The sequence below is a fragment of the Ambystoma mexicanum genome, chromosome 12, assembly GCF_040938575.1.
Source record: "Ambystoma mexicanum isolate Mex_15411 chromosome 12, UKY_AmexF1_1, whole genome shotgun sequence".
Classification (NCBI taxonomy): Eukaryota; Metazoa; Chordata; class Amphibia; order Caudata; family Ambystomatidae; genus Ambystoma; species Ambystoma mexicanum.
In genome coordinates this window covers 1,021,560,278-1,021,632,366 of record NC_090936.1, presented here as the reverse complement: position 1 = coordinate 1,021,632,366, position 72,089 = coordinate 1,021,560,278, and positions in this window count along the sequence as shown.

The following is a 72,089-nucleotide window of genomic DNA, read 5'->3' as shown; positions in this document are numbered from 1 at the left end:
GCCAAAGCACGTTTCGTGTCAACAATCGCTGCGCCTCAGCCAATGAAGTGTCGCCATGGAAATGGCAGGACGCCTCTTTCCTCAATAAGTATAAACACACCGTTTCACAACACACAACAGCAGATTTTCGATTCCATTCCTCTCTCTGTGTTACTTTGAGTATTCTGTGACTCGTTTCTGTGCTCTGGTCAGCTACCTTCGCCGCTTCTAGGCCTTGTGAACACCTGTACCATCTCTGTAAATTATTTTACTTTCTTTACCACACAATGGCTACAATAATGCCTTATATGTACGAGCCCGAGTACACCGAGGAGGAACTACTGGAAAGGCAAGCACGCGGAAACGATGGGGATTCGGACGGCAGTTGGGAGGACCAGTCAACGGATGAAGAGCCTGGACCATGTCGCATGGACGGCGTCTCCACCTGGTGCACGTGCAATCGGTGCGAGCTAATGCCAACTGAGGAGGAGAACTGCTGCTACCGTGAAAATTCCGGGTGCTTGGCCTACATTTCGGAAGGCGAGCCAAGTCTGCAATGCATCACCGAGCTGCCAGAGTTCAGGGAAGCCTGCCTCTCATGGACCGTGTTGAGGATGATGATGGTGCTTATGCACGAACTTCGCGGCACTGTTCGTCCGCGTAATCCGAGTAACGAGTAAGTATACTCTGGTTGTGATGTCAGTGATGCCACTACTATGTCATGGTCGTCTCCCACATATAAAATTACATCTACATATCATTCGAATGCATGTAAATTGGTTCCATATTGTGCATTTTCTAGATAGAATTTTTTTCAGAGCAGAATGACATTTTTTACCTGAATCGACAGTGATAAGAAAGTTCTGTCATTTTAATACAGTTTGCATCTTTCATTTTCACAGGTGGTACAGGCTGGTGGCCTATCGTTGCTTCACTTGGTGGCTTCACGGGAGGCTCGGACACCGCGTTCGGAGAGTAAAACCTGCCTGTGCGGTACTTGCCATTAGACAACATTTCCCCAGCGACAGTGGACAATACCGCGGATTTTCCCTGGATGTGCTGCAACCGGAACTTTACAATGTGTAATGTTTATTATTTATGTTCAATTGAAATTAAGATCTAAAATAAAACCCAACATATATTTTAACAATGGTTGTTTTGATTTTTTAAATGAATCTAGTGTGTCTCCATTGAATAGTCTTCCTGTGCCTTGTCTTGTCACACCACATGTCTCCGGCCAGCATCCTCCCTCACGCTGGCCGCCCACCTTCAATCCACATAACCGTTGAACCCATATGCAGCAGACATACATATGTTATTTTGCGGGTTGGCATCAAGCCTCCCGGCCTTGCCTCTTCCCCCAAAAATACTTACCACACCACTTTGTTCAACCGTTGGCAATAAAAGGAAGGCCGTTGGATTTTATTGATACAAAACATGGTTATAGGTAAATAATCAATATGGTTGATCATAATAAATCATCCTTTTGGGCACCGGGTACAGAGATGACCCCCTCTGGCCCGTGCCGCCTTGCCACCACAGGCCAGCCTGCTGCTGACTAACTGCCTAGGCATCCAGGGTCTCCAGGGTGAACTGCACCCATATATTCTCCTGGGAGGCTGAGGTATTTATAAACTCACCCCCCTGCCTTACATGTACTAGATCCTTCAGCCTGCCTCTTACATGCAGTGAGATGGCCTCTCCTTGGTGAGGCCCTGCGGCAAACGAGTCTTGTCTGCACGACCAGCGCCCTAATCCACAACCCCCCCGCCGTATCAAATGCAGTTCGCACTGGGGTACTTGCGCTGCCAAGTGAAGCTGTCAGGGAGCGATAAAGGCCAAGAGGTGCCAAAGACCATGTACACTTCAAAGTGGTCTATAGAGCATGGGTTGTTGTTCCCATGTCTACCTCCAGACCCCGTGTCTCCTGCCAAGCATCCCCCCTCACGCTGGACGGCCCCCTGCAATCCACATAAGTGTGTCTCCATTCACGAGTCTTCCTGTGTCTTGTCTGCACGACCACCGCCCCAATCCACCCCCCGCCCTATCAAAGGCAGTTCGCACCGGGGTACTTGTGCTGGCAAGTGGAGCTGTCAGGGAGCGATAAAGGCCAAGAGGTGCCAAAGACCATGTACACTTCAAAGCGGTCTATAGAGCATGGGTTGTTGTTCCCATGTCTACCTCCAGACCCCGTGTCTCCTGCCAAGCATCCCCCCTCACAATGGACGGCCCCCTGCAAACCGCATAATGCCACGACATATACACGTCATTCATTCACAAACACACCCCTGTTTCGAATTCTTTATAACCCACTTCATATTTCTAATGAGCACTTCTTTGCGCTTTGCTAGTCAACCCGTGAAGGTGCTGGTTATCTGCTCTTCGTCTCTGTGAACTTCCGTGAACACTTCGAGGAAACTCCTCAGTTTGCAACCTGTGAACTGCTCCCTGTTCTACGACAAGAAACTACTCTGATCCCTGCATCTAACTGTTTGTTCGTCAAGGTAAGGCCATGTACCATAATCATTTTGCGTCCAATTTCTTTTCGTTCAAGACAGTACATGCAAGGAACTAGTCACATGTTCTGAGTTTACATTGGTATTCATAGAGAATTGTTGATCTTTACTTTTCAGAACTTTCCACAATGCCTGCCTGTTCCATTGGCGGTTGCCCTTCGAAGACCCATAATAAATCTGAAGGTACTATAATGCATGTTTTCCCTAAGACAATAGATCAGATAAGAGAATGGGTCCGATATTGCGGATATCCACCGTCTGAGCTTGAAAGTAGAGTCCTAGAAGTCTTTGCGGACAAGAGGGGTGATCGATACCGCATCTGCAGCAGGCACTTTAGCTCAGGCATGTACTCCACATCATTGCTAATAAAGAAGAACACACCGCGAGCGAGGCGAAAATTGCTCTCAACCGCTATTCCCACTCTAATCGTCCACATCCCTCCACTGGTGAGTCAAGTTTACGTATTTATCTCTCGGCCTTGCGGTAGTGTGTAGCATTAGCTAACAATAATTTCCCCATTTATGTATCCACTCAATATGAAGGCGGAAGATTCTCCATCCGTGTCGTTATTGCAGTCATCAGCCACTTTGAGCGCCTATCGGGTAATCTTACTTGGCTATTCTGCCACTGACTTGTTTTAGGCATGTAAATCAATAGTTTTAATTTATCGTGTAATTATTTTACCTAATGGTACACCCTTGTACTCATCCTCTAGTCTTTGTTTTCAGTTATAATTATTGTTATCCAAAATAATGCAAGTACTGTCTTTCAGGGAGATGCTGAGGAGTCCAACGTATTGACGATTACCGTTGATGTCACTCAGATGCTCGAGGTACGTTTCCGGACAGTTCCATCGATGGAGATCATCAGATCTTGCATTCTTGTAGCGTGATTGTTACACACAATGTTTCTTTCGTTTTTAGCCATTGATATGTCCTTCTGTCGTCGCCCGCCTATGTGTCTTCTTTTTTCAATATTGTGTTCATTACTAATGAAAGTCCTATGTTTCAGGGAGTCGATGGAGCATTAGTCCAAGAAGAAGGGGGAGCATGCAGTTACGGGTCGGCGCAACAGCTTGCAGAAGTGTGCACCGCAGTTACATCGTCCCTTGATGTTCTTATGCATTTCGAGGTATGGATACTGACAGTTCGATCAAGCGAAATCATATGACGTGATTACATCCGCTATACTTCCTTCTTTATCAACGCAAGTACTATGTTTCAGGGAGATGACGGAGCTTCTTCTACAAGAACATCACCCCTAGTAGTTGATGCAGATCTCTGGGTGGTGACACTTCCAACGATCGAGCAAATCGAATCATATTTACATATCCATTATTTATTTTAGACAACTGATCATTTGTGCAGGTCTATTTAGATGAGCTGTTGACGCCTGCACAAAGTTTCTGTTCTTTTTATCAAAATAGAAAACCATACTAATGCAATTACTGTGTTTCAGGGAGTTACTGAAGCATCATCTTCAATAATATCATCAATGGAATTCTATGAGGAGCCCGAGATATGGATCTTGACAGTTCCATCTAACTAGATCAACAATGCGTGAATAATTGTCGTTTGAATGTTCTACACAAAGCGTTCATTCGTGTTTTGCTATTGAGATGTACGTGGGTATTGGTCCCCAAGTACATTTTGTGTTTTCGATATTATTATACATACTAATGAAAGTTCTATGTTTCAGGGAGTCGATGGAGCGTCAGTGCGTGATGGATGTGCTTATCATGAAAATATAGTCGTTGCAGCGCAAGAGGAAGTGGAGACATGCACACACGAGTCGGAGCAACAGCATCCTGATGTTGAAGTTCGAGGCAAGAAAGTTTCAAAGAAAAGAAAGCAAAAGAAGGTTAGTGTCCTGGTCACTATATTATGTTGTTTTTCACTGTTAATAGTTCAATACTGTAAGTTGTGTTTAAACTGAACATCCCTTTTCCAATCTGTCCTCTAGTTGCGAGTGGGTGTACGAACTAGATCTACACAGACAGTGAAGCGAACGAGAGATGTTGCTTGTCAAACCTTTTGGCAGGGACTTGAGACTGGAGATGCATCGTGCCAATGGGAAGAATATGAAGTGATTGACAACGGAGCTATACCACCACCAGCCATTGATAGTGAATGTCCTCCTGGTAGTTCGGATGCAGTCGGAGATCAATTCACAGAATCCACACCCGCAAAAACTAAGACCGTGAGAAAGTTGAAGAAATTTTCTTATTCACCCATCGCCGGAGAAGGAACAGATGTTGCAATGGAAGAGAATGAAGTGGACTACAATGAAACACCATCAATATCACTGAACATAGCGGAAGACGATATCAGAGATTCTACCTTTCATGTGAGTGACATGTCCTCAACGTTACAGGCCGAACCAGCTGGGATGCAGAGTGACAGTATTAGGAAAGAGGCCAAATTCATTGTATTCGATAGTTGTTTGATTGATATTATTATTCGGTTGAAATGTGGGCATTCGGTAGGTGGGGAAGTATGTGGGGAGCCATTGATTAATGTGACTCGTGCAATTCGAGGCACTAACCTTAAAATACATGCCACCTGTACAAAATATCATCCTTTCTCATGGTCTGCACAACCCATGCTGGGACAACTGCCAGCAGGCAATCTACTTTGTGCAGAGGCTGCACTTTTTACTGGTTCAAGTTTTAAAAAATTAGAGTCTTTCTTTCAGTTTGTGGGAATCCATTTCATTGCGAAAACTCAGTTCTACAAATACCAAACCGATGATCTATTTCCAGCCATTAGCGAAGCTTGGAGAATGGAAAAAATGTCTATTGATAGTACATTCGCGGGCAAACGGTTCAGGCTAGCCGGTGATGGACAGTGCGACAGCCCAGGATTTTCAGCCAAGTACTGCACCTACCACTTTCAGGACATGGAAAGTAAGAAAATTGTGAGTTCGGTGGTCGTGCAGGTGTCACAAAGTACATCCTCAGTGGCCATGGAGAAAGTTGGCTTTGTAGCATCATTGCAAGAACTACAATCGCGGGGAATGGTGATCGACCTGATAGCCACGGACAGACACGTTTCAATTGCCAAGACAATGAGAGAAGAGTACAAAAATATAAATCACCAATTTGACGTTTGGCATCTTGCAAAAACAATCAATAAAAAAATGTCTGCTGCAGGTAAAAAAAAAGAAATGCAAGGTATTTCACAGTGGTCCAAGTCAATCAGAAACCATCTTTGGTGGAGCTCAAAAACATGTGGAGGGTCATTGGAAATTCTACTGGAAAAATGGCGGTCAGTAATGTTACACTGTACCAACGTTCACCGTTGGAACACAAACCAACATTTCCACAATTGTGAACATGGCCATTTGTCCACAGAGGAGGCACGGAAGAAGAAGTGGTTGATTCCTTCATCACCCACTCACAAAGCCATTGAAAAGATTGTATTTGATAAAACTATAACAAGAGATTTGAGGGGACTCACGGAATTCTGCCACACAGGAGATTTGGAGGTGTTCCACAATATGTGCCTAAAGTACAGGCCAAAACGATTGCATTTTGGCATGGAGGGCATGATAAATCGGACTCTTCTAGCGGTCTTGGCACATAACCATAATGTTGGCCGTCAACAAAGTAGGACGACCGGAACTTTAGGGACGCTTCACTACAATAAGGCCTTCACTAAAAGAAGTAAACAATGGGTGATCAAACCAGTGTTTGAGGATATGCAATATGAGTTTATTGAGAGACTTATTGTTGACGTCCTAGATAGGCACATAAATGGAGTTGTGAACGAACCTGTGCAGGGGACAACTGCATTGCCACCCAACATTGCCTCTGTTCCATGTCCACCTAAAGAAGAGCTCATTGAGAAATACACATCACGGTTTAAATGATTGTAATTTGATTGTCTGTTCTCTCGAGTCTCCTCATGTCGCAGGCCCATTGAATATGTGTATCTATGTAATGTGTAAATAAAAGTGATTGCTCAGTGTACATGCAATGTGTCTATCCAACCAAACAGTAATATAAATCATTTTTCAAAAAATATAGAATGTCTCCGTATTTATGGTTCTCTGGGGCTGCAAAGCACGCAGACAAAATGCAAAGATGGAGTGTAAATTTCAAGTCCTGTGAGATGGCCTTACACTGAATGTAGCTAACTAGGAATGTGTGCTCGTTCAAAGTGAAGGTCAGCTGCTTTGATTTTTTGCTCGGGTGCTGGAATGGCCCATGACTCAGTATAAGGTTCTATTGTTATTTGACCTTGACAGGCCGGGACCATCCCGAAAGACTTCTTTTTGGGGGTGTGGGGCAATAACGTAAGAAACGATAATGAATATAATTTGAGAAACTAAAGCCATTTCATGTTCGTTCATTAGAAGAAATAACGTCGGCATAGAAGGAGTGGTATTTCGGGGCTGCCCCACGCACAGACACAATGGAAAATGCAAATATAATGTAAGTAACTCTTTAGATGAGTTTATACCGCAATTTAATTACTATACAGTAGCTTTAAAGACGGGTTAAGTTGTACTTGTTCGTTCTATGTGGCATATTGTTTTGTACCGCGCACTATCTTGAGGAGAACCATCTCCTTTTACGAAAGCACCTCAAAACCTTCCTCTATGCTTCTGCTTTCTCTCTCCCTCTCCCCTGCTACAACTGGTCCACTGTCTGCGACCTCGGTCCTGGGCCCTTCCACTCTCCACCTGCACTGCCTCCCTGTCAACCCCTGCACTGGGGGACTGTCTCAGTATCCTACAGCCCCCCCTTGACGTATAATACCCAGTTGCACTGTCCTAGCTATGAAATAATTTCCCGACCTAATATATAAAATGAATAATTTTAATAAAGATCTGATGGTGAGACTAATTTCATTTTTTATGTTTGTCAAACAGGTACATCATCCATTATTGTCTGTGTCACGAGTACCAGACACCGGCGGATGGGTTTTTCAACCGCCAGTTGCTTCTCCGCGTGAACAACGTTACCACCCTGACCATTTTATGGGACGATCGCCAAGTACAAGTATGCCCTTAAGCGGTACTAACGGCTAGATGCAACATACATACCATTGTGGTGGCCTAGTGCCTCGTTGTTGGAACAGCCATGCGATTATCAGTGTGACCGCTGAATATTCAAATCGCTGAATATTCTCAAAACATTTGATGTCAAATAAATGTACTTTGCCAAATGTACAATCTTGCCGTTTGCTTTTAAACCACAGTTTCATATTCCGAATTGTGGCGCTGTATTGTGAGATGATCTAAGACCCTGTGTACAGCAAAGGAACATTGTGTGCCTCAAAAACGAACTTTTTGGAACGTGTGCAAATAAAAATGCAAATCGCTGAATATTCTCAAAACATTTGATGTCAAATAAATGTACTTTGCCAAATGTACAATCTTGCCGTTTGCTTTTAAACCACAGTTTCATATTCCGAATTGTGGCGCTGTATTGTGAGATGATCTAAGACCCTGTGTACAGCAAAGGAACATCGTGTGCCTCAAAAACGAACTTTTTGGAACGTGAGCAAATAAAAATGCAAATCGCTGAATATTCTCAAAACATTTGATGTCAAATAAATGTACTTTACCAAATTTACAATCTTGCGGTTTAATTTAAAAGTACAGTTTCATATTCCCAATTGTGGCGCGCTGTGTTGTGTGAGCTCATCTGTGTTGATTTCCTGGTTCTGTGTGGAGTCGCGTAGAAGACGCCTGGGCGCGTTTGCCTACGCAGCTCAGTCACGTCACGGATAGAGGCGGGGAATATGAATGTTTTGATCAAGTCTGTTTCAGGGGCGGGGGATTTGATTTAGTGCCGCAAAAGCAGGTGAGCCAGGGCGATGGGGGGAAATGATAGGATTATCAGAAAATGGCGGCTGATTTCGAGTGCGTTAATGGACGAAAAGTCGGGTAAGGTCCATAGGAAAGTTTTCTACGATCTACCGATTTATGCTTAAAAACACATGGCCGAACCATAGGAACAATAAAAAAAAAGTCCCGGAACTATCCTTTAATGAAACGAAGCACAATACATAGTTCAATACAATCAGCGTTGAGAGCACTTACATTAGATACACAGTCTCAGCACGGAACATAATGCACCACGGTAACGATCCAGCCATTCTGATAAACTGTGGTTGGCGTGATAGTTAAATCCCTTAATTACAGACTGACGTGCAAAGCGTCTTCAGTCACGTGGTCGATCATCATACCTTATGACCTAGAATGGTGGTGTTAAAATAATTTGCGAGATGGAAGCCGCTTTGTAATGTGTAAGTACTACTTGAGAATGAAACACATTTTTGATTAGGAATAAAAATGGTGTGTATGTTCTCATAATTCATGGCAGATCTGGTGCCTGTGTAGGCTATTTTATATTATTTTTCGTACTGATTTATATCATTTATATGTACTGCTCATTATTGTAAATTTTTAATTCAGTGAAAATATTTTATTGAATGTTTGTTAATCTTTGTGTATGTTATTGTTGATGTATTGTAATGTTTCATTGATGTGGACAACATCAAAAATACCTTATGAAACAGAAACAGAAAAAGAAGAAGCTGCTGTTCACTATCCAGTAGGAAGAGGCCATAGAAGAGTGGAGAGCTCCTTGTTTGGCTGTAGTTTGTGCCTTAATTATAAATAAAAAAAGAGAGAAAACTCAGTGTGAATTGAGTTGCAGTTCTTGCCATGAAATAACTCTCAATGGGACACGATTGTGTAAACATTACATTCTCTGTCTATGACAGCCATACACACTGAGAACTTACAGAAGAGCCTGCATTTATTTATTTATTATTCATGTATTTAATTATATAGCACCGAAAAACCCACAGGCATCTGGGTGCACAATTACACAATAAGACGAACAGAAAAAACAGGACAGGTGTGGTATAGATTAAGTGATCTTAAACCATTGAGTTTAGCAGAAAATAACAGGCCGATTCATGGAATAAATGTGCGCCGAAAATCCCGGCGCAGAGGGGCCAATACGTGCGCTGCGCCGAAAATTAGCGAAAAGCGCAGGGAAACCAGCGCACGTCGATTCATGGAAGTCCGTGCGCAAGAAAAGCAGAGGACGTGCGCTGAAAAAGCGCGCGGCGCAGGCCGGCGCACAGGTCAACCAACGTCGTGCGCCACGGCCACTGCGCTATCACTCCGAGCGCAGCGCACAGCTCTAAAGTAGGCGGAACACAGGGCGGGACACTCGGAATGGGGAATAAAATGGGGCACAACACTCGGAATGGGGAAGAATGTGGGCGGCACGGGGAAAGTATAGGAGGCAAGTGCGCGGAACGCCCACACGCTCGCATACAACACGTATTCATGGAATAGAATAGGGCAAAAAAGCGCACGCTCAAAGCAGCGCACAGGCACAAACAGGCACAAACACGACCGCCACAAGAAAGCAGGCGGTAGCGTCTCTGCGCCTGCAAGAAATGTGCGCTAAAAGGTGCGCCAACAAATAGCACCTATATACAGACATGATCAATGTCCAATACTGTGGCCCTCCAGGACAAATGACGTACAAAGGGGTACCCACAAACACAGACACGCGCTGAGAGAAAAAATAAACGTGTGCGTGCATACCGGGGTGCGCGGGAAGTTGCACACGCGATATGGCCGGGTACGTGGATTACAGGGGTGCGTGGGAAGTTCCACACGCGATTAGTCAGGGTACGTGGATTGCAGGGGTGCGCGGGAAGTTGCACACGCGATATGGCCGGGTACGTGGATTTCAGGGGTGCGCGGGAAGTTCCACACGCGATTAGTCAGGGTACGTGGATTGCAGGGGTGCGCGGGAAGTTGCACACGCGATATGGCCGGGTACGTGGATTGCAGGGGTGCGCGGGAAGTTCCACACGCGATTAGTCAGGGTACGTGGATTGCAGGGGTGCGCGGGAAGTTCCACACGCGATATGGCCGGGTACGTGGATTTCAGGGGTGCGCGGGAAGTTCCACACGCGATATGGCCGGGTACGTGGATTTCAGGGGTGCGCGGGAAGTTCCACACGCGATATGGCAGGGTACGTGGATTGCAGGGGTGCGCGGGAAGTCCCACACGCGATATGGCCGGGTACGTGGATTTCAGGGGTGCGCGGGAAGTCCCACACGCGATATGGCCGGGTACGTGGATTTCAGGGGTGCGCGGGAAGTTCCACACGCGATATGGCCGGGTACGTGGATTTCAGGGGTGCGCGGGAAGTTCCACACGCGATATGGCAGGGTACGTGGATTGCAGGGGTGCGCGGGAAGTCCCACACGCGATATGGCCGGGTACGTGGATTTCAGGGGTGCGCGGGAAGTTCCACACGCGATATGGCCGGGTACGTGGATTTCAGGGGTGCGCGGGAAGTTCCACACGCGATATGGCCGGGTACGTGGATTGCAGGGGTGCGCGGGAAGTTCCACACGCGATATGGCAGGGTACGTGGATTTCAGGGGTGCGCGGGAAGTTCCACACGCGATATGGCCGGGTACGTGGATTTCAGGGGTGCGCGGGAAGTTCCACACGCGATATGGCCGGGTACGTGGATTTCAGGGGTGCGCGGGAAGTTCCACACGCGATATGGCCGGGTACGTGGATTGCAGGGGTGCGCGGGAAGTTCCACACGCGATATGGCCGGGTACGTGGATTTCAGGGGTGCGCGGGAAGTTCCACACGCGAATTGGCTGTGTGCTCCCAGGCATTACCTGTACACCCTCCACGGCCCCTGCAGGCAGCACACACCACAGGGAACTACCCTGCACACCTGCTCATGTCTCCCACCACCCCACCCCCCATCCACCAGGGACACCCTCCACCAGGCCCCCACCCATGTCTCCCACCACCCCCACCCCCCACCCCCCAGGGGCACCCTCCACCAGGCCCCCACCCATGTCTCCCACCACCCCCACCCCCCATCCACCAGGGACACCCTCCACCAGGCCCCCACCCATGTCTCCCACCACCCCCAGCACTGTGGGGAACCTGCCAGCAGGCCCCCACCCATGTCCAACCCATGTCTCCCACCACCCCCACCCCCCATCCACCAGGGACACCCTCCACCAGGCCCCCACCCATGTCTCCCACCACCCCCACCCCCCATCCACCAGGGACACCCTCCACCAGGCCCCCACCAATGTCTCCCACCACCCCCACCCCCCACCCCCCAGGGGCACCCTCCACCAGGCCCCCACCCATGTCTCCCACCACCCCCACCCCCCATCCACCAGGGACACCCTCCACCAGGCCCCCACCCATGTCTCCCACCACCCCCAGCACTGTGGGGAACCTGCCAGCAGGCCCCCACCCATGTCCAACCCATGTCTCCCACCACCCCCACCCCCCATCCACCAGGGACACCCTCCACCAGGCCCCCACCCATGTCTCCCACCACCCCCACCCCCCACCCTCCAGGGGCACCCTCCACCAGGCCCCCACCCATGTCTCCCACCACCCCCACCCCCAGCACTGTGGGGAACCTGCCAGCAGGCCCCCACCCATGTCCAACCCATGTCTCCCACCACCCCCACCCCCAGCACTGTGGGGAACCTGCCAGCAGGCCCCCACCCATGTCCCCCTGGCCCCAGGTCCTGACGATACACAATCATGGCAGTAATGGCTAGCATACCCAGCACAAACACCCAGGCAAGGATTGCATGCACCCACATAGTGAATGCAATCACATGACACAACCCCAAAGGCAAGTATGCAAAAGAACACATGTCCGTCACACACACATACACAATGGGTGCAAGTGAATGTCAAAACCCATATCATGACATGTAAGAAACCAAAGAGAAAATAACACAAGTGTAAGATAATATAAAAATGTATTAAAAACACAAATCAAGTAAACCAATAAAACATACAACTATGTGGCAAAGTAAATAAAAGGTCCATGTCCGAGAACAAAAATGATAAAAAAAACAAAGGATTAAAAAATCAATATAATTTGTCCAAAGCAAAACCATGTAGTAGGAAATCAAAGAAAAACCATTACGTCATGGTGTAAACAATAAAAAAATTAAAAAATGTATCTCCCAAAATATAACAATATATACAGGAATGTTCCAGGGTCCATGAGCCCAACAGCACAAATGAAACCTAATACTAACTAATAAAATAAATATGTACAAAAAAGTGGCCATTGTCCGAGCGGTCCAAAATAATAAAAATAAATAAAGGAAACCTAGCACTAACTAACTAAAAAACTATATACAAAGGCAGCGGGCTAGTCCTGCGGCTCACTTGGTGATGCTGGCCAGGGCATCCTCGAACTCCATGTCAATGTCCTGGAGGCGGGACTCTGTCCTGGCCCCGAGGTCTCGCAGGGACAACCCCATGTGCTCACCAAAATCCCTGCCAGCCTCCTCGAGGCACTCAGCCCGCCTCAATGCCCGACGCATGGAGATCTCCGCCCTGGCCATGGCGAGCCGCTCCTCTTCCGCCCGCTGCCGCTCCGCACCTATCCGCTGGCCAAACTCCTCCCACACGGAACACACCGCCATGCCAGGGTTGCCCTGCCCTCCGGCCGATGCCTGCCCCTCTGATCTTGATGGCCCTGAGCCATGATGCCTCCCACGTCGAGCCCGCTGCTGCCTCCGACGCCACTGCCTCTGCCAGCACGACGGCATCCAGGCTGATGGTATCCACCGACGCCGTCGTGCACGTGCCCTGCCCGATGATGCCGGCACATCTTCCATCTGCTGGGGTCCACTTGCTGTGTCGTCCACCCCTTCTGGACCTCCGACTCCCAACTGTGGCAGGGATGGGATCCCCACCGAGCTGGCTGCATTGGTCGGGGCAGGTCCACAGGGGGCCATGGTGGCATCTGGGCCGGAAGACGGCAAGGAGAACGACCGGTGGATAGCCTGCACAGAGGAGGAGAGGGCCGTCAGATTGGCCAACACATGCAGGAACCCCCCGAACATGGCCGATCCCAATTGGGCCACGTCGGCACGGTGCACTTCGTGATGACGTGCGTGCTCCTCCCGGGAAGCACGCACGTCATCACGAATCACAGCCGTGCGCATCGCGACCCCAATCAGGACCTGCTCCACGCGGCCAGGGGTTCCCACGGCCGCAGGTGGAGGGGAGTCAGTTGACATGGACATCCCCACTACCTGCGGACGGGCCTGGGACGGGGCATCCCTGCTGGTGCATGGTGGTGCACTCACAGGGTCAGGGACAGCGACATGCACAGGCACCTCCACGGTGACCTGTGCTGCCTCCTGCCCCTGGCCCTGGACTGCACCACTTGCACCAGCAGGGATGCTCCCACCAGGCCCCATGTGTGCACCAGTGTCGGCCTCCTCCTCCTCTGTGCAAACCACCAACCTGGATGGCTCCTCACCGTCTCCCGCCGTAGCAGGCCCCTGTGGGGGCTCACCCACCCCTTCCGCTGCAGCCGTGGGGGCATCCCCGCCACCTTGCTCCACAGCGCCGTCTCCGCCCTCTTCTTCACTAGCCGCTGCGTAGAGGGAGACAAAGGACACAAGCATCAGGCTACTGTAAAATGGTCCCCTAGACAGGAAGCAATAGCAGATGAGCACCCCTGTCAAAGTACACTTCCATCATGTCCCTCCACAACACATGGGTCAGTCCAGGCAAAACACACACAGTAACAGGCATGGTGCATGCCATGCACATTTCCATGCATGTCCAATTGACTCTTGAAACATTCAATGATATGTAACTCACATGCATCATGGCTCATGCATATCACATGCACACACTTCACCTCAGTCACATCCATCTGGCCCCAAACACAACGAACACAGGCGAAACAAGGGTTAGTTGGGTGCGTCACAGAATCTGTGCATTGTCACACACATGTGTCATGCATCCATGGCATGCACAAGTCACAGACACGCAGGTCAGGCACACAGACATGGCTACCATATATGTACCTGGCATCAGCACCCATCCTTCACCCCCATCCATGTCCAGGTACAGAGACTGGCATGCTCTCATGTCCTAAATCTGCATAGGGCTCCCCATGCCACATTTCAACACATGCAACAACCATGTGGGTCACACATCACTGGTCGCACATGCATTACCATGATGTCCCTGCACACATACATGCATACATGGCCCATGGCACACATACAGGCAAGTATCATAGAACCAGCACACCGCAACATGCCCTGTCTCACACAGTAATGCTTGCACACTTACCGCTCAACTCCAGACGGGCCTCCCTCTCAAGGACCTGGGCGTGGAGCGCTGGGCGTACGCGTTCCAGGACCCTCTTCTGGATGGAACTCATGCGGCCCCGGCCCCCCTCCACGAGGCGCCGGGCCTTCACAAGGGTCCTGGACCTCAAGTCCTCCCAGCGCTTCTTGATCTTCTGGACGTTGCGGGTTGCCACCCCCTCCGCGTTGATGGCAACCACACAGTCGGCCCAGATCCTCTCCCGTCCTTCCTTGCTGGCGCGGGACGATCCAAAGAGGGCATCATACTGCCCCAGGACATGCTCCACCAGGACACCAACTTCGGTGGCAGTGAAGCTGGTGCCCCTCTGCCCCTCTGGCCTGGGGTTGCCACTGGTGCCAGATGTCGAAGTGCCCGACATGGCAACCCCAGAGGCAGGTGTGGGTGGGCAACTGGGTCCTGGGGCTGGGCTGTGGAGCGATGTAATCCCAGTTGGGAGTCTTCAGTTCCAGCAGGGGTGGACACAGCAACTGGACCCCTGCAGATGGCTGATGTGCAGGCACCAAATGGCAGGGCACGGTGGCAGCAGGCAGGCAGGCAGGCAGGCAGCAGCAGATAGCACGTGGGAGGCTGCTCAGGGCACTGGGGGGGGCAGTAACTCGGCCTTCTGGGCAGGAGCGTGGTGTTCCGTGTGTTTTCGGGTGGCCAGCTTGATACGGAGTGATTTGGCACGTGAAATTCCTGCACGTCAGCGTGAAATCCGAGGAAAGGGCCTTAGCGCGTAAGTGCGTCAGCACGCATACGCGATTCTATTGGACCAGAGTCCCTCACCGCCTAAGCGCGTCTGACGTGATCCGCACGGGCGTTCCCCACTCAGCACGTGATGACGGAGCACACGTGGAAATACTGCACGTCAGAGTGTCATCGCGTGTAATTGGCCAAAAGTGCGCGTACACGCGATTGGCCAATGTACGTGTATTACATCGCGTGTAATTGGCCAAAAGTGCGAGTACACGCCATTGGCCAATGTACGTGTATTATATCGCGTGTAATTGGCCAAAAGTGCGCGTACACGCCATTGGCCAATGTACGTGTATTACATCGCGTGTAATTGGCCAAAAGTGCGCGTACACGCCATTGGCCTATGTACGTGTATTTCAGGGGTGCGCGGGCACTTACACACGCAAGTACGTCAGCGCACCTGTATGCCTGCTGCGTGGGAATTTCCACACGCTATTGGAGTGGGAACTAGATTCCAGGGGTGCGAGGGTCACACGCTCGCCTAGAACACGCGCAAGGCATTAATTTGCGCACTTATCAATAAACAAGCCAGATGCCAGGATGAACATACCGTTCCTAGCAGCAGTGGCAGTGGGCTACCAAAGGAGGAGGAGGAGGAGAGTCAGGGCCAGAATATTCACACCCAGAACCAGCCTATTCGGGATACCTGATGACCAGGTGTATGGGAGGTACAGGTTTCCAGCACACATCATACTGGACCTGGTCAGTGAGTGGGAGGATGACCTCACATCACCCACCCTGTGCTCCCAAGCACTCAGCCCCCTGCAGAAGGTCCTGAATGTACTGCACTTCTTGGCCACTGGATCCTTTCAGCGGACAAGTGCCATAGTGGGTGGTGTGTCACAGGCCACGCAGTCACGCTGCCTACACCAGGTCTTGAACATCATCACTGCACGGCCATCAGTCCGCAGGCACATATATCTCCCCAGGACTCATGCAGAAAGGCGGACGTGCATCCAGGAATTCTATGGTGTGGCTCAATTCCCCAAAGTGCTTGGTGCAATTGACTGCACACATGTGGCTCTAAGTCCACCCAGGGCAACAGAGCACATCTATAGAAACCGCAAGCACTGGCATTCCATCAACGTGCAAGTTGTATGCAATGCCAAGGGAATCATCACATCAGTATATGCCAACTATCCCGGGTCCACCCACGACAGCTTCATCTACAGAATGTCTACACTATGCCGGGACCTAGAGGCTGGCCAGCATGGAGATACATGGCTGCTTGGTGAGCATGAATGCCACTGCACATGCATGCATGTCAGATACTGGGTCATGACACAACACCACTAATGATACCCATCACCACCTCCGCAGGGGACAGTGCCTACCCTATCAGCCCCCACATGATGACCCCAATCCGGAACCCCACCACGCCACCCGAGGTAAGGTACAACACAGCCCACATTGCAACACGGGGCATAGTGGAGCGCACATTCGGAGTGCTGAAGTCACGCTTTCGCTCCCTTGACCGTTCTGGCGGGCAGCTGTTATATGCTCCCCGAATAGTGTGCAGGATCATAGTGGCAGCATGTGTCCTGCACAACGTTGCAACACGCCGGGGCCTGCCCGTGGACATGGTGGTGCCCCCACATCCACAACCACATGCACGCCCGCTGCGCATGGGAGGGGAAAGGGCACGGGGGGTGGCAGCCCGTACGCAACTGGTGGCCAACTTCTTCACCTAGGAATCACAGTGCTGGCTAGTGCACACTGCTCTGGCACATACCATCTGACAATCAATGATGACACTACCTGACAATGGCCCTCATTACGACACTGGCGGAAAGGGGAAAACGATGGCGGAAATGCAATACCGCCATCGAATAGCGCTCGGTGCGACTATGACCCGTCACCGCAAAGTACGAAGCCATTAGCGACACCGTAGTGAACGCCAACGCTAACTGCACTAAGCACGCGCGCGCGCGCCATGCCAAACCGCAAACACCACCATGGTGCAACGGTACGCCAATTCCGACCCTAGCGGACATGTACCTAACGCCATCAGGCATGGCGGAATGGACCATTCCGCCATGGCGAGAAGTACGGCATCGCGAATCAACCGTAAACGGCCCCACTGAGTGCCTGTACACCGCTCCCTGCCCACAAAGTACAACTCCCTGTAGGTGCAATGAAGTCACAATGCAACCATTGAAATGTACAAAGCACCCATGCATGCCAACGAACAAAAGAAACACAAGAGGGGCCAATGGGAGCTGCAGGGCACAGATGGCACGAATACAGAAGCCATCCCAATGGACATGACCACAGTCCCCCCCCCCCGAAACGCACGCAAACACAGGCACCTGTGACCAGCAACATTCCGAAAATCACATCATTCCACCAGTCCACCTGGCTGACCGCCATCTGTCACACAAAACCCAATCCCCCGCCCCTGAGCATGACAACATCCAAACTGTCATATAGGCAGCCCCCATCCCTGACCTCACGGGCTCAGTAGGCAAACGCGCCCAGCACAGTACCACGCAACTAAACCCCGAAGCAGGAACCCAATGCAGATCTCCTCACAATACATCGCCCCACATATAGGCACATGCCACATCACTTGCAAAGAAAAACGCCACACGGCCCAAATCAGAATAGAAATTTAATGCACAACAAAATCACCAAGCCCATACAGCCATCAGGCCATGAACTCCAAAACACATTTCACCATTGTGGGCTGCATCCGCAAGAAATGACCAGCCACTACTTGTGTGACGCCCTGTCCCATCATGGTACACAGAGCCACAATCACGTACGAAAAGGCAAAAAGGAAGCGCACACAACCGCAGGGCCGTCCCAATGGGGAGGCACTAGTCCAGCTGAAAGGCCGAAATGTTGCTCCGAGCCACCAGTACTGCGTAAGGGCATGTGGGCCACTGGCGATCGTCCCATAAGATCGTAATGCTGCTCCACCGATTAACACGAAGCAGCAGGTGTCGGGAGTAAAATCCATCTGCAGGAGTGGCATACAGATGGCAGTGGCAAAAGGGGAGGAGATACCTGTCAACCAAAAGAAAAGAACAAGAACAGAATGGCCATCAGAACTACATTCGAACAACTCACTTCAATGAGCACACGAAATCCACAGCCATATGCATGCCAGCCCACTCCAAAGGATCATCAACACCCCAAAGCCACTTGCGACTCATAACCATCCATACCTAGGTGTAAACACCATCACGAACGAGTGTACCTGTGCATGCGTCTGCCAAAACAGAATCCATCAGATGGGAATGTTAACGTGCATGGACACAAGTGTCTGAGGGCGCGTCGAGACAGGGAGGGCTCAACAAGGCCAGATAGACGATGGTCCCACTATGGCAGCCCTGCATCACATAGCGTAGGGGAGGCGGATAGATCCCAAGAAGCCCTGTACATGGCAAACTCTGCACCAAATCACCTGCCCATGCATCCATTCATCATTCCCTCATCCCGGGATCAAAACGCCTGAATAATTACTCACATGACATTAGAAACGTCCATTGAGTCTGTGCGTAATGCAGCCTGCTACATCCACAGTGCCCCAGCCCGTAAATCCAGTGTTGTGAAGTAACATGTATTTGGGAATGGCCGGCCTCATCGCCCACGTAGCTATTGCGCATCCCAAACTATTCATATCAATCATTGCTCCCTCGCCATGGGCCCTGTCTCAAGGACATAGAACAATAGAACGTTATATTTGCAGTCAGACCTGTGGGCATCTCCTCGCCGCTAGCTGGAAACCGAAAGCGCCGCCCTTCGAATTCCTCATTTGCAACATCACGTCGAAAAGGCATCTCTGGCCGTTTGAAATCACTAATTATTCCATCGAGTGCGGCTGTGTGTGAAAATGGCAACTGCCTTCACCCACAAATGGGACGCCCCGCCCGTCGTTGCAACTCGGTACAGTGATATATGAGGGCCCACCGTTACTCGAGTACTACGTTCCACTGACCCTTCACAAGTCCGTTCGCGACTGCACAGATAGTATGGGAAACAATGGGACCACAGCAGAATGAACATATCAACCAATCTTACACGCCCATCGGGTACAAATACATGATTGCAATAGCAAGATACCATTACCCGAATTGCAGCGTAGTGCGCGGGACGTGCTCGGCCAAAGGGGAGAGCCGTTTGCACAGGTGGAATCAATCACCACAGGTGGAGGCCATACAGCCTGAAAACACATAAATTGCACAGCCAGTCTCCTCCCACAACCACAGCGAAATGCTACCGGCAGGACTCGCGATGTTGGCCCTGGGGGACCTGATAGCACTGCAAGTGCTCCGACTCCAAGAAGTAGACGAACACCAACTACAACCAGCCGCACGGAGGAGACGCAGGAGGAGGAGGAGGCCAAGGCAGGGCCAGCAAGGCCCAGCAGCACAGCCACTACCACCACGCAGGCAGCCCGCAATCCCACGCCTCCGAGCACATCCGTTCAACCTCACTGATGAGCAGATCCACACCCTCTACCGTCTGGACCGGGACACCATAGCCGCCATTGTGGACATGACACAGGCTGACCTAGTCAGCATGATAGATAGCCCAACCGCAATCCCACCCCTACTGAAGGTGGTGTCTGTACTCCACTTCCTGGCCACAGGCACCTACCAGCACACAGTCGGACAGTTGCATGGCATATCACAGCCACTGTTTTCACGGACACTATTCCAAGTGCTCGATGCCCTCCTGCAGCACGCAGACGACTACATCTCCCTACCACGCTCGGAGCAGGAAATTACGAACACAAAAGTGGGATTCCATGCACTTGCCGGCATACCGGGTTGCATTGGTGCCATCGACTGCACCCATGTTGAATTGGTCGTCCCACATGCCATGGAGGCCCAGTACCGCAACCGAAAACAATTTCATTCCCTGAATGTACAAATGGTGTGTGACTCCAACAGGATCATTACGCATTGTTGTGCCCGATTCCCTGGATCAACCCATGATTCCATGGTCTTGAGGAACTCTACCATACCACGCTACATGGAGCGACACGCAGGGAACAGATCCTGGCTACTCGGTGAGTCTCATTGCATGCATGATGATGTGGGGTATGTGATTTGGCAATGTACTGGCAGGAAGGGGGGGGGGTGTGCGTACGTATCAATGGCATTCCACATCCTACGTTTATCGTCCACATACAGGTGATGCTGGATATCCACTGAAGAGATGGCTCCTCACACCAGTCCGGAACCCACGGGACCAGCATGAGGAGGACTACAACCATGCCCACTCACGTACCCGTGTAGTCATAGAACAGGCATTCGGCCTACTGAAGACTCGTTTCCGCTGCCTCAGCAGGTCTGGCGGGGCACTCCTGTACCGCCATGAGAAGGTTGCAAAGATGGTCATGGCATGTGTCATGCTCCACAACATGTGCGTACGTAGAAATGTGCCCATGCCCCCTGACGCTGAACTGCAAGCACCGGATGATGGTCATGATGAGGGTGGGGATGTGGCAGCACCTCAAGGAGTCTGCGAGGCACCGGAGGGCCGTGACATCCGTCAGCATCTCATTGATGTATGCTTCTAGCACTCACGCCTGGGGGCTGATACATGGACACGGGACTCGTGGCACTGCGTGTGTCTGGGACATGCACAATATGGACTGTACGCCTATGATGGCCTAGTACACAAAGATCAATGTCCACACATCTCATTGGGTGATCGTGCACTTTTTATGGCATATGTGATATCATGTTGAACACCCTATCGACCCGCCACCCAAGTGAGCCCAACACACCCCCTCCACCCTCCTACCTCCCACCCGAACACCAGTGTCCAAAGATGCTCATTGTCAGTGGCCTGTCGCTATTGCAAGCCCCCTCTGCGGGTATCAGGGGCACCCCTGCCTGTGGAGCGCAGGTTCCTCCCTGATCTACGTTGGGGGCTGCCCTGGACGGAACTTGCAACGGATGATGTGTCTGCCTGCTCACGTCCATGCATGTCCCTAAGGGTTTGCGAGAGCTCAGTGAGCACACGGCGCACTGCGGCAAGTTCGGCACATACGTCTTTGGACGTCGCATGCAGTTCCCCCCTCAGGCTCTCGGTGCTTCTCTCCATTTGGACTCTCAGGCTCTCGGTGCTACTCTCCATTTGGACTCTCAGGCTCTCGGTGCTACTCTCAATTTGTGCCCTTAGCGTCTCTGTACATCTCTCCATTTCTGCCCTAAGTGTCTCTGTTGATGTTTCTATGTCTGCCTTGGTGCCCCCACATTCATCGGCATGGTCCTTGAGGAGTGTGGCCATTTGCTGCTGTTGGACGATTAACTTGTCGAGGGACTGTTGCCTCTGCTGGGCCATGCCCATTTGCGGGGGTGTCACAGAGGGGCTGTTGTCCTCATGTTGCCTTGCCACAGGGCTTGGGGGGGATGGCCAGTCGTCGTCTTGTGGCTGCACCTGCGTGGTATCCTCATGTTGTACGGGATGGGACAGACAGGGGGATTGGGACAGGTCATGGATGGATCTGACCTCGACATCCCCGTCTTCTGTGTCCGAGCATGCTGCCATCAATGGGGTGTCACCTATGGTGCTGCTGCCACCAGAGGCAGTGCCTTCTGTGGCATCCATTGGGGGGACCTGTGGTGGTGGTGGTGTTGTGGCCATGCTGGCTGCTGGGGTGCCTGTTGATGTTCCCTCCTCTGTGCTACCACCTGATTTGTGCTGCTGCCGTGTCTTGATGCGTGCAGCTGAGGTGGAGGGTCTCTGGCCGTTGGTCTTGGCCCTCTTTGCAGGTGTGCTGGTAGGGGTGTCCTGTGGCTCGTCGTTTGGATCGGACCCTGTGGTGGAGTAAAGGAGGGCGAGGGTTATTGATGGGTCTGTGGGAATTGGTATGGCATTGTATCACATGCTTTGGGGTGGTACCTGAGGGTGATTTGGGTCGGGGCCTTGGAGGTGCTTTGATTTGTGTGTGGAGTGAGGGTGCAGTTGTTTGGCAGCCTGCAGTTTGGGTGTGCCTGCTGCACGTGTAGTGCGTGTATTAGGGGTTTTTAATTATTTATGTATTTATTGTGGGTTTTAACGTGCGCTATCAGGCCGATGTGTGTGGACGTTATCCTGGACATGTGTTTCTGTTGCACTATGTGGACGCATGGTGCTTCACATGGATGGACTGTGTGGCTTGTTATATCTGGCCCACCTACCTGAATCTTCGGATGTCTGCACTCCTTTCTCCATCCCTCCGACTCCCTCAATGCTCTCCATTCCGATGGTGGAGGCACAGATTTCTTCCCAGGGGGTCAACTTGATGGGTGATTCAGGACCTCCCCCGGTGGCTGTGGCAATGTTGCGGTTGGCAGAGAGTATGCTGCGGACGCGTATCCGCAGGTCGTCCCATCGCTTGCGGCATTGCTGTGGGGTGCGGGGTGCGGTCCCCACCGCACTTACCCGCTGTGCCACCAGAGCCCATATGGCCTTCTTGTTTGCAAGTGCCGTCCTGGTCATTTGCGTGGAGAAGACCACGGCAGCATTCTCCTGGAGGGTCTCTGTTAGCACGGTGAGTTCCTCACGGGAGAAGTGGACCTGCCGCTTGCGGTCGCACGCTTTCTTCGCTGCTTTTCCCATTTTTCTTTGTTTCGCTAGGGTGGTTGACGGGGTGGGGTGTGTCTCAGGGTAGTGTTTTTAGTGGTTGTGTGGTTTTAGTGTATTTATAGGTGTACGCCGGGATGTTTCCCGTTCCGGGCCCGTGTTTTAACTTCCGTTTCCGTATATTTCCGGCCACCGTACTTTCCGGTAGGCGCACACTGCGGTGACCGCTAAGAGGGGTGGCGGTATTGCACCTGGGGCCCCGTACGGCGGCGGTGTGGGCCGTTTTGGGGTCTTTTCCGCCATCGCGGACTTTGCACTTCCGCCATGCCGTGGTGCTCGTGCCCGATGGGTCGGAATGGGCCGCACTTTGCTCCTTCGTGCAATGGCGGTAACGCTATTTACGCTGTGGCGCTCCGGTCAGTCGATTTCCGCAAGGGTCGTAATGAGGGCCAATGTCACAAAATTACTTGACAATAAACTGTCAGATACACATCAGCCTGAGATTGTTAACATGGAAGTGTCACTATGTGTGCACCCCTACCTACACATACACCAGCAATGCATCACAACGAAAAGACACAACTCCATCAATCAAATATGCATTGCCACAGGCGATTCACTACATGACAACATTGCCATGTCACCCATTCCCTTCACAGTTCCGCCACTGAGGACACCATGTCATGGTATGTGAGAGCAAACAAACTGGCCATCACAACATGACACCGGTGTCACAAATAGCAGTGCCCCAAATGGAACATAGCCGCACTTGAACAGCTAACCGCGCTGGAGCCACTACTACACACCTGTGTAAGAGTAATTTCAATCAAATTACACACCAACCCACCCTGAAGCCCACCCAAACAAGACACAATGCATGTAATCAATGGTAGTCTCATTACCTGATTCTGCTGGTATGTCCTCACCGTCCAGATGTACAGTGATGGCGCCACGCAAAAGTGTCAGTGCACATCTACCGACATGTAGTCTGACTCCAGAGAGTATGCCCGTGTGAAGAACTGTGTGAAATACCTGCAAAACATGAGCAACATATGTAAGTAGAGGCACATATCAAACCATCATGCATAGTTAGGTGCAACAACAATGTACACTATGAATGTCTACACAGTATTGACTATGGACTGGCCAACAGCTCATGGGAGTCCAATGTCACCGTGTAATTTGCTGTCACTTGGGCAGACCCTTTGCAAGCCCATGGAAACGGAAGCAGGAGGGGTGTGGATGTCTGCTACCCAAGCATCGAAACCAAACTCAGGACAAGCCTGCATGTGCCCAGCCACAATACAGTGTATGCCCAGGTACCCACACAAGGCAACACTCTTGGAAAAGAAAAAAGAAAATTGAGAAAAAATGGCCATGAAAGGGCCGGCGGGGGAGGAGGGGCCACCTATGAGGTCCGAGGACAGGATGCACGCCACAATCCACCTGTGTGGATCATGGGAAACTAAAACACCCCATAGGCTCGTGGCCCACACGGCTACTCTGTTGTGGGAGATGAGTCGCTATCGCTCTGGCCAGACCCTGCAGCTGACTCAGGAGGTGGGGGAGCTGCCTCAGAAGATGGTGTGACAATGGGAGGCAGCCCACGCAAAGCACGAGTTTGCTCCTCCATGGCTGCAAGCAGGCGGGTCTGGTAGTTCTGGTTCTGGGTTATAATCATGCGGAGGTCCCCATGCAGTAACTTCCGGGATGACCTGACCTCCGCACGAGTTGCCTGCATCTCGGCCGAGAGCGTCCGTGTCAGACGCTCCAGCTGCTCCTCTGTCCTTCTATGGGATGAAGCCTCAAGCTCTAACAGGGTCGACCTGAGGTGATGGAATTCTTCCCTCAGGCCTTCCCTGTGGCGCTGGGACTCCATGGAAAGTGATTCCCGCAGAGTCGCCAGTGCCGCCCGCCTGTCCTTGTTGGACGCCAACATATCCTCCCTGTGTGCCTGGCAGATGGACTCTGTAGCCTGCTCCAGTCGCTCCATCAGCCTTTCTGGGGGGACAATGGAAGTGGCCACCCTATCCATGGCCTGTGCAATCATCTCGGATGATGCTGCCTGTTGGTTGGCCATACCGTAGATGGATTGCTCCCAAGCGGTATTGCCAGGTGGCATACGGCCACCACGTTGACGGGCACCACACCTGCCTGGGGCAAGGCGGACTGCGCCTTGCTGTGCCGGCAAGGCCTCAGGCTGCAGGACTGCATTCCCTCTCTGATCTGCAGCCCCAGGAACAGGATCAGAGATTGTGTGGTGTGGCCCTGCATCCGTAACCACCGGAGGCTGAGCTGCCGACACTGACATCCCCATTGAGGGCAATGGCCCGGCTGCAGGTGGGTCGGACAGAGGAGATTCTCTCCCAAGAACACTCACCTGCGACTGCACATAGGTGTCATCCTCCGAGTCTACACCTGAATACTGCTCGGGGGAGGAACCCCCAGAGACACCCCTCGACAGCACGACCTGCAGCACTTGTGGGTTTTCACCCACAAACACACCACGTCCCTCACTTGTGGAAGGTCGGCCCGGGTTGCCCTCCTGGGACGGCTCAACCACCACATCCCCAGCATCAACAAGTGCTTCGTCCCCTGCAAAGACATGAAAGAGAAAAATGGAAACAGGCATTAGCACCATGGCATGCAACAAGGGCTGATGAACAACAGAGGCAGTAGTTCTACGACACATGTCCCACATGACTGGGAGACCTCCTATGCATTCACCATCACTGGGTCTGTAGGGGAGGCTCAGGGCATACAATGTACAGATTGGAGAGCAACGCCTGCTCACCATGCTGCCTAGCACTGCCATCACACATTGGCCGGTGATTGCCATGTCAAAGGCACATGCCATCACACACATGGCATGTGACATAGCCACCAAGTGAAGAGGGAGAGGAGGGCAACTTTTTTGGATTTCTACCACTCTGGTCCTGACATTGCATCATCACATCAATAAGTTAACATGTTGTACATGGATCTGCTAGTCCAAATTGGCCACGATGCACAGTGCCTTGTCTACATCAACAAAATGCAGTAAACAATGAGATTCCACCTCCCCATCACCTGTAAAGGAATCATATAGCATTCGTGAAGCACCGGTCCAGAAATGTATGAAGGTACAGCGGAGCACTGAGGGGTGGTGGGGCAGTAGGGGATGCCAGTCAACAATCCTACTGGTGCTGGTGTCATTCATGTCACGCAAGTGCAGGGGTGGGTGGCACAATGAAGTGCAAGGGGAAGTGGCGGCTGGAAGTGCTGTACAAGGTAAGTAGGACTTAACGTCAAGGGCAGATGGTGTTAGGCGCAGACAAGTGCTGGGGGGGTGGCCTATAGGGGTACAGAGACAATCATGCAGTGCTGTGGGCTCGGAGGGGACAGGGGAGGTACACACTGCATCTGGCTCGGCAAGGTCCTTGCAGATTTCTATGTGTCCTGCAGAGTTGTCACATGCCGCAGATATGTGCCCTTGGATTGGGGATCTCATCTTGGTGAAAAGGGTGAGGCGCTATTGCCTTTGGAGCATGTGGCAGGCCAGTTTGCCAGAGGATGAGCATGATGCAGGACATTCCCTCTCTGCCACCCGGCACCTGTGGTCTGGGTTCACAAGATCCGAGTCATGCCAGGACTCTGCATTGGCATGGGGCTTCAGACAGGTGGTCATGACCGTGGCAAAGACATCCAGTGTACCTGACATAGAGTGGAGCATGGAGTGGGCCCTGTCAGGATGGGAGTGAGCCTAAGGGGGAGCTGGATGGGGGGGAGATTTTGGCAGCATGAGCCTCGACTGACACACACTTCATGGGTTGGAATACCAAGAAGGTGTGTGACAGTGGTGAGGGTGGCTTTGCCTGTGGGGTGGTGAGGGTGAGCTGGGAGGAGAGGAGAATGTGATCACTCCAGGAGAGAGGAGTGCAGAGATGGACGGAGAGGGGAAAGTCAGATGAGATCAGAGCATCAAGAGTGTGCCCTGCAGAATGAGTAGGGACAGACGGGAGTCTAGAGGGTGAGAGGGAGTTGCTGAGGTCACAGAAAGGTCACGTGGGGGGGTCAACAAGCATGCAGGTGGATGCGTACAGCAACAAGGAAGAGGATTTCTGTGTCTGGGGACATGAGTGAGGAGGAGAGGTGAGGACACTCAGAAAGGAAGTAGTACATTTGACCAGTTTTCCCAGACACAGTACGCACAGTTTGTGAATGTCAAGGTGTGGTAGAGAGAGACGTCACACAAGCCATTCCAGAGTGGAGTAGGTCTAAGTAGGAGTGACAGTGGCAGGAATACCCTCAGGGAAGCCAAGGGCACACCCCCCCTGCACAGTAGTGGCGGGCCAAGGAGAGGGTCTCCTGAACATCAGGTAGGAGTGTGTGAAGGATGCAGACAGAGCTGGCCGTCAGACATGTTTCCATGAGACCAAGGATGTCAAGGTGCATAACCTCATGTAAGTGACAGATATCGGAGGAATGCCTGATGCAGCCGCAGTGAAAGGAGTGTAATTGTGGAGGAGGTTGACAGCCTTGGAGGACTTACGGGGAGTGCTAGAGATCAGAGGTGCAGCATGTGTAGGAGTTGGAGTGGGAGGCGGAGAAGGATCATGGGAGGGTGCAGGGAGGCAGTGCAGGATTGATGAGGAGAGAGGAGGGGGGACAGCAGGAGAGGAAAGGAAGTTGATGAGATGTGGCTAGCATTTCTCAAGGAGAATGAGGTTGGCCTAAGGGCCTTGGACTGAGATGCTCCCATTACCATGCACATCAATTGTGGCCTCTGAGGATTGGAAGGAGGCCAGGAGTACACCCCAACGGGTCCCACCATTGATGGTGGAAGAGGAGCAAGGAGAGAGGACAGGGACCATGTGAAGGGTCTATGGGACAGGCAAAGGCATGTATGAGCAGATGTCAGTGAGAGTTGGCTTTGAGTAGGCTCAGATGCACTTGTCAGCAATAGGGTGGGTCGCATTGGAGGGCAGGGTGCCCTCATTTGACTGTTAGCAAGCAGGTGTCGTGAGTAGGGCACGATGGTCTGAACTGTAGAAGTCAGGGAAGATAGACCATGAAGAGCAGCATGGAGTGTGAGGGAATGGGGCTCGAAACCAGACGGTACCAAAGCACACAGGTAGGAAGTGGATGTCAAGGCAACATCCACAGTATGACAGCATGTTGGTTGGCATTTATATACAGAGGACGCATTAGCATGTGGTATCATTGCATGTCAGGCATGTGAAGATGAAACTTGATTGGCTGGGGGAAAGTATAGGAATGGTATGTAAGACATCAGATGAATAGACAGGGGAGTATGAGCAACAATGTAGTGACAAAATGACAATTCAAGGGCAACTTCCATGGTGTAGGGCCATATGTGCACTGTTGCCAGTTGGGATAGTGCTGTGGGCAGATGGTGTTGCACTGAACATACTGGATGAGGCACATGGGTGCCACTATCAACTCTGCCACACACCCCCTTGACAGGCACCCAACATGAATGCTTCACACACACACCATGCACATGGATAATACACACATGCATGTGCACTCACCGGATGATGCCTCGTAATCAGGGAGATCTCCCACACCTTGGAGTTGTCCCTCGGTGACGTAGGATCCAGCTACGGACTCGTGTGGTGTGAGTTCTATTTCCTGTGCTGGGGACCCACCTCCAGTCACCAAGGTTGCGGCATGACTTGAGGCCAGCTTATCCTTTGCCCTGCGCTTAAGGTCATTCCAGCGCTTCTGGCAATCACTAGCTGTGCGCCTCACTACTCCAAGGGCACTTATTCTGTCAGCAATGGTCTGCCAGTGTGCCTGGCGTCTGGCATGTGTGGTCTTGGACCGTGCAACGATGACCATTTCCCTATCATGATCTGACACATACTGAACAAGTGCATTCAGTTCGGCGTCTGTGAAGCTTGGCTTCCTTGATGGGCCGGACTGTGCAGCCGTGCCTGGGGAATCAGCCTGTGCCGGACGTGCACTCTTCCTCTTGCGCTTGGAAGGGGGTGGGGATCCAGAGTGTCCTACGCCGCTGTGGACACTAGGGGCAGGAGCCGTGGTGGACTCAGTACTGGGTGTGTGGGATTGCACACTCAGCATGGGAGTAGGTGCAGGCATTGGGGGTAGTGGGATGGGGTCAGGCCTGATCTGAGGTGCATGAACTAGGACCGACACAGTCTTGGCAGGGTGTATGAGAGGTGGGGTGGATGGAGCCACACCCTGGCTACGGGGGCCAGCAGATGACCTATCTGGCATAGATGCGCGTGCCCTGATGACACCAATGTGCACCGGTGCACGTGCAGTGGACCTGCTGACCTGGATGTCAGCGATGGGATCACCCTCGGACAGGTCTGCTGCCACAATGGGCTGGTCCGACAAGGGCTGATCAGGGTTGGTATCAGCCACATGACCCTCAACTGGGGGGGGGGGGCATGGGTGTCCCTGACTGGTCCTCCAGACTGGGGGGGACAGGGTCACCCTGCAAGTCACAACCACGTCCCCTAGTGGATCCTCCACGGCCACCACGTGTGGCTCGGCCACCTTTGCCACCCTTACGGCTTGCACGCCTCCCAACCATGGCACTGATGTTATTGTGCGTATGGGAGTCGGTGTGCACAATTGTCCTGGGCAATTGGGTGTCAAAGGGGTTGGGTACCAGATGGTATTCGTACCCTAGTGCAGTGGCAAGGCTATATGACACCCCTGGGGAAAGATGACGGGTCACGCAACGCACAGGCACCCCAGAAAAGTTAAGGAACGTGCACAATACCCCTCCTAGACCACGTGTGCTGATGGAAAACCCTGCACTACGCTGTGGCATCCAGTAACACAATGAACGTATGCGTGTCACACGCAGCCTAGAATGACCTCTGAAGGGGTAGGCTACACACGGGGCAAGCACAGAAGTTAGATACGTGCGTGACTCACCGTCTGCCAGGTAAAAGAGCGTGAAAAATGAGCGCGTTTGGTTGGCAACACCCCCGCCAAAAGAAGATGTGTACGCTGTCTGAGGAGACAGGACAACAGTAGAAGGGGACACTGTTTGAGGGAACAGGCCCAGGTAAACCAGTACAAGAGGAAAAAGAGAAAAAGCTGTCAGAGGTAACAGGGAGTACGAACTGGAAACGCCGTGAAGTAAATCGCGTGTGAAACGACAAGAAGTACAGAATTCACCCACTCGCTCTCCACGAAAAGCACGTACAAGGAAATGGTGTTCTACACTACCTTATATACAGGCCCACACGTACAGCGTCACTTACGGCGTGTACGTGCTTGGCCCATGTTCACCAATCACACGCTTTGTCACTTCTGCGTGTGGATCCTTTTTCACCAATCACACGCTTTGACACTCCTGCGTGTAGCTCACTTTTCACCAATCACACGCTTTGTCACTCCTGCGTGTAGATCCATTTTCACCAATCACACGCTTTGACACTGCACGTGCAGGTAACTATAGACGCACATATGCTGGTGACGGGTTTTCCCGCGATTCGCTGAGTGTGGGGTTTTCACGTGCAAAATCACTCCCTATCAGGCTGTCCACGCGTTCAAACACGAAAGACCACGCTCCTGGCCAGGAGGCCAAATTACAGTCCCCCAGAGCCCTGAGCACGCTCCCACCTGCCATCTGCTGCTGCCTGACTGCCTGCTGGCCACGTGCCCCACAGTGCTGGTGGGTGGGGGTGGTGGGAGACATGGGTGGGGGCCTGGTGGAGGGTGCCCCTGGTGGATGGGGGGTGGGGGTGGTGGGAGACATGGGTGGGGGCCTGATGGCAGGTGCCCCTGCACTGCTGGGGGGTGGGGGTGGTGGGAGACATGGGTGGGGGCCTGGTGGAGGGTGCCCCTGGTGGATGGGGGTGCAGGGGGACATGATCAGGTGTGCAGGGTAGTCCCCTGTTTTGTGGGCTGCCTGCAGGGGCCGTGGAGGGTGTACAGGGTACACCTGTGAGGGCCCAGCCAGCCTATTCGCGTGTGATAATTCCCACGCACCCCTGTAATACACGTACCCTGGCCAATCGCGTGTTGAACTTCCCGCTACCCCTGTAATACACGCACCCTGGCTGTTCGCGTGTGATAATTCCCGCGTACCCCTGTAATACACGTTCCCTGGCCTATCGCGTGTTCTACTTCACGCGTACCCCTGTAATACACGTACCCTGGCCAATCGCGTGTTGAACTTCCCGCTACCCCTGTAATACACGCACCCTGGCTGTTCGCGTGTGATAATTCCCGCGTACCCCTGTAATACACGTTCCCTGCCCTATCGCGTGTTCTACTTCACGCGTACCCCTGTAATACACGTTCCCTGGCCTATCGCGTGTTCTACTTCACGCGTACCCCTGTAATACGCGTTCCCTGGCTGTTCGCGTGTGATAATTCCCGCGTACCCCTGTAATTCACGTTCCCTGCCTAGTCGCGTGTAGAACTTCCCGCGTACTCCTGATTTGAAGATTGCCCGCTTTGCTTTCCTTGTTTGCCTGCCCTGTGAAGTGGTCCAGGGTTAGCGCAGCCCTTAGCGATGATTTGGCGATTTTGATGGCTTTTCCTTGCGCGAGGGCGTTCTTGGGGGCGTTACTGGCGCTGCTGCAGGCTCGCTGCGATTCTCTGCGCCACGGCTGGTTTGGGAGCATGAAATCCATGAATACGCTGTGCGCGGAAATCAGTTTTAGCGCACGTGCCTGGCGCAGACTATCGCAGGCGCACGCTGTGCGCCAGCTGCGTGCGCTACTTGTGCGCTGGATTCTATGAATTACCCTCTCAGTGTTTTAGGGATTTACGAAAGAGCTTAATGTTGGATTCCTGTCGATTGCTCGGTCGGAGAGTTCTACAGCTGAGTCACCTGGTTAGAGAAAGATTTGGCTAGACCATTTGATCGTTTGGTCCCCGGGTGGCCAACCAATGCCAATTTAGCTGATTGTAGATTTCTTCTGGGCTCATAGCTAGACAGGTTTGATTTTAGGCATGGAGGTACTTTTCCATAAAGACATTTGTGTACAAGGGAAGCAGATTTAAACTGAACCCGTGAGGAAATCGGGAGCCAATGTAGGGCCTGCCTGCTAGTTAAAATGTTTTCCAGCCAGGAAATTCCCTTGATAATGCCGACAGAGTCGTTTTGGACAATTTGAAGCTTTTGCAGACTGTTTTTATTGGTGCCTATTAGAAGGGTATTGCAATAGTCTGTCTGGGAAAATATGATATAACATATCATGATAGCACTTGCTATCATGATGCAGTTGGCTTCTGAAATAAGGGGTCTGATTTATTTATTTATTTGTTGGATTTGTTACACTCCCAAACCCGGAGGTATCACAGCGTAAGTTACACGAGGCAGGCTTAACTGCTTAAAGGAGAATTACAGTATTACATTTAATGATAATGGTAGGAGAGCTGAGATACAATAAAGGCAGCGCAGCACAGTCAAAGCAGGAAGATGGGTGAGGCAGGGGATTGAGGAACTCGGTGGTGATGTTTTTCAACAGTCAGAGATAGTGTTAGCAGTTTCTGGACTTCTGATTTATCTGTGTTTCTGCACTAAGTTAGGAATCGAGGAAAATACCTAGAATCTTTACTTTCCCTGAAACTGGGATGTCACAGTCCTTGATTTTAAAGCAGGAGAAGTTGGTATTTAATTTGGCCATAGTTTAGGGAGATCCGAAGATCATCAGCTTAGTCTTGCTTACTTTCAGGAACATCCAGTTCTCGGGTCATCCAGTTTTCAATCGAGTTGTAAACAAGTTGTTGGTTGCAACTGTCTGAATCATAGAACCCGCTGATTTCTAGAATCCGTTAATCAGATGGGTGTTGTTGGCATAGTGGGTATAAAAGACTCCCAACTTCTCAAACCCCCTGCATAAAAAGGTTGGAGAAACAAAAGAGCACAGCAGAGGGACAGGCGTGGGGACCCTTCGTGAGCTACTGATGATAAAGGAAGAAAAGCGGGCACTGGCCATCGTGGTCTCTAGAAGTCTGGATGTCATAAATATATTGATACCAATTACTGGCCAATTCAGTGATCAGAATGCAACTTTTTCTTTTGTTTTCATGTTTTTCAGTATGTTTTACTTTAACTTACTTTTTATACATTTTTCATCTGTGCATGTAAACTAGAAGGAAGAATGAATGGTGATATCCAAGATATCTTGGAAGCCAGAAGACGACATCACTAGTGTAGGCAAAGAGAATGTGTGTATAGTTTTGGAGGGGTTTGAGGTGTCATGTGGTGTAGCTAATATTGTGCACAAGGAGACTTTGCCAACATTATACTTGGTTAGCGAACACTGCACCCAAGGCTCTTGTGATGCTTTGCCACAAGAAGTAAGGAAGATTTGTTAAATGAAAATAGGGTAGTTTAAATACAAATAGAAATCCTTGAACAGACACCCAAATAATTGACATTCATCTGCAAAATGTGCAACAACATCAAGAAACATATCACCAAACCTCATAAGAATATGTTGCCTCCTGGTACAGCAGTACCCAGGGACGTCATTTCACCAAAATGTCAGGGGTAACGGAAGTGACATTACACAGCCCTTGACCTCTGATGACATCGCAGGAAGTGATGTCATTTGGCCCAACCCCAAAGTGACATCATGGAAAGCAATGGAATATGACCATTCACCCCTTGACAAAACAGGAAGTGGCATCACGTAGCATTGTTCCTAAGTATGCTACAGAAAATATGGTTATGATATCACTGTAATGCAAAATACAGTTCCTACAAGTAATGGATAACCATATGTATCATTATTATCAGTGTGTATAGGCCCATATTATCAAATCACTGTGAATGCAAGCAGACATCCAATGCCAAATGATATTATGTTATTATATAGCACTTACACTCTTTATATAGAACAAATATACATTCAACTCATGTATTGCCCTCCCAAGGATGAAAGGCTGAATTGGCCTTGCCAGGATTTAAACCTGCAACCTGCAGATCACACACACATCGCAGTAGCAGGTGCTCAACCCACTGAGCTACCTTTCCAGCTAAAGCTGTATTAACGGCTATAGTAAAACGAGCAATTACATGTCTGAATGTTGTCAAAGTCAGAAAGCAAATGACACTCTATAGTGGATACCAATAAACTGGTAACTGAGATTTAACTTCAGGCCAGTTCATTTGCAGGTCTGGTTCAAAGTTGGCCATGTGTCAAACCTGCGTGAATCTTTTTCAGGATTCAGAGGTTTGTAAAATACATACCATTGGGATGGTTCATAAATGTGTATAAAATAATTTAGAGTAGGGCAGGGAAGGCAGCGCACTCACACGGCATCCCGTACTCTGGCCACTCATTACATCATACATGCAAACAAACATCCAGAACAGCATGTCAGGGAGATAGGAACAATAGACACATTACAAAACAGCATTAGTTGTGGCACAATGGAATCAAGGGGCACTTTATGTGCTATGGTCAAACATTTCTACACTGTACACAAACTTTTAGGCACAACGATTTTGTGGAGTGACCGAGGACACCGAGCTGGAATGTATTATGATGATCATAACAGAGACAAGGGAAGAAAAAAACATGCTATAACTGCAACTTGTGAAAAGCAAAATACCTACTCCGAAATGGATGCTTCTTCTATTCTAAATGCTTTTGGGAAGTTTTTGCATGCATTGTTAGTTTTTGACTCACACGCTGAAGCCTGAAGTGTGCCTGAAATAAAACTTGAATGAATCTAGTAATTATTGTACAGGATCCAGAAAGACAAATTATTTGCTATTCCTATTTTTTCTTATTTAGGGTCACTGCTCAATGAGCTACACTTGTGAATCCCCCTGCTTTTTTAAAGAGGCCTGAAAAAGAAAGCTATCCTCTCCAGAAGGAAAGAGCCACATGGTGCTGGGCACAGCCCAGGAACTTCCATTTAAAACAAAAAAAAAAAAAAGAGTAATTTTTTTGCATTAACTTTTTTAAGGGTAGCAAGGGAAACCACAGGGGTAGCAAGGGAGGCCTCAGGGGTCACAACTGCAACCCCTAGCGACCCCCAAATAATGTCGCGTGCTGTTCCCTTCCTCTGTGCCCCTCTGTATTCTACCACCTGCTGTATATCTGTTCTGTTGTTACCTCTGAAAAGCACTCTGTTACGCATCTGTACTGTTGTATACCTCTGTAAATCGCTCTGTTATGTATCTGTATTGTTGTATACCTCTGTGAAACGCTCTGTTGCTTCTCAAAGCTAGGTCCACGCTCAATAAAAACCATGATAATAATTATAATGTTGCTTATAACAGCCATTGACCATCTTAGTAATCTAGTTTAAAAAACAAGATGGACATCCGACCAGCTGCAACTGATGGAAGGCTTGGCAAATGTATGCAGGACACCTTAGAGCAGCTGGGTACATTGAACACCACCCCTAATCCGCAAGAAAAAGTGTTCCATGGCTTAAACAGAGCTGGAACAAGTAAACTGGAACTTCCTTTTAGAGTGTGTTTTTGCATTCTTGTTCCATGCTTGTGCAGTACTATTACGAAATTCACAGTATATATACATGCCAACAAGAACCAGATTGTAATATGAAGTGCGCCAACAGGCCAGCATGGCTACCCATTCGAGTCTCTAATTTTTAAACACCTTGAGACTGCTGTAAACTGTCTTGTCGCATACTGTTGGAAGCCAGATTGATGCAAGGAACTGGTACGTATAATTTTCTCTGGTGAAGTTGCAGCCTTGCAAGTGTACCTTGAAGCATTCCTGGCTGAAAAGGGCAGAAGACAGGCTCACCTTTCCTCAGACACTGAAAGAAGGGTCTCACAGAACTCAAAGAAGACAATAATGTGTCTAATTGTGGTTCTGTAAAGGGTTCTTATAGAAACACAAAGCCCAGAGGAACCCCTGAATAGGTCACCTACTCACCCCCACACACACGTGTTGCATGTGATACTACAGATATAGAGCTATGCAGCGTTAAATCAACATATGTTTGAAACAGGAACATAAATGGTGTCTTGTTCTATTAGCGTTCCTGTGCAGGGGCGCTTTGGTCTTGAATGAAGCCGTTTTGGGGTACTCTTCCATATGCACCTTACCAACTCCTTCTGTGCCATTTTAGCCACACACCGCAATGATGTGTTTTGTGTGTACGGGGGTTGAAGTGGCAGCACATAGCCACGGTGACACCAGGAAATATTGGGGTAAGCATGCAGGGTAAAGATCCAAGAATTGCACTGCCAGAAAGCAGGTGTCTCGGTGGATTCACTCGTAGAATCAGCCATAAACCAGCCCGATGCAGTTGCCAACCATGTCTGCAAGGTTGTCATCTAACCTTCTGGCATCGTACAATCCAAACCATACACAGCAGATGTGGTCGAAAGACATTTTTGTGATATATTCTCTTAAACAGGAGAATCAAGCGCATTAACCTAAAGTGATGCACAGTGACGTTGCCACAATGAGAACTAGGGCCTTACTCTCGAAAAGATAACCCAGTACTGTGTTCCCTCTGATGCACCATCTCATATCAAATATGGCAGCAAAGGATGCAGAAGTAGAGTCAATCAGGCACAGGCATATTGCCCCCCTTATCTGCTGGGATTAAAGCAACAAGAAGAGGGTTGGGGGCTGGGGGGATAACAGCGGCAGAGGTAGTGTGTTCCAATCTGATTCGTTCATCACTTCCTATTTCAAAATATGCTGGATAAACGCCTACATACTCACACAGATAGTTATAATATTTATTATGAGATAAAATATTAATAAAGCAACCAGAACATAAATAATACAAAACAAGTGAGGATGGAATTATACTTTCCAAAAATGTTCAATCAGCATCTGGGAAACCCTGATTTCTGGAAAAAAAACAGCACAGAAGTAAAAAGCTGCACAGGTATCACTGACTGCACATACCAACATTCTCCTGTTGAAAGTTTCCCGGGTGCAAGGGTAATATTGCTATTAGTATCTGGCACAATGTTCCTGATAGTAATAGATGAAAAAGATGGACACCATGGATCCGAAGAAGGGACTTTTTAGTCCCTTCTCCCTTTCCATGACGGTCATTGACAAGGCTGCAGGTACACACCAGGAACACTGCGGTTTCCGGCATCAGTGAGGGACCAGCCTGTGGAAGGTAGGTGGTGTGGGGATAAGAGGGGGAAAATATGTTATAAAGAGGGTGGGGGACAACGACGTGGGGATGTGGGCCACGGGGCAGCACTTACCTGAGATCCCGGCGGGGGCCAGATGGTGGCCTCCCACTACGAGGAGAATCGGACGATGTGATTACCATGTAGTAATGTCCCATTTTCAGCCTCCTCATTGGCTGGGAGGCTGACGCCCTCACCTTGCCGGATACTAATACACTCTACTATATAGTACTATAAAACTCACCAAAAGCATCACCTTTACTGTTCTATTGAATATGCCGAAGTTGTCACCGTGGCCCGCGGACCTCTTCACAGATGTTCACTAAAATACTTTCTGCTGGTGCAATCCAGCCTGTCCTTCAAGGCTGGCCTGTCTCTTCTCATACAGGTTTGAAAAAACAAAACATCTGCACAAACTAAAACATGTCCTCGCTACTCATTCAAAATGCACTTATCTACAAATGTAAAAACTGCTTTTTAGAACCTGTGAGCACGCAACATTTCAACGCAGTGTTCACTCTCAAGGTTTGGAGAGGAGTGCTTGCCATGTGTTGTCCCCCTTTTTAAACCTTTAGCCCACAGAGCTGCAACAAGCAATGCAAGCATTATCAGACACCCAAGCGTGAGGGCAGGGTCAAAAAATTGCTGTCCTAATACTAGGCTTAATCCACCCAGCTGACCCTGGTAAACCTATCATTGCCCAAATTCCAACCTACACTTGTGTATACAAGGGGACTGGGACAAGCTCAGTGTGACAGGGTGGCGAGAGAGCTCGACAACTTCTCATTCTTCTTCTCCCAGAACACAAAAATAATTGACAGCTGTAAGACACTGGATGGCACTTTGTTCTCTAATAAAGACTCAAGTTACCTATCTCTAGACCTCTTATGGTCCTTCCCCTTCTCCTGTCCCCCATCCTTTCCCCCCTGACATCCTCACTCCATCAACAGGCTCGGAACCTGGGAGTCCTATTTGACAGTTGTCTTAAACTTAAGCAGGTCATCCCCTCCACTGCCACATCTGTCAGATATCACCTCCTTAACATTGACAACATTCAGCCTCATTTGACCTTCCTTTTTGACAAGAGACTGATTTCCACCTTTGTATGTAACAACCTAGACTACATCTCCAGCATTCTAGTGCGCCCCCCCCTCTACTCCTTCACCCCGTTCGACAAGGTCATACACCTTACTGTCCACATTCTGTTGCTTCTTCCCCGATCTGCTCACAACTCCATCCATCAACTCCATCTGTATGGCTATGCATATCCACTCATTTTTTAAATGTCTCCTTCTTGTCTTTTAATCCACTGATGGTCTGGAACCACCCCACATCTCTGCCTCAATCACTCATCATTCTCTCCGACACACTCAGCAATCTCCACCCGCCCTCAACTGCTTTGTCCATTGACCCCTTTGAGTTCCTTCGCACTCCCGCTCTTTTTCCCTACTTGCTCTGCACCTTCTGTGACTCCAAATCACTGTACAGCAAATCCATCCACACAGTGCATGCTTTTAAAATGGCCTCCTCTCCCAGGTGGATGCACCCCCCTCCTCTAATACCCTTCTCCCTTCTTGTCACCTCCCCACCCACCACCCACGCTAACTCCACTGTAATATCCGTAAATAATACTGCACACCACCTGTATACTGCGTTGTCTTCATTGGAATGTGTTGTCCTACCTTTCATGTCACCTCTCCCTCTACCACCACACGGTACTATTACTAGTTGTCTATTCAGCCATACACTACCCTTCATCATAGTAAGACATTCCCGCTGTCCTCAGATGTACTCTGTACAGAATTTGAGTTCAAAACTGATTTTGTTCTTCAAATGCATGCACATTAAATAAGAATTCTGAGCGAAACAGAGAGCAGGTGGAAGGTCCGGGGTGGTGGGAGGGGAGAGGTGGAGGAGTGCCAAATCAGAGATGGCCAGGAAGGAAGACGAATCAGTAAGAAGATGGAGTCAGAGAAGGAAAAGCATAGGAAGGAAAAGCAGAGGTGAATCAGAGGGAGGGCGGAGAAGAGAAGTGGTGAGAGGAAGGAGCAGTTAATTGGATCCAGGGAAATGTTGAAGACAGGGGAAGGTGAAAGAGAAGAAGGAACTGGACATGACGGTCCAAGGCAGAAAACCAGGAATGGCCAAGGCAAGGGAGCTGTGGTGCATTTCTATCTGCTTTCTAACATTTTAGGACATCTAGTAAATGAATACTGCCATGAGAGTCCGGTCTGCTAAACATTCTCACGTTGCTTCGTGTTTTCAAAGAAAGTGTTGGTGGATTTGTACCCAGATGGGCCGGCCGACCATTGGGTGTAAACACTACTTACCAACATGCTTATTCCTATGTATACCCTATAACTGTAACTTTAAGTCCACCCTATAGCATGGTGTGTACTTACAGTTTGCTGAAACTGAATTCACGTTAACAGCAATCAGCTACATTTTTAGAACGTTTGCCAGATGATTTGTTTACTTGCAAAGTGTACAACCGTTTTTGGTTGGGAAACCTGCAACAAATGTGCTAGCAGTTTTTAAAGTGGAATTTACATTCCTAACTATATCAGGAAGGGAACCTCCAATCCAAAGGATTACAAACGAGAATCCTTTTGAAGGTTAACAAACATGGGTCAATTATATATAACTCTCCATTCCCATGACCTAGGGTCAAAATGAGTTATAAATACATATAAAATTACATCTGGTGGATGTAGAGGCCTATGTGGATATACAGCCATAACTGTCTGATATATTCTTTGTTATCAATGTGTTTCCTCTGACTCATACTGCTGGCAGAGCCTTTGTGTATTGTGGTCTGGCACTGGGGTTTTACCAATAACAAATGTTGAACACAGCCCTGCCTACTCACTGGGCCTCATTACGACCCTGGCGGTAATCGCCCGTCATTACCGCCATGGCGTAATGAGCGTTTATGCCGTGGGACGATGGCGTAAAGAGCGCCACATCACGACCCATCGCGCACGAGCATTACGCCATGGCGGTAATGCAATTAACGCCATGGCGGAAAAGGCCCCTACCGTCATCGCTAAGCGAGCAAGGTGCCCTTCCGCCAGCGTAAGTAGCGGCCACCGTAATTTACGACCACCGTAATTTACGGCCACCGTAATTAGCGGCGGCCGTAAAAGGCCAAACCGGAAATAGCGTCATCGCGCCGGAACGGGGAGCAGCCCGTCGGCCATCTTTAAAAACACAATCCATCGCCATCCTACCAAACAACACCAGACCCAACCCTGACACCTGTCCCAACCAAACACCCACCCATCCAAGTACCCGAAAATGCCAAAATCTGTGAAAAAGGCATGTGACCGCCAGCGCCAGGAGCGATTCAGCCGGGAGGAACTCTGCATGCTAGCGGAGACCCTGCAGGACAACGCAGGTGTTGTATTCTCCCCTGAAATGACCAGGACAGCAATCGGGAAGAAGAAGGCCATCTGGGCCCTGGTGGCTGAGCGCGTCAGCGCGGTGGGGACCGTACCCCGCACCCCACAGCAGTGCCGGAAGCGCTGGGATGACCTGCGCATACGGGTCAGAGCCGTCATCTCGGCAAACCGCAACCTTGCCCAGGGAACCGGTGGAGGGTCGGAATCCCCCCTGAAACTCCAACCGTGGGAGGAGATCTGTGCTACCACCATCGGCATGGAATCCATCGAAGGCGTTGGAGGGATGGAAAGGGGAGCCCCGACATCAGGCGATGAAGGTAGGTGCCTCATACAAGACATGCCATAGTCACAGCAGTCCAATCATGTGTAGCACAAGGTTGCCCTAGAGTGTAAATGCAACACAAATCAATACTGCCCATAGCCACATGCGAGCACCACCCTGCATACACTGCTGGCACCCGCATACCTGCATCCACATACCACACCAAAAGGAGACAACCTGCATGGCACTGCCTGAAATCTGCCTCATCCACTGGCCAAAATAATGTCAACCATTGTCATTCAGAAGTCCGTAGACCCATCAATAACGCCCTCCCACCTTTGCTCCACCACAGGCACAGAATCACACCCAGAGGACCAGGACACCCCTGCGCCGAAGAGAGCGAAGTCCAACGACAACCTCCCTGCACCCTCAACCTCAGCTGCAGTGAGGCAGACCCCACGACAAGCAGGTCCCACTGCAGGCATACCGGAGGTCCCACCGGCAAGCACCCCTGTTGGCAGCAGGCCAGCAGCAGCTGCTCGACCTCCACCGACATTGCCTGCCACAGAAGGCAGGGGGTCAGCGGCCAGCAGCAACATCGGGGAGACAGCTGCAACAGCTGCATGTTCTGACTCGGACATGGAGCAGGAGGTCAGAAGCCCCACTGACCAACTACATTCCCCCTGTTTCTCAGACGCCAGCCCCCATGAGGGCGACACACAGGGGCACACTGAGGCAGAGGAGTGGCCTTCCACCCCATGCCCTGTCCACACTCCACAGGAGGGGACCAGCCCCTCCATCACTCCACCTGCACTGGCCATGGGCCAGCACGGCCAGCCGTCCCTCGAGGACATCACTCAGCGGCAGCATCAACTGTCCGCAATGCTGGATGAGCATGCCGCGGAATGTGTGGGGGCTAGGTTCAGCATTGAACAGGCCACCGAGACACTAAGGGCGGAAGTGGCGCGGAGCACTGCCACCCTGAGGGATGCCATGCAGGCCATGTCCAGGGACATCTGTGCCGAACTTGCGGGCTTGCGTCGTGCGGTCACTGACCTCACCCACACACGACAGGAGCTGCATGCACATGGGCAGCCAGGGACATCCTCCACTGCCAGTTCTGCGCAGAGCAGCCCCGTGCGCCGTTCTGGACGCAACCTGCGCTCCACAGCCAGGGGTGCCCCGGGTGCCGGGAGAGGGGGCTTGTGACGGCCTGTGGACACGGCCACAGGCATCTGTTGACAGCTACATGGGGTGTGTTGGGGTGTGCAGGGGGGAGGTGGGAGGTGGGAGGGGGTGTGTTGGGGTGTGCAGGGGGGAGGTGGGAGGTGGGAGGGGGTGTGTTGGGGTGTGCAGGGGGGAGGTGGGAGGGGGTGTGTTGGGGTGTGCAGGGGGGAGGTGGGAGGGGGTGTGACACGACAGTTCATAGTTCCAATACACTTTTTTCTTTCAAAAAAAGAAATGTGTGGACATTTTCATTGCGTATGTGTGCTTTATTGGTGTACAGTCCACAGTGTGCATGTCCCAGAGACACACAGTGCCCCAAGTGCAGTCTCCATGCGATAAACACCAGCCGTGTGTGCTAGAAGCAGTGGTCGATGATACTTTGGCGCATGGCACGCCCCTCCTGTGCATCGCCTCCTCCATGTGGTGGCGCCCCATCTGCACCCTCCTCATCCTCATCGTCAGGTGGTTGCAGTTCTGCGTCAGGGGGCAGGGGCACATTCCGTCTGACGCACATATTGTGCAGCATGACACATGCCATGACGATCTTTGCCACCTTCTCATGGCCATACAGGAGTGCCCCACCAGACCTGCTGAGGCTTCGGAACCGTGCCTTCAGGAGGCCGAATGTCTGCTCTATGACCACACGAGTACGTGTATGTGCACGGTTGAAGTCCTCCTCGTGCTGGTTCTGCGGGTTCCGGACTGGCGTGAGGAGCCACCTCTTCAGGGGATAGGCTGCATCACCTGTATGTAGGCGAGAATGTATGTGTCAGTCATGTTGTCTGATCAGGAACATGATGTTCCACCATGGCTGGCATGGAACTGTTACCTTGGCTCACTTCTACATGCACTAATTGATTCACACTATGCAACCAGTATATGCTCATTGCTGCCATGGCCTGTTTTGCATGCCATCACCCTATGTATGCAGAGGGGTTTTGTGCATTGTGAGTGCCCTTCCTCTGTATCCGTTCTCTGTGTTACTCACAGCCAGGTGGAGTATGCATCTTCCCCCCCCCCTTTCTGCCAGGTGGAGTATGCATCCCCCCCCCCCCTTTCTGCCAGGTGGAGTATGCATCTCCCCCCCCCCTTTCTGCCAGGTGGAGTATGCATCTTCCCCCCCCCTTTCTGCCAGGTGGAGTATGCATCTTCCCCCCCCCCTTTCTGCCAGGTGGAGTATGCATCTCCCCCCCCCCCTTTCTGCCAGGTGGAGTATGCACTGGTACGTCATTCCCATGCCCACTTCCATGACATTGCACTCACCGAGTAGCCAGGATCTTGGGCCTGCATGTCGCTCCATGTAGCGTGGTATTGTGGAGTTCCTCAGGACCATTGAATCATGGGTTGATCCGGGGAATCGGGCACAACAATGTGTGATGATCTTGTTGGAGTCACATACCATTTGCACGTTGATAGAGTGGAACTGTTTCCGGTTGCGGTACGGTACCTCCATGGCACGTGGAACCACCAATTCCACATGGGTGCAGTCGATGGCACCAATGCAACCGGGTATGCTGGCTAGTGCATGGAAACCCACTTTGGTGTTTGCAATCTCCTGGGCAGTCCGTGGTAATGAGATGTGGTCGTCTGTGTGCTTGAGGAGGGCATCGAGCACTTGGATGAGTGTTCGTGAGAATAATGGTTGTGAAATGCCATGCAGGTGCCCCACTGTGTGCTGGTAGGTGCCTGTGGCAAGGAAGTGGAGTACAGCCACTACCTTCAGTAGGGGGGGGATGGCGGTTGGACTTTCTATCATGCTGACGATGTCGTCGTGTGTCATGTCTACGATGGCGGTGATGGTGTCCCGGTCCAAACGGTACAGGGTGTGGATCTGCTCAGCAGTGAGGTTGTTTGGATTGGCTCTGATGCGTGGGATTGGGGGCTGCCTGCGTGGTGGCACTGGCTGTGCTGGTGGGGCTTGCTGGGCCTGCCTTGCCCTCCTTCTCCTCCTGCGTCTCCTCTGTGCTGCCTGTTGTTGTTGTTGTTGCTGTTGTAGTAGCACATGCATTGCTATCAGGTCCTCCAGCCCCAACATTGCTAGTCGTATTGCCATCATTGTGGAGTGTGACTGGGTGTGGGTAGGGGTGGGGTGTGCTCTTTTTGTACTCCCCTGAGTCTGTATTGCCTTCACCTGTGCTGTTTCTGTGCACCTGTGGCAGCTGCATTCACTTGAATTGGCCCTTTACGGTTGGTTCGCGATGGCGTTATTTGCACCATGGCGGTAAGGTACTTAGCGGCCTCGGTGATGGCGTTAGGTGCATGTCCGCTTGGGTCGGCATTTGCGTACCTTTCCGCCATGGCGCTAAGTACGGTGTGGCCGGTCGCGTGCGCGCACCCTTAGCGCAGTTAGCGGCAGCGTTAACTACGATGCCGCTATTGGCATCGTAGTTTACGGTCAGGAGTCATGATCGGACCTGGCGGAAAACGATGGCGGTAACCATTTACCGCCATCGTTTTTCACTTACCGCCAGGGTCGTAATGAGGCCCACTGTGTTCAATGTTGGGAAGTTTTGAGACCTTCCCAGAAGAACAGGCCATACCCTCAGGGGATAGGGTCGGAGCTAGAGTGACAAAATAACCTTTGCCATCAGAAGTGAGAAGTCACACTAAGGAGATACTAACTGGAGTCTCTTTGATTCTAGACAGCGGTGGGAAGGAGAGTGTAGCATAGGAGAGAATATGTCCCTAAATAAGTGTCTTGCCAAACTTACTCCAAGATTCCTGCATACAAGACTATCTGGGGGCTGACACCAGAAGGCAAAACTCTGGATACAGTTCAATGGATTCCCCCTTTGCAGAAGGCTTGAAATTGACAAATCTACTGTTGCAAAATGACTGTATAGTGGGTGAGCTCTCCCCTTTATTGGAATCATCTTTGAAACATTTTGGAAGAGCAATCCTAGAAAAGGATTTCACTGGAAACTTGTTGTGGTAAAGATTGCCCAAAGTCCACAGCCATTGGCGTGAAAGTAAGGATTTTCCAAGGTGGGAGAAGGGCCATGCTGGTTTTAAGAGAATATTTCAAGTGAAATGATGTTGGAAATGGTCTGCCTGCTGCTTAGAACCTTGAGTGGTAAGCCTTGGAAGTGCCTCTGGCAACCTTCCTTGCTGGGAAAGGCAGGATTCACATCTCCTAATGGGCCCAGTACAAGGTCTTATAGCACATCACAGCATACTGTTGGAAGCCAGATTGATGCAAGGAACTGATACGTATAATTTTCTCTGGTGAAGTTGAAGCCTTGCGAGTGTACCTTGAAGCATTCCTGGCCGAAAAGGGCAGAAGACAGACTCTCCTTTCCTCAGACACTGAAAGAAGGGCCTCACAGAACCCAAAGAAGACAATAATGTGTCTAATTGTGGTTCTGTCCCCCTGGCCTTGTCCTATGAGTCCTAGTGACAATTAAGCCCCATTTTATACCTTAAATGCACATTCTTGAACTTGCACTTGCTCCAATATTTATGTGCTGGGAGACCACTGTTCTTCACAGGCAAAGTGCCCATTTGCGTCAAATGTCTGCATTATAATTCCCTACACAAGTGGATTTCTAGCGTTTTTAATAGTTTGTTCTTTCAGTTTAATTTAAGTCTTATTTTGTATGTGACCTTCATTAGGCATTTCTTTTATTTTGGTACGATAGCTCTACTGTTGTATTGGATGTTTCCTTGCTGGATCACACCCCTCTTGAAGAGTATAAAATGCCCCCAGCCCATGATACTTTAAAGAGGCAAAGAAGTTATACTTTTCATGTTGTGCATCTTTCAACTTTATGATGGGGATCACTTCTGGTTTCGTAGTAGTGTGGGATAGAGAAGAAGGTTAGAAACCTCTAATCATTCCTGTACTCCCGAGAACAGGACTCATCAAGAACCTCAGTCAGAAGGTTTCGTCAAGGACTGGAGCCATGAGTGCTTACTAAGAACCCGTGACAGGATGGTTCACAGAAAACCTGAGTCAGAAGACCTAACTAAGAAAGCAAGCCTTTGGCAGGCTTTTGAGAAGCCTGAGTTTGTGGTGGATCTCAAACAAAGCCTGTGATTGGCATAAGACCTGGCAAACTAACCAGGGCTCGGGGTGAAAATAAGCACTGACATCTGAGACCAATTGACTAAAGAAAAGGGGTCCAATGATCGGCAGCAACCTCTATGTAAGGTTTGCGGACACTGAAAATAAAAAGAACTGTAGGTCAGTGTATAGAAAAGAAAAGGGCTCTTAGTGGCTTTATACAATTCATTCAGGTCACCTAATACTGAGGTAGAATAGGGCCCTTGGAATTAGAACGGCAGCTCTACTTTATATTATTATTATTTTTTTCAAATACACATTTCACATTTTGTGTTCTACCTGAACCTTACAAAATTTTACAGAGAATTATTGCTACCTTTCAATTTACCTTCTTGCTCTAAGCCTTGTATTTTGAACTGAATAAAACTTTATCTTGGAGCCTACTTCTGTCTCAAGTCATGTGTTGATCCCTCAGCCTGCACCAGTGCACAGAGTGTGATAGACCTTTCCTAGGTGCACTTCCAGAAGAGAGGTCAAAGGCGAGACAGGCAATTATCATGGTGTGGAATATCGATGGAGTAAATCGTCCCATAAAAGGAACATAATTCTAAGGGTGTGTGGAGAAGATCAGAAACCATACCGAGCAAACTAGCAGGGCTTATCAATTCTCGTCCACAGAGCTCTAAAATACAAAATACTGCAAGTCAAAAGCGATGCAGACAGCAGGTACCAAATTGCATACCTGTGATAAGCAATATGAAACCACTGTTACTAATGCTCATTTGTAGAACAGCAACTCTGTGGATATGATTTGTAAGATTGTAGACAGGCTCATGCCATCAGATGCAACACTGATATTCCAGAGTGGAGACTTCAGCCCTGTAACTGTACCATAAATGGACAAAAGTACAAAAACATAGGCATGCAATAAAAAAGACATAAGTTGTTACTACAACGTAGTCTGATGGCCATGTGCTGAATACAACATACACCAGTACAAAATGGCGCCTTTTTTTGCTGCACCACTCTGTCTACTTCAGGATTGACTACTTTCTAATATCCAGAGTACTGTTACAATTATAAAAACAGTGTTCAAACTGGTGTATTGCATGCTTCAGACAATTCATTGGTGCAAACTGAATTAATACTAAGCATTCCGGACATCTGTAGGGCAACACAGAGGCCCTAAAAAAGTATAATCCTTGTGAAAAACTGAACTTGCATGTGATTGATTTCATGAAGATGAAACAAAACCCAGCAGCAGATGAGCAAATATCATTGCAAGTAATAAAGGAATATATGAAAGGAATTTATATCAGCTTCCAGTCACAGTGAAACATGGTAAGAACAGTGATGGAAAAATGAGCAACAATGAATTTAAAGATTTAATAAAATCATGCATAACGGATGGAGTGTATCTCCAGCTAAAGGAAAAAAAAAACTTTGAATACACATTTTAAATCAAGACATTTACATGGAAAACATGAAACGTAGGCAGTTGTTTGCTTGCACATAGACTGGTGAAGGGGTAATACACCACTTAAACAACTCATTTTAAAAGTATTGAGGTGAATGTAAGATTTAAAATAAAGAAATGGCAGAGATGTCCAAGAAATAGTACACATAACTGTGCAAAACAAATGCAATGAACAAACAATAAACAGAGAACCCATGTAATGAATAGCATTACCAGGAATTTCAGTGGAGGAACAAGACCTGGTGAACTAACAAAACACAGTGCCCAAAATCAATTGGCAGCCAAAACAAACAATGCAGTGGGGAAAATGCCCAGGTCTTGATGCCTTTTCAATGCAGTTCTAGGCTTGTTTCGAACGTAATGTGGACCTATGATATGTTCAATATAAAGCAAAGCCATAGTTACAGGACACTTTCAAAAAGCTTTTAAGGAATACAACATCAACATGATCCTCAAAGCAGGGAAGAACCTGGAGAAAAGTAAGAACTAAACAGCTCTTTCAAAACAAAGGAAATAAACAAAAATTGAGAACTCATGCAATTGATAGTATTACCAGGAAATACAGTGGATTAACAAGATCTGGCAAACTAACTAATCACAGTACCATAAATCTATTGGCAGCCAAAACAAACTATGCAGTGGGGCAAATGGGGTAACATAAATCAAAGCCATAGTTTCAGGAAAATCTCAACCAGCTTTTAAGGAATATAACAACATTAACCTCAAAACAGGAACGCACATGCAGAAAAGCAAGAACTACAGACCTATTTCACTGATCAAAGTCAACAGGAACATTCTGTCCACAATTCTGACTGGGGGGTTGGAAAACAAAATGATTACTGGACTACTTAACCTGGAACCATGAGGATTAAAGACAGGAATTAATATGCAACAACAGACTGGACAACTTGCTGTCATCCTACAGTTCTGGAATGAAAGAAAGATTCCAGGTGCACTGCACACCACTGATGCAGGAAGGAAACTGTGATAACGTGGGATGGTATTTTCTTTTCCATGCGCTGAGAAAGATAAACTTCAGTGATAGATTTGTAGAAACTAATTGAACACTGTTTAGGGCAAACCAAATTTCTTGCATACCAGGGTATTATATTTCTTTATTGTCTTGCATATTTCCTTTACATTTTTAGATTTCTATAGGCTACTGCAGTAATGCCCTAACCCCTTCATTACAAATAAGAGAAATTGTGATAAAGCCAAAGAAATTGCACTGATCCCACCAATGTTATTTGATTTTTTGTTAACCAAACAATTATTTTAGTGTGACATTACTATACTATCAAAACCATAATCTGACTGAACCAGGCAAACATGTTTTTCGACCTTATGCAGTCTTTTGCAAAGCTTTACATTGGCAAATACATGAATACATCATAATTTTTCCTTCTGACATCATTAGTTTGACCATCAGTCAATCGAGCAAATTAACAAATGCACAATATATAAAGAGAGAGGTATTGGAAAATAGGGTAAGGGTATCAGGAGAAATTCAGACCAACAATCAAGAGTATCAATACATCAAAAGACAATAAGAAAAGAAATCCATTTACAAGATCAGATGTAATATATGTAAAGTATGATAAAAGAAAATTGTGAAGAAACAAGACAAAACATAAAAATACAATGTAGTTTCCTTTCTAAAACATATAGATGTAATACATTGTCACAGGTGCGTTTTGGTCATTTCCCACACAAGCGCTATTCAGGATGCCTGCGTCCAAATGCCAATCCACCATATATTAGGTGCCTGCCCTCCGATCCTAAATAGATAAATAAGTGATCTTGAAATATTGTCCCCGCGTGTTTGACAAATATTAAAACTAACCAATATGAAAGTGTAATATTAATTGTATAATCTACTTACTGGTGGTTTACTGCACTCCGTTTATTCTCCATAATGGTGTCAGTTTTAAGAAAAGGTATTTCAAATATCCTCATATAGTGGTATATATACTCACCAATTACAAAATTTGAATGGCCAGTTTTAATTTGTTTTAGGGTAGTAGGATGTTGTGGGATATTGTTGGCACAACCTGTACATTTGCGGTATAATCTGTTAGTCTTCACAGCTTGCCATAAAATCATAAATCCAATTGTTACTTAATTAGTGGGTTTCTCACAGGTATAATTACTGACTGTCTTTTGAAATTGTGTGGAACTTGTCTGTATTTTCATAGACCGGCGAGTATACTGGATATGTTTGTAGTCATAAACTGTAGTATAAATGAATGTGGTATTATTCCCGGTATTTTATTGCAGTTGGTGAGCAAAAGTAAGTGTTCATAATGAAGTAAGTATCTCACCTAAATATTTACTGGTTGTTGAAACTATACATACTCCTTGCATTCAATTGCAATTGTGTATCATCATGCAGTTATTGAATGAGATTGTATTTTATAGTAGAGATGTGTAGCCCATAATGCCCTGCTTATCTAGCATTGATAAACAAAACGCTTGTGCTTACCCTACAGTCTAATCATTATAAATGCCCTGTTAGGTGCACTTAGCTGAAATCGGCATGCCACGTGCTAGTGAGATGGGCACCATTTTGGATTTATGTTTATATACATTGTGGTGATGTCAGGTGTTTCTGACGTGTGACGTCATTGCTGCAAACCAAGTCTAAGGCCCCAATTTGTTTAACCTTCCTGTAATTGGAGTATCCAACCTCAAGCCTATCAAGCTCATGTGTGATAATCACCATCTACTAACACGATTTACATTGTGGCATATATAATATGTGAATAAATGTTTGTAACATTTAGTAAACTTGAACGAGAATTTACATCCTTAAAAAAAATAATCTTAATCTTCACATTATTACCTCATATACAATTATTTGACACTGCTTATTTTCATGTTAAAAGCATTGTTCATTTGATAATTGAGGATCAAAATTGTTATATAGATAATGATTGCATTCATATTTCTTTGCATGGAAAGAAAGTTGGCCACTAGATCCCAGTCTCCACTTCTGCTTAACTTAATTAGAGTTATACATTTGTATAAATTAGTTGTATTGATCCTTGTTTCTAATTAGTAGATTTTGTATAGCTGTATGGTCACAGGTGGGTAAAGGTGCTGCACACACCTCTTTTTGGGAATGAAACTAGTTTGGACCCGGTGACCTTGCACTGATTATTAGATTGATTTGTATCCATACATAATGTTTGACTTCAGTGTGGTTTTATTTTGTGTTTACACGTGGTCAGCCAACACGTGTTCCTAACCCTCAGGGTCTTTTGCAATGCTGCTAAGTTTACATAAAGGTGCATAAGTGAATGTTGTGACATAAGGTGATGATGATAAAAGTGGGCATCACAGTAACATATTAATTGTATGTTCCATTTATTTCACAATTACATATAGGGCATGTGTATCACATACATTAATATAACATAAATACATAGTTAGCATACACATTGATCAGTGGAAATCAAGGTAGTAAGAAAACAGTATCCATAGGAAAAAAGAGGAGGGAAGGAAGAAAGGTTTTGGTGTTAGTTCCCAAGTAGTCTAGGGGTTGGTTGAACACAACATATGCCTTTATATGATTGTTGGTTGTTTTAGCTATGACCTTACCTAGGTTTTTTGTTTTCAAACACGTCTAATGGATCGTGGATCAGAGTTTTCCTGTTGGTCCGGTGGAGCTCTTTGCTATGGAGAAAACCAGACGAAATTTAAATCTCTGCTGTCCCTATGGAAGGGTGAGTGTATTTTAGACAGTGGTGGGAGTGGTGGGTCCTGCCAGTGCATTGTCTAGGTGCATTGCCAGTTGCACCCTTTTGTAAGAGGGTGTGGTGGGCATACTTGAGTTTGCATTGTGCAAACCTTAGGTAATGGGAGGGCTGTTGTCTTTATTTGTTTTGTCAGTGTGCTTGTCCACGGTTGAATAGAGAAGAAGGAGGTTTATTAAGGTGATCCTATTTCTACTGATATCCAGATAGTTAGAGAAGTTGTAAGTTAGTGAAGTTATGCAATGTTTGATTGTGATTCCATGCGTGCGGTTGCTGACATGAATGCTTGTTAGGGCAATCATATTTCTAGCGCTTTTTAGGTAGTAGGAGAGGTTTGAGTTAGTGATCTTTTGCAAAGGTGAATTGTTATTCTATGCGCCTGGTTGCTGCCATGCAGGAAGCCTGTTTAAGGCAAGTATGTGATGAGTCAAGTACAGCTTGCAGGAAGCCTTTTTGAGGCAAATGTGTGAAGAGTAAAGTGCAGCGTATAATTCTTTTTAGTTGTGTTTAATTAAAAACATATCCAAGCCGCATTGAGCCTGATTTTACTGATACAATTTGGCACCTTTAACCATAAAGGCATTTGAATTGTGTGCAAGTATTTAGAGCACAATCTCTGACAAAATGCCTGGATGGAAGTGCACTGAAGTTGTGTATGTGTCCTCTGAATGGTGTGGAATAACTAGTAAATTCATAACTAGTGCAGTGACTCATTTCTGAGCCGCTATTCTGTACGCATAGGCATTAATAGCTGGGAACACTGGTTGTTCGCAACATGCTGAATATGGTGCGAAGGGTGAGCATAAGCCACACCGTTCTATGAACTGGTTCCCTGCACATGCATAGTTGCAAAAAATGATTAGTGCTTAAGCAAGCATTGGTTTCACAGTTTCACTGAATAAACATGGTACTTAAATACTTAATTGTTATATATTTTTTAGAACCAAGGTAATATGCGTTGTACATAAGCATCAGTTAAATATGAGGGTTCAAATAGATATATTATTATTTACAATTTATTGTTAAATTACAAGTTGCTGTATATCAGTGCATCTATAGGAATAATGCTTGAGGATAGTATGTGGGTCATACTTCCAGATATGTAGTATTGTCACAAGTATATTTAAGTTTGGGTCTAACAGTAGTGATCCCAAGTGACTTAGGTCCTCATGGTCCAGGTGTTGCTTTTAGAGGGTGGGCCAGACACCCATCAAGATGGATAGCCATTGGATAATCATACATTTTTATAAGAATACATTGAATTCTTACCACTGTCTAAAATGCACTCGCCCTTTCATAGGGACAGCAGTGATCTAAATTCCATCCAGTTTTCTTCACAGCAAAGAGCTCCACCGGGCCACCAGGAAAAACCAGATCCACGATCCATATGACGTATTATAAAACAAAGACACCTTGGTAAGATAATAACTAAAACAACTGACAGTCATATAAAGGCATATGTTGTATTAAACATACCCCTAGACTACCTGGGAACTAACACCAAAACCTCTCTTCCTTTCCTCCACATTTTTCCCATGGGACTCTTTTTTTCTACCTTGGTATCCATTGATCAATATATATGCTAACTGTGTATTTATATGATATTAATGTAAGTGATAAACATGTCCTATATATAAATGTGAAACAAATGGAGCATAAAATGAATGTTTCTTTAGTTCTTAATGCTTTAATGCTTTTTAAGCATACTACATATGCTGATTTATATCAGCTTGCAGATAGTGATCACTTGTTCTTGGTCTGTGCTCATGGACTTCATTCAGGGGTCACAAGGGGTCGAAGCTGTGACCCCTGAGGTCTCCCTTGTTACCCCTGTGGTTTTCCTTGCTACCCAGGCTTTCTCGTTGAGGCCTCTTAAAAAAACAGGTGATTCCACAAGTGCAACACTTTGAGCAGTGACCCTAAATTGGAAAGAATAGGAATAACAAATAAATTGTCTTTCTGGAATTCTAGACAATAATTGCTAGACTCATTAAAGGTTTATTTCAGGCTCACTTCAGGGGGTGTCTGTTCTTAATCACCTAAAATTCACAATCCAGACAAAAACTTCCAAAAAGCATTTAGAGTAGAATAAGCAACAATTTCGGACTATGTATTTTGCTTTTCGCAAGTTGCAGTTATAGTCAGGGGTCAAGTCCTAAAAATTAAAGTGGGGGGACTCATCAACAAACGAAAGAGATGTGACGTCACCAGAAAATACCATATCAATGTGAAATATGCACATTTCGATAAATTGGCTTTGCATAGCCACCCAAATTGCACAGGACCAATGGCATTAGCCTTTCATAAAATCGACACACACTCAAACCAAGAGAGGATATTTTTTTCTTATAGTGTTTTTGAAAACGTTAAAAGGTGTGCATGTTTTAAACTCCAAGAACCAATACAAATGTTTTCCCTGGGACTTGCAGTACCGAAATGGGAAATTTCACCTTTAGTTGTCTATTATTCTTCATCAGGTTACAGTGGTGAAGTGTCCGGCCTACAGACCCGACGACGCAGTTTGATCCCAGAGGTCGGCTTTAATTCATGAATTTAAAGAGGACATTCGATGTTTCTCATTTTAGCTGGGGGACTGAGTCCACCCTCTGAATAAAGTGGGTGGACTCCTTCCCCCGTGTGTACCCTCGACATGAGCCCCGGTTATAGCATGTTTTATTCTACCATTGTCTCTTTTACGATCATCACAAGACATTCCATGTTGGTGTCCTCAGTGTGAGAAACAAGAAGGTGTCTCACCCCCTAGTCCCCAGGGGTCTGTCATCCAGATGGCCAGGACACAGCCATTGCTATTGGATACAGTTCCTCGGGGGTGGACCAGTTAGGGAGGATCACCTGGATGTGGGTCCTCGGAGAGCAGAAGTGGGACACTGATGTGTGAGACACAGTACCCCCATCCTTTTCCCCATCCTACCCCATAGGATACACAGGCATTCTACCCCCCTGTCCCCTTTTATGACACAAACACCATGAAAGAAAACAGACAAACACCAGAGATGTTTACCTGACATGTCCCAACACTAGGGTCAGGCAAAGTCAGTCAGGTGACAATAACCACACACACCTGACGGCCCTTTCCCTTCCCCACAGGGATAAAAGATGGAGCATGAAAGAAATACCAAGCAGTTTATCACAGCCGGTGAGTCGGAGGGAGAACCGATAGTTAATGGAACAGTGAATGAGCGAAGGTTGCAAGGAGCAATGTAATGTTAATCAAGGAACAAAAACTTGGGGCTTCATTACGAGGTTGGAGGTAGCCATGGAGCTTTTAGCTCCATGGCTGCCTCCAAAACCCTATCGACTCCGCCCTGGTGAATGGAGCAATTACCGGTCCATTCCAAGGTTGGCGGGACCGGTAATTCCCCATTCACCAGGGCCCTTCCCCATTCCCATCTGAGCCCCCATAGGGCTCAATGGGAATGGGTAAGGCGCTAATAACGGTACCGGAAATTGCGGTACCGTTATTAGCTCCAAAGTCCCTTTGCGGGTCCCGTCCTCAAAGCCTGGAAAAACCAGGCGTTAAGGGAGGATCCGCAAAGGGAACTCGTAGTAGGGCGGTAAGGTATTACCGGCACCGGTGCCCTTACCGGTGCCGGTAATCCCTTACCGCCCACCTCGTAATGAGGCCCTTGGTGTGTTACAGAACTGTTTAGAAAACCCAGGAAGAGACCAGGTGCAGATTCGTCCGGTGCCACGTGGGCGCTCATTCGAAAGAATCTGACCGATCCCCTTCTTGTTGAAACTACTGATACCTGAAGGCCCTAGGAGGGCCGATGAAAGAGGTCAAAGTAGACATGCAAGGGTCGAGTAAAACCCCTTGTACACTCAAAAGTCTTTGACCCATATTCAAGAGGAAAGCTAAGGGAAGTAAATCCTGCAATGTTTAAAGCAAAGCGAACTGTATTTTGTGACTAATGCAAACCTGGCTGAGGGGTGCCTGCTGAACGGGGTGAAATACGATAACCCCGTTAACATTGTGGTGACAGGAGTGAACCCAGCTGAGGGATGTCTGCAATGAAACGTTTTTTTAAAAGACATTAAGATTCGTGAATACAACAGGTGAAATAGTCTGAGAAAAAGGCTGTAGTGAACCCGACGGATGGAGGCTAACATTGGAGAAGGATCGGAGCCCAGAAGAGGGGGTTCCCAGGGTGACGAGTCATCAGCCAATGTTCATATGGAAAGGAACTTTGTTTTTGTTATTTTGGATATATTAGACCCTCAGAGGCAAGAGAATTTTGAGAAATGAGACTTAACCACCGAAGGTCCTAATATCGCTGAAATGGACTCTAGCCTCGTGCTGGAGACGCCCATGAGTGTGCTGTGCTCAAGAGTCCCACCTTGTCCCATGCTAAAAACATCAGGAAGGGAGACACCTGCTACAACATCTTGACTTATTATTTGTGAACACTTCTTTCTTTTCTTGTCAACACTATCCCACACTCTTAGCAGTAAGGATTGGCAATAGTTTTTTTTTTGTTTTCAGTATATGCCCTTTTATTTGACAAGACGCCACTAGAATGGCCTTATTATTAGTCGATGGTCATAGCTTCCTGCTTTTTTCTCATCCATTTATACAGTTTAATAAATACCCTTGAACTGTGATCACTTGTGTCTATGCATCATTACGGGTCTGGCGGTAACCCTGCTGGTGCTACCAGTGAGATGCCGCCGGACCCGTAAAAAATTACTGGCAGCTGACTTCCCGGTGCCACCGGGCTATTCCAAGCCCGGGGGCCAGGAAGTCAGGTGCCAGTAATTTTTTTAGTCCCCATTTCCATAGAGTCTCAAAGGAAACTCTGCGGGCTGGAGGGCGCCTGCCCGGCAGAGTTGCAGTGTGCAAGTCCGGAAACAACGGTGCTGGTAAGCTTATGGGCACCGTTGTTTCCGGACCGGCACACTTATAATGAGGAATTCTGTCCTTACTTTTGCGACCATGAGTTCCTCACATCAGTCACTTGACAAAATCCTTGTGCCTAAAAGCTTGTGTACAGTGTAGACATGTTTTACCATAGCACATAAAGTGGCCCTTAATTAATTGTGCCACAATTAATGTTTTGTTGTAATGTGTCTATCTTTTCTATCTCCCTGGCATGCTGTTCAGGATGTTTGTTTGCAGGTATCCGGTAAAGAGTGTCCAGAGTACCGGATGCTGTGTGAGTGTGCTGCATTCACTGTGCTAATCTAAATTCTTTAATACAGTGTTATGAACTCCCCCAATGGTATGTATTTTGCCAACCTCGCCAACCTCTGAAGCCTGAAAAGGAGATCTAGGCAGGGTTGACATGTGGCCAACTTTGCCCCAGACCTGCAGATGAACTGGCCTGCTGTTAAATCTCAGTTACCAGTTTCATGGTATTCACTACAGAGTGCAATTTGCTTTCTGACATTGAGAAAATTCAGACATGTAATTGCTCATTTTACTATAGCCAATAAGATAGCTATAGCGAGTAAGATAGCTTAGTTGGTTGAGCGCTCGCTGCTGTGATATGTGTGTGATTTGGATGTTGCAGGTTCAAATCCCGGCAACGCCAACTCAGCCTTTCATCCTTCTGAGGTTCATAAATGAGTACCAACAGAGGTTGGGTGATATTTTATATATATTTGTTCTATATAAAGTGCTATATAATAACACATCATTATCATTTAGCCTTGGCCGCCTGCTTGCATTCACAGTAATTTGGTAATATGGGCCTATACAACCTGATATTAAAGATACATACAGTGATCCATTCTTGTAGGAAATTAATATCACATTACAGTGACATCATAACCATATTTTTAGTAGTGTACTTAAGGACAATGCTATGTGATGCCACTTCTTGTTTTCTCAAGGAACGAAAGGTTGTGTTCCATCGCTTCCTGTGATGCCACTTTGGGGTAATCAAATGACATCACTTCCTGTGATTTCATCAGAGGTCAAGGGTCGTGTAATGTCACTTCCGCTACCCCTGGCATTTTAGTGAAATTATGTACCTGTCTGTCCTTGAGTGATTGTATAGTTGTTCAGATCACAGTCACTTAAGAAATCCTGCCAAGATTCATAAAACCACATTCTTTTCATGCTCTTTGTTTAGGCCAATATGCATGCTCTGTAATCTACAAATAAGTTTTGATTTCATTTGTCACAGCAACAGTTTTCTGTCCCCTCCTCTCTTGCAACAGTTGGCTTGCTGTAGACCTATTAATTTAATGTCTTTTTGTCATCTTGCTGATGACTTTCTTGCCAGTAATTGGCCAGTGGCAGTAATGGATCTGAATCCTGAAAGTAGATAGATGTTCCAGAATATGTATTCTTAAGAGAGCTTCTGACAGACACAAACAATTGCATAAACAGCACATTTTTTTTGACGGTTTATGAGCGCATTCATTTGTATCTGATCTCCAGCAAGATTGCTAAATATCTCAGTGTTACCATGGGCATATCTGCACATAATGCAGCTACTGCACTTGAAGAACCCTTTACATCGACATTTTAGACTTTCTTTACCCATGCCTGTTTCTTCTTCAGTATCTTTCAGATAAGGTGGGCTTAACTCTGTGCCTCGTGGAAATAAAATATGGTTTAGGATCTAGTACTCCCCGCAAACTCAGTATCCATGCCTGTTTACCAGTTGATATAATACATTGAATTGAATTGAATTGCTTATTTATATAGCACTCCTGACCATCAGGTAAGTGGGTGCATTGCTTAAGATTAACATTATCTTTTGTATATCTTGTGATCGTTCTAATATTGGGTTTAGCCATGTCTTGGTTTTCGTAGCTAATGTTGATTGCTTGGCTATATTGGCAATCTTATTCTGAGTTTTCGTGACAAATTTCTCTGAATCTTTTAGTGATGATTTCACATTCCTATTTGAATACTTTGTCCTCACTGCAATTTCTCTTGGCTCTATGAAATTCACCTACAGGAATGTTATCCAAACAGGCTGAAAGATCAAAGTGTAAATCAGTAATCCTCTGTCACATGAATATATAATCGGATATTACACTAAACATGGCTGTCCCATGAACTGGCTGTTGTTTAATCTGGCTCTGGAGAGACTGACCATGCAACTCAGAACAGTAAAAAACATAGCAGGGAATACAGATACAAAATGTACAGATTAAAACCCAACTGTATATGGACAATATGGTCTTGTACATAACATATGCCAGGCAGATGAGGCATTAACATGGATCTTTGAAATGTACAGAACATATTTTGGCAACACGCTCCGACACTGCGAGCCATTACTGCATAAGGTAATGCCCCTGGGGCCCATAGGTACAGGCACAAGCGTAGCGAAGGCCTAAACGAATGCCCCAGGGGTGTGACCTGTGCGGTAATGGCCCACAGTCGAGTGGCATATTGCCATTAGTACGCCGGCCCGTAAGACTGGGGTCTTAATGTTTTTTTCCCCGGCTGTGTGACGCATTGCGTTTCGCAGACAGGAAATAAAAAGTAAAAAAAAACGAACATCTATTCACTGATATCATAGAGAGATTTCACTGAAATTGACAAAATAATGACAATCTTCAATCAATACAAGGATTATGTGTTTCCAACCAAGGTATCCCCAGTATTATTTGGAACTGTGGGGCTTTGATTAGATCAAACACAATAGTCTCTCGATGCCCATCCTGACCCAATAGTGTCATCTCTGCGGTGGAATGAGTTACAGGCCCATTGGCAATTTCAGTTCCGTCGACTGTGGTGATGACATCTGAGGTGGTTTTTCGGCAGAGAGGTAGATTCATCCTGGAAGCCAATTCATAGTCCACATAGTTTCCTATGGCCCTGCTATCAATGTATGCCCTTACTGCGTGCATACGCGATGGCTGCCCTGGATCTACGAGGACCATTGGTATGATGAAATGCGAGGTCTGAGTATCCTTCTTCAAGCTCGGCAAGCGGACCTCTACGTCTGGGTCCCCGGGGATAGGCATCCTGACAGGAATAGTACCAAAGCATGATCCTGGACAAATCATTCGGCTTCTAAAAACACCCACTAAATAAATATCTCCTTAGGTTATTGATAATGATATTGATACTTTATTTCTATTGTGCTCTTACACAAGTGTTTCAGAGCATGACTAGGCAAGGGAGGGGAACAGTGGAGAACAACACGGTGTGCAGTCATAATGTCGACAGTCAAAATGTCGACAGTCAAAATGTCGACAAATAAATGTCGAAAAACAATAATGTCGACAAACAAAAATGTCGACATTTTTCGATATTTTTTCGAAATTTAATTTATTGTATGAATAAATAAATAAATATATATATATATAAGATGTGTTGAGTATGAGGGGTGGTTGGGGGGTGTGGGGGGGTGGCAGGGGGGTGTTGGGTGAGGGGGGGTTGGGGGGGGACCCCCCATAGCAAATGATACTATTTTTATTTATTTAATTATTGACTAAATAAATAAATAAATATATAATTGTTATGTGTTGAGTATGAGGGGTGAAAGGGTGGTTGGGGGGTGTGGGGGGGTGGCAGGGGGGTGTTGGGTGAGGGGGGGTTGGGGGGGGACCCCCCATAGTAAATGATCCTTTTTTAGGTTATTTATTTATTGAATAAATAAATAAATAAATAAATATATAATTGGTATGTGTTGAGTATGAGGGGTGAAAGGGTGGTTGGGGGGTGTGGGGGGTGGCAGGGGGGTGTTGGGTGAGGGGGTATTGGGGGGGACCCCCTCCATAGTAAATGATCCTTTTTTTGGTTATTTATTTATTGAATAAATAAATAAATAAATAAATAAATAAATAAATAAATAAATATATAAATAGAATGTGTTGCATATGAGGGGTGGGAGGGTGGTGGTGGGGGGTGTGGGGGGGTTGCAGGAGGGTGTTGGGTGAGGTGTTGATAGTTTTAAGGGTTTATAGTCATAATGTAAAAAAAAAAATGTCGACATTTTTTTTTCGAAAAAATGACTTTTTACATTATAAGTATAGGATGTCGACATTATTATTTTCGACATTTTTTTTCGACATTTTTGTCTGTCGACATTTTTTTTTCGACATTATGACTATAAACCGAACAACACAGTGATCTTACTAGGCTCAGTGAGATTGAGAACGCGCAAGTGCATGGGGGAGGAGAAAAGTGCGTAGAGGGAGGGAGAAGTGGAGAGTGCGAGGCAAAGGAGAAACAGATACATAATAATAAATAAATAATAAAGAGAACAAACAGTGGTAGTGCAGCCAGCAATTGGCAAGTGCTGGGTTTAAGGCAGCAGACAGGGTAGGTCTGATAAGTGCAGGAAGCAAAAAGGGGGGGCTGTATGGGTACAGAAACAGACCCCAGTGCAAGAGGTGGCCCGGAGGCAGTGTGGGAGGGTGGCAGGGTGAGCAGGTACCTGGGCCCAGAGGACAGAGGGTGGCCAGGTGCACGGTGCCAAGAGAGAACAGATCAGCGGGGGACAAGAGGAGTGAAGGCAGAAGCAAATAGGAAGGTCTTGAGGTGCTCCCGGAACCGGAGATGGTTTTCCTCAATTTTTAGAGTGGCATGGAGGCTGTTCCAGAGGGAGGCCCAAGCCAAATACAGAGATCTACCCCCAGTTTGTTTCTTTGAAAAACGACTGACGCTGAGGGAGTTAGAAGTAGAGGAGTGAAGAGCTCGAGAGGGGAGGTATTTGCGGAGGGATAGCTGAAGGTATTTTGGACCCAGGCCCCAGAAAGCCTTGTGGACAATGCAACTCATCAAGCTAGTCTTCTCCACACTTGTCTAGCTGGCTCATATTGTTCATCTTGATTCAGACTAGAATTTGAATTGGTAAAAGGTGTACACGTAAAATTAGTTTTGAAGAAATCAATATTTAAAAGCATACAGCTACAGCTGTCAAACCTGCAAAAAATATACTGCAAATGAAAGCAAAAAGCAAGAAATGTGCACCTTTGTAGAATATTCAAAATGTGCATCAGAATTTAGCCACGTTTTGTAGATAACAATTGATACAAAGAAAAATACAAATACAAGGACACAAAAATGACCAATAAATCAGCACATTTGTTTCAAAATTTTAGAAAATGATTATAATCTGCCTAGTACACAATTTGATATTACTTGAGCATTAAATAAGTAACTAAATTGATTTAAGATTACTGCAGGTCCATCAATGCTTGAGAAGATCAATGACAGAAGAATAAAATATTCTGCCCATCGAAAATGTTCACCTAAATCAAGATGAACAATATGAGCCAGCTTGACAAGTGTGGAGAAGACTAGCTTGATGAGTTGCAAATTCAATTAACATCCGAGAATTGGAAGTAATTAAACAAAAACATATGTAACAAGCACATCCAACATCATCACTCTCAGCAAGAAAATAAAGTCATTTTTAATTGTGCACCTAAAAAGATGTTCAAACGAGGACTTTTGCACCCCGACCAGATACAGCTGAAAAAGGAGAGTATACTCGCATGTTCTTCAAAACATGACAGTGGGCCTCATTATGATCGCGCGGTAAGGGAATACCGGTACCAGAATCCCTTACCGCCCTATTCCAAGGTCCCTTTGCGGGTCCTCCCTTAACGCCTGGTTTTAAGGACAGGACCCGCAAAGGGATTTTGGAGCTAATAACGGTACCGCAATTAGCGGTACCGTTATTAGCGCCTTCCCCATTCCCATTGAGCCCTATAGGGGCTCAAATGGGAATGGGGAAGGGCCATGGGGAATTACTGCCCCTGCCAACCTTGGAATGGGCGGTAATTGCTCCATTCACCATGGCGGAATTGGTAAGGTTTTGGAGGCAACCATGGCGCAAATAGCGCCATGGTTACCGCCTGGGTCGTAATGAGGCCCAGTAAGTCAGCTGTGGTCAGATGTTACTGAGCAGATCACTTAATTCAAGCTATGTGTGTGGCAAAGAATGACACCAGTATTCAGTGGAATTCTGAAACAACGTACAGTGGGGAATCATGGATACAAAAACAGACTTATCATTGGGCACATACATAATACTCAATAACTGGAAGTCCAACATCACTTTGGGCCTCATTACGAGGTGGGCGGTAAGGGATTACCAGCACCGGTAATCCCTTACCACCCGCTAAGGGAGCTAATAACGGTACCGCAATTTGCAGTATCGTTATTAGCGCCTTCCCCATTCCCATTGAGCCCTACGGAGGCTCAAATGGGAATGGGGAATGGCCCTGGTCAATGGGGAATTACCGGTCCCGCCAACCTTGGAATGGACCGGTAATTGCTCCGTTCACCAGGGCGGAGTCGGAACGAGTTTGGAGGCAGCCATGGTGCTAGTAGCGCCATGTCTGCCTCCAACTTCGTAATGAGGCCCCTTGAAAGTTAAGGATTGGGTGGAGGAGATGCGGAACTTGGTATTCATGGAAATAATGACCAATAAGCTGAGAGACAGGAAACAGTACTTTTTTTTAGATATCTGGAACAACTTCCAAGACGTTTGTACAGAATAAATATCCTATCCAGACTTTTAAAATACCTTCCTTAAGGAGCTGTCATGCACCAGCATTATCAGACATTATATATGTTTTGTATCAGATCAAATGGAGTATTGTGATTGATGGTCAGTGTATATATGTGTTATGGAATTGATAAATTGTTATGTAATTAGCAAAATATTACATACACTCTTCATATTTACTCCGTATTAAGACTATGGGCCTGATTTGCAGAATTTTTTGCGTGCAAAATCCTTTAGTCGATTCATGGAACGGACTGTGGGTGCCTTTCTGTGGGCCCATCACTTCGTTGCGTGAAGTTGAGTGCTGTGCTCGAGACTCCACGCAAAGTGTGGTACAGACCTAGGCAAGGAAATAAATATGGGGCAAAAAATGCATATTCCCCATTCCCCACATAGAATGAGGACTAACGTGGGCATTTTGAGGATTTCGCCACGCAAAGAAACCACACGCCCATTAAAGCGGAAACATAAATGTATGGATTTGTCCACGCCACATGTCCGCAAATGTCACACGCAAACCTCCTGAACTCGATGCCACCTGATATTACACAGAAAGTACAGAGACCCCAGAGTTTAACAACACGCATCACACTAACAACAGAAACATTAGAAAACTGCAAATAGTACAAAATAATGCCATCAGAGCTGCACTGAATATACCCAAGAATGAACACATTTCGGCTACCAAACAAAACATCCATTGGCTCCCAGTCCAAGAGAGGATTACATTTAAAATTCTCACTCTCAAACATACATGTTTTACCAAAAATGCACCTGCCTAACTCAGCAACCAGATCAACAAAACTCAGTCCAACAGACTAACAAGCTCCTCATGTGCCAACTACATTGTGACGCCAAGATATAGAAGACAGAAAGCAGGCGGTTCAAGCTTTCCCGTAATAGCAGCTAAACTGTGGAATACCATCCCCATTCCACTGAGAAATGACACTTCTTTGTGGTCTTTCCAAAAAAGTCTAAAAACCTGTCTATTCAGCCTAGATTGCCAACTATATGCACAATAATCCTATAAACATTGTAGGATATGACCACTGCTCTCTTCATTACTCCACATAGCTTGTCTGTAATCTAATGAGTATTCCTGCCTCTGAGTAAATAATGAACATGATTTTGATTAATTTTAACTACAACTGCAATTTAATGACTATTCCTGCCTCTGAGCCAATAATGAACGTGCATCTGATTAACTGAAACTATTTTATCAAAGCACAAAACTGTAACTGTGTTCCTACGTTTTAGTGCCTAGATGCCTATGAGCTTTATACATGTACAAATATCCAAACAGTGCTTGGGATGCCAGGCGACCAGGTATATGCAAGGTACGGTTTCCCACCCCATGTCATACTAGACCTGGTCACACAGTGGGAGGAAGTCCTTACCAACCCCACCCTCTGCTCCAATGCCCTCACCCTCCTCTAAAAGGTACTGACAGGAGCAGGATTGCTAGGGGGAGGCTGAGGGGGCTATAGCCCTGGGTCGTTTGGTTGTAGCCCCTCATAGAAGCCCAGGAGCTACAACCAAAAGGCTAACTAGCCCCAAGTCCTGACAGTCTCAACATTACTGTAGCCCTGGACCTATTCCAGACCTAGCAACACCTCTGACTGACAGCACTCCATTTCAAAGCCAAAGGTTCCTGTCAGTGCACCATTGCAATAGTTGGTGGCATATCTCTGGCCACACTATCCTGCTGTCTCCACCAGGTGTAATATACACATGCTGCGCACAATGCAGGAAAGGCAGAGAGTGTGCCAAGAGTTCTATGCTGTTGCATATTTCCTATGCGTACTCTGAGCAATTGATTGTACACATGTTGCACTACGCCCTCCTCCCCGATCGATAGAGCACATTTACTGCAACCGGAAGCATTGGCATTCCATCAATGTGCAGGTCATCTTTGATGCAAAACGAGTCATAATGCAAGTCAACGACAATTTTCCCAGAAGCACACATGACAGCTACATCTACCACAAGCCACCACTCTAATGGTCCCTGCCATTGGAAAAAGTTCAGCAACTGATGGCTTCTGAGTATCAATTGTCATAAATATGCATGCACTCGTGACACCATGAATAACTGTCCATGACAATATATGGCAATAACAACCATCAACACATTTGCAGGGGATAGTGTTTAACCACTATCAAGATTCCTGCTCATGCCATTCAGGAATCCAGCAACACCAATTGAGGTAAGATGCAATACAGCACATATAGCCACTAGGGGCATAGCGGAACCCATATTCCGGGTGCACAAGTCATGTTTCCACTCCCTTGACCACTCTGGAGGGGTATTGCTATATGCCCCACCAGTAGTATGTAAAACCATCCTGGCAGCACGTGTCCTGCACAATGTTGCCACATGGCGTGGCATACCAGTCCATATGCAGAAGATCATCACCCTCAGCCACAGGCACCACCCGTGCTCTTGGTTGGTCAAAGGGCACAGGGAGAGGCTGAACTCAATCAGCTCATGCAAACACACTTGTCATGAAAATCAGCCCCTGTGCAGCACACCCAGTGAAGCCACATCCCTTGTGCCCATAACAAACCCCTGACAATGTGTGTCTAGGAGAGGCAAACAATGTGTAGCGATAGCTATAATAAAACGGCAACAAACACTGACACAGTCATAATAACTGTAAACAACAGTGACCATGTTGCGCACAAAAAAGCACACAACACAAGCAACGAAATAACCAACCACAGTCACATGGCCACCACTAACAACAGTGCACGCAGATCCACACCAACACACAGGAGAACACAAGTAGGAAGGCACAGTACACAATGTTATCTGTAACTACCGCTTGTGTGGACTGCTCTTGCTAATATACAAATTGATAGGCCACCCCATTCCCTCACAAAAATGATGCCCACAATTCCCAACTACATCAAAATAGTCACACAGAATCCAAAAATGACAGGTTCCCTAGAAGAAAGATGCACATCTCACCTTACATTTTTCCACTTATGAGCCTGATGCAGCTTCATCGTGGAATGGATTCTTCCTCCCCTTGATAGGCTCACAAACCAGCCTACTCTGATGACGTGTCATGTGCAGGCATCCAACAGCACTGTCCTCCACAATACCAGCAAACATCTTCCCATGCAGAATGCCTCAGTACAAAAAAGCAACAGTATGTCAGAACAGGGAACACATCCATGAACCCAATTACACTGCAACATGTCCCCTGAGTGCCACACAACAAATGCAAGCAAGAACTCTCCAGGTTGCCATCACCACTTGTCCCTGCCCCCATGCAGCCAGACCCGCCAACTTCAGGCCAATACAAGTATAAAAACACACACAGTGACACCTTCCCCACCCACAACACTTACACTGCCTGCCCCCCTGACTGCCATGCTGTGAGGGACCACGTACCACTTACACTTTGTTCTGGTGAGGGCACATTGTTAGCATGCTGATCCGGCTGAAGTCAGAATGACACTGAGTGGACCCCCAAATAGAGAACACTGAGAGGCTGGAAACACAATTTCCCCTTGGAAGCACCCCCAATGCTACGATATGGCTTCCCCTGATTAATGTGACATCAGGACAGTGAACTAAACACTGGCAGGGGAGCCGATGGTGGAAACTCAAAGACAATGGAAAGCAAACATCACATCAATTGCAGTGAAGACAGGATCCGACAAAAGGCAGCTGGTCAAAGAGGCAGCAGTCATACAGGAAGGCAGGGCACAGAGGCAGCTGGCATAAAAGAGACAAAGGGCCTCATTACGAGTTTGGCGGTAACCTTTACCGGGTTCCCAGAATGGGGAATTACCGGGCCATTCCGAGTAGGGAGGGCCCGGTAATTCCTCCCTCTGGGAACCCGGACCCGGACCTTCCCGATTCCCATCTGAGCCCCCATAGGGCTCAATGGGAATGGGAGAGGGAGCTAACAACTAGCCGATTACGAGCAGCCCGTTGTTAGCTCACTCTTCCCCAACCGGGTCCCGGTAACGACGCCTGGTTTCACCAGGCGTCCTTACCAGGTCCCAAAGGGGACCTCGTAATTTTGCATAATGGGATTAACAGGTCCGCCTCCTTTAGCGTTGCCCGTTAACCCATTACGCAAAAGTATAATGAGGCCCAAAGAGACAAGAAAAGGGAATGAGAAATGGAGGTCAGGGAGACTGCCAGACAAAAGGGAGCAGGGAACAGGCAAGAGGAACTGCTGGCAGAGTTCATAGGGACTGGGCTGAACAAGGACCAATGTACTGGGAACTGAAGGGAGAACTGTGATGCACTGATTAGCTGTCAACAGGCAGCACAATTTGTGCCATTTTACCATATATGGTACATGTCCCCATGGCAAACAACAACACCAGGCCAATGGTGTGTGCCTGGTGTCTGTGGTGAACTTGACATCACTCAAATGGGCTGCAATGCTGTGCTGCATGTGGATTTGTCTTAGACAGCACCCCCAGAAGGGGAAGAAGTACCAAAAGTGGACAGCCAGCGCGGCTACACATTCTATGAAAAGCTCAGCAAATAGGGTGACACACAAGACTGCAAACCATCACTTATCAGACTCCCTTCACCATGTGTCCCTGCACCCATGCAGCTGAAGCTGCTCACCTCAGGATAACTCAAAACCACAATCACCCCACAACCAGTGCCCCCTGACTGCCATGTAAAAACAGTGATCATAGACTCTCCAGCCTACCATCACCATGTGCCCCCACACCTATGAAGCCGGACCCACTAACTTCCATCCAAGTCAACAAAAAAATCACCCCACACAGTGCCAGACTCTCTGCCACCAACAACACCACAACCTGTGCCCCCCTGAGTGTCTTCAACATACATGCAAAATGTACCCACCTGTCTCGCATTCAGAGAATCACCGCTGAAACGACATTATAAGCTGGCAAAGACATGCATTGCATTAAAGTAAAGAAACTGGACAGACTTGACAGTACCCGTATGGAACAAGGTAACTGACAGGGACCACCCAGTTTCAACGTCCCGAAGTACAAATAACAGAGCGTGAGCAACAATCAACCTTTCAAATAGAAATGTCACCAACAGGGAAATCACTGGCAGTGAAGCAAACGGATTTCAAGCACAGCATGGTGTGCACTCTGGAAACAGGTGTCAGTCAGCCCAGGGATGCGGGCATAAGTGGAGCCACTGATTGCAGGTATACAAGTTCTTCACACCCACTGTCAGGTGCCACTCATGCTTTGGGTCACCCATGGAGGCATGAGAGAAAAAGGACACTGAGTGATGAGGCGAAGGTCTGGGGAGTAGAAATACAATTGTGGGAATTGATGTGAAGAATGACAGAGGGCAAGAGGGAGAAAGGACACAGAGGGCCTCATTACGAGGTAGGAGGTATGCATGGTGCTATTAGCACCATGGCTACCCCCTTACCACATTCCGGGTCCGGGTTCTCGAAATAGGGGCTTACCGGGTCATTCCAACTTTCGAGGACCCGGTAAATCCCCATTCCGAGAACCCTTCCCCATTCCCATTCAAGCCTGGTCCCTTAGCGGGATCCGCTAAGGGACCTCGGAATATGGAGGTAAGGGATTACCGGCACCCTTACCGGTGCCGGTAATCCCTTACCTCCAACCTCGTAATGAGGCCCAGAGTGATGTTTTTTATTTTTTTATTTATTTGGTTAGCTGACAATATTTCAACCTTTCAAAAAGATACAAAAATTAAATGTTGTCCATGGTATCATGTGGATTATTAAATCATGGACAAGGTATTATTAAAACAGCCGATTAAAACATTAAAATAGTGATCTTATTTTTCTGATTAAAAGGAAAGAAAGAAGAAAAAAGCAGTGGCTTTGTATGCAGTTACTTATTGGTGAAGGCTAATTTGAACATTTAGGGCTATCAATAATACCATACATTTTATTCTGTAATATAAAAATGGTTAACCATAAGACTTTGCACAAACACATTTTATAGGTCGTATATGCAGCTCTTGATCTACTACCACCCTCTGCAATCGGTCCTATTTGAGTATTGAGATTCCTTTTATTGTTGATTGTTGAAATAAGGAATCCAAATAGTGCACTAGCACAATTTTAACTGCTATTCTAGGAGAACTAAAAATGTCTTGCCAAATCTCAGTCACAGATAAGGAACGATATGTATTAAGTTGTGCCTTAAAGAAAACCTTACGCTGTGAAACTAAAGCAGGACATTCGACAACTATATGCTGCAACGTTTCTCTCTGATCCTTGTTATTGCAAAATCGACAACAATTCAGATCCTAGAGATAATACCTCACCTAGCCAATATGTCATTCATCGGACGTAGGTTTAATCGAAATCCTAAGTACTGATTTCATATCATATCATGAGCTGGTTTTGTCATTCATACTGGTAAAGGCCATTTGTCGTCTGGGAGTAGTACGTTGGTGCAACAATCATTCCCTACATTCATGTATCCTGTATAGGGGAATTTGTTGGGGCATCAGGAGCAACAGAGACTCATGCCACATATGAGTGGGCGAGGTAGCTGCCATGTTACACAGATTACACATGTCTGGATAAGTATACACATCTCAAGTACACAGATAGAAAAATGTTCCTGTGTGTGACGTCCACAATGATGTGTGGAAGAAGGCATGTGTCGGTCATGCATAGATTGATGAACACATACAAGCCTTTCATGTCAGACTGGTAATTTTAATATGAACATGATTTACATATCTGAAATTCGATCATGGAGATACATGGCATGCAATGCAGACAGGCACACTCATTGGCATTATTCATGGCTATATCCTTTCGCATAGGCTGTCTACAGACATTTTAATTGTAGAGTACCAGACTAGCCACCTTGTAAGGATGACCCACTATCAACTGTTTTACACTATGTTTCGTCTTGTGTTGTCTCTTGCAATATACAAGTGAAGTTGCATCTACAGAACGCCTGCTACACAGGGCATTGGTCTGTGGGCACTGATGACCCAGCAGCCAAGTCACAGCACAGTGTATCATGGCAGGCACCTTGGATATGCATTCTGAAAAGGCATCTCTTAAAAGCAGGTGACAACACAAACATGTAACTCAGCAGCAAATGATGTGTGTGTTCAACATAAATCACGTGTCCTTGATGCACTATGTAAAGAGCCAGGCCACATAAATGTAGCAAATGTCAATACACTGCATTTTTTGGAGTGACTCAGAGGTGTGCCATGTGGGTGATGTGTGCCTGGTAGGGTCGCACGTCATTGGGGCTTGCAATTTGCACATAATTTGGACTTTGAAACCTTGCATGCAAGTACTGGAACCACTGTGAAGGCCAGCAGACAGTGATATGTGTACTGTCACACTGACATGTGCCACACGTGAACCACAAAGCAGCCTCCAATGACAACTGCAGCCAGCTGTACTGCTAAACAATTATGGGTAGGCCAACCATGATTGTCCACACATAGGATGCACAAAAAGCCACTCACCAGATGTGTCCTCATAGGTCTGTGCACCTCCAACGCCTTGCACCTGCTCAATGGTGATGAATTGAATTATGGTCTCTTCAAATTGAGTCATTTCCCCCCACTGTGGTGGGTCCCCTCCAGCAGCCATTACAGAGGCCAGGTTGACACTGAGCTTATGCTTGGACCTTCGTGTGAAGTCATTCATCCACTTCTGGACCTGTTCAGCAGTGCGATTCGCCGCACCTCAGGCATTGATGAGTCCTGTAACATGCTGCCAATGCATCATTTGTTGTGCAGGTTTATGGGTGCTCCGTGCATGCTAGTACATCTCAGGATGGTGATCGTAAAACATAGTCAACAAGGATCTGGAGCTACTCATCAGAGAAGTGCCTCTTCTTCTGTGGACCCTTCTCCTGTGCTGTGTCTTGGGGTGTAGCAATTGTTCCTCAGATATGTGTGCCGGTACATGTTGCTTGTTTGTAGGTCAGGCTGTCATGGATGTTGCTGACTGTAATTAGGTGGACAGGTACCCAGGTGCAGTTTCCATGCCTCTGGCTGCATGTCATGCTTGTGTCAATTTGGCATTGGTATGGTTGCATTGCATTGCATGTTTTTTGTTATGTGTTCGTGTTGTGGCCATGCGACAATGTGCAGTGTTGACATGTGCATGTGTCATGACTGTGATTCATTGTTGGCAAATATTGGGCAGGAACCAGCATCCTCCTGAACCCCCAAATGGTTTAGAGTTAGGCAAGACCTCTTTAGGGCACTGTAATGGACTAAGGGGGAGGTGGGGAAATGGGAAGGCTCTCTCATGCAAACATAATAACATACACAGACATAGGTAAGCACTGAAGAAGGTAGTTAATGTCAAAATATAAGGCACAATTAACTATTAGTTGGATAGATTTGTAATGTCAAATCCCATGCATTTTAAAAGATTAGCTAGTGCTGCAAAAGAGTCAAACTCCGCCTCCATTCCAGAAGGATTGTGGCCTGTGGGATTCAAAATAGACCACAGGCTTAGTGTGTGGTGTCCATCACTATGGCCAGTGTGAACTGACTCACCAGGTGTCGGCTATCCATCAAGGGTCCGTGCTGGTTAAGAATAGGACTCGCATGTTTTTGTGCGGCAAAATGCAGAATGGGATGAATTATAAGTGTAAAGTGTGGCGGAAACTATAGGACCCTGATAAACATGAGCAGGATGAGTAAAATATGCATAGGAATGAATGAACATTGATCATAGATAACAATGTTTAGTTTTCTCGGGGCTAGGCCTCAAGGTTTGTAAAAGTCTGCAGAGCTGCAGTGTGTTTTTGCATAGTTAGCAAAATGGAGGGAAGCATGAGCTACTATGTGTTTTTTACATAGCTACCAAAATGTAGAACAGCATGCCTTGACAAAACCGCTGGCTTTGGAGCATCCCTATTATGGAAAAAGGACATATTGGGATGAAGCCATGATCCAGCTCCAGTGACATCACCACGGCAAACCAGGCCTAAATAGACACCTGCCTGAAACCACTTTGGCAGGAAGGAACAGAAGCAGGACAGGAGAAGACTGTTCCGGCAGCAGAGTCCTTTGCTACCATCCTCATTTGTAAATTAAACTTGTTATCCTTACAAGTTCGCCTTTTTGCCTTATTTCCCTAGAGGGGTTATTGATTATGGTGTGAGTGTAATTAAGGACGCCATTACACACAACACTGATGTGCGGTGTGTGTGTGTGTGTGTGTGTGTGTCAGTTTCAGGTTGACATGTGCTGCATGATTGGTATTGTGTAATGTCATGTATGCCACACATGCATTTACAACGATGACTGATATGAATGACCTTTGTCCCATTTTCCACTATTGCTGTAGCTTGTGAAGAGTGTGGAGGCCTTGCTGTGGAGCAGAATGGCAGCGACTGGGCCACCAGACCTAGGCACACACCCCAGCCAGCCCCCATAGACACCACCTCCTCTAAGGGAGAGTTATGTTATGATATGATGGGTTATTTATAACACGCTTAATACACAGAGGTTTCTAAGCGCGGACCCA